Below are 60,948 nucleotides of genomic sequence, written 5' to 3' on the forward strand. Positions count from 1 at the left end.
TGTATAACTTGTTGCTGAAATGGAATACACAGGACGAAACAGTCAAATCGGCTATGATTAAGTGGGCACAGGATGTTGGTCACAACATTATGTCAGCTGACTGGGAATGGTTATGGAACACCGGTATCAAATTTACGGCATGTAATGCCTTAAAGGAAAACATTATGAAAATGGTTTACAGGTGGTACATGACCCCAGTCAAGCTGGCAAAAATTTATCATTTGCCCGATAACAAATGTTGGAAATGTAATGAGACTGAAGGCACTTTCTACCACCTTTGGTGGACATGCCCGAAGATTAAGGCTTTCTGGGAAATGATCTATAATGAAATGAAAAAGGTACTTAAATGTACTTTCCCTAAAAAACCAGAGGCCTTTCTCCTGGGCATTGTCGGCCAATTGGTGTCAAAGAGGGATAGAACTTTTTTTATGTATGCTACAACAGCAGCAAGAATACTTATCGCGAAGTATTGGAAGACACAAGATCTACCCACTCTGGAAGAATGGCAGATGAAAGTGATGGACTATATGACATTGGCCGAGATGACAGGCAGAATCCACGACCAACGAATAGAGACGGTGGAAGAAGAATGGAGAAAATTTAAAAGTTATCTTAAGGACTATTATAAACTTAATGAATGTTAAAGTGTTGTGGTTCTCAGAAACAAAGGGATACAGTGATTCAAGGTCAGAATACGGAGAGGACTAAGATGACAGAGGTTGGAAAGTAACAATTGGGAGTTGCTATAAAATTATGGACATTGGGATGCAGAAAGGGGGGGGTATGGGGAAGTCCGAGAAAAGAGGTTTATGAAAATAGGTGATGAAATTATACATGTATGTTTGTCCTTTTAAGTGTTTGTTTGTTTTCTAAAATTTTGTAAAACCAATAAAAATTTTATATAAAAAAAAAAAAGACTGAAGAGGTAACATGGCTAAGTGAGTGGAGGGAGTTAGTGGCAGCAGTCCAGAAATAGAGGCTGGAGAGGAGGGACACCAAGAGGCAGAGAGAGGCAGGCTCCTGAAGAAGCCAGGGGGTCTCCTCCTGCTGCTGTGACCAGCTCCCCTCCCCACTGGTCTCTTAGAACCTGTAGAGGTATGAAGAGAGCAAAGCAGAGACAGACAAGGTGACAGAGTCTCAGATTGCTTGGAAGGGCCCAGGAGAGGAGGAGATTTAGAGAGCTGTGGGAAAGTGGGCACCTTCAGACCTTGCAACTAATTGGGGCAAAATCTACTGGGAAGAGTTGCTCTGCTCACTAGGCTTGAGCTATTTTGTTTCTTTGGATAAAGAGTTAATTTCACTGACACCATGTGAGTTATTGCTGACCTGCTCCTGACATCTGTCCTGACTTTCTTTCTTTTTAAAAATCTCCAAGTCTTTTAATCTAAGCTGCTTCATCTGCATTAGCCTCACACAGCTATTTCTAGATTTCAGATCCTGCGGCATTTAGACTGTAGTGTTTGTGTGCTCTTAAAATACTTATTATTCCTTTGATTTTCTATTCTAAGTTGCTTTGGGAATTTATAGGAAGGGCAGGGCATATATGCTGATCAATTGATCAATCAATCAATAGCTCCAGCTTTCAAAAGGCAGCTATTGTTTTGATGGAGGATGGTGTGGTTTTAGGGAAGCAGCGGTTGTGGTGGATCCGTCTCCTTTCTCCTCTCCCCAAACAGAAATGAGGCAACAGTCCTAATTCCGTGCATGCATTAACTATTTGCATAGAGTAGTGGGATTTGGGTTGCCCTGGATGGTCCCACTCCATTTCAGCACCATATATAGTGTCTGCATAGCAGCTGCGTGTGTGGCCTCCAATGGTAATCATTATCATAGCAATGACAATCTCAGTTCTCTAAGGCCACAGCCATACCATACATTTAAAGCGCTATTATGCCACTGTTAGTCATGACTCCCCATAAATAGTCATGGGGACTGTTGTTTGTTAAGGGTGCTGAGAATTGTTAGGCAACCCCCATTCCCTTCACAAAGCTATAATTTCCAGAGTGGTTTAGCAATCAATCACTCTTCCCAGGGACCTCTGAGAATTGTAGCTCTCTGACATGAATAGGGGTCTCACTACCCTTAACAAACAACAGTTCCCAATATATATATTTTTGGTGGGGGGGTCATGTCTAATAAAAAAGAAAAAAATGGTCCTTTAAAGTAAGTAAGAGAGCTTTATTCAGACTAACAATAGTACAGACAAAGCAGCAGACATAGAAGACATGATTCAGGAGTTCAGGAACAAGGCAAGATGTTCAGAACAAAGATATCTCAACTCAACAAGTTCCCATACCCTGCCCACCAAGCTTTTACAGATGAGATATACCACATTCACTCACAAGAATGCTGGGATTGCAAATGTCTGATCTTATGGGGTGGGTGGCTCTGTTCTGATCTGCAAAAGCAGTGCCTGGTTCTAGATGACAACACTACACTCCCCTGTTCAGGTTCCTGTTCAGTCACTGCTGCCTCCTGCCTTAGTTGCCCTGAGCCCCTCCCCCAGCTTCCATTGGGATTCTCTGCTCTGCAGGAAGTTGGGGGTAGAACTGGCATCTGCTCTCCCCTTCCAAAGTGGCTGAAGCTGGGGCAGAAGGGGGAGACCCCCGTTCAACCCAGATTCACACCATTCAGGTCCCCTTCTTCTAGTGTGATGGGGCTTGCCAATCAAAACCCAATCACTACAGCACTTTGGTGCACATGACACATTCCATTTTGAGCCCCAATTGTGTTATCTCCTGCCCTAAGATCCAATGTTCAAGGACAGACATAACATTCAACATTTGATATTCTCCTTTATGGAACATATGAGTCAGGGACTTAGAAGGTTTTTTTTTACTGGAAGTTCATTGCATCAAAGTGTACCAGAACAGTTTCAGATAATTGCTGGGAAGGCCAGGAGAGCTTCCTGAGATTGTTTATATCAGACGATTCTGGAAACGTATTTAGCTAAAGGGAGGGACAAGTCCTGCCAAATATGGTTTTACTTTAATTTATGTTTATTCTCCGCTCCGAATCCTGGACGGTATGTAACCATGGTGTCTTTCAGCACCCTGGAGAGTTACAGAGCAGCATTGAGCGGCGCAGATCAGCACCTTGGACAGAGCGTGCAGCTCCGCGCTGTTCTTTAATATAACCTTTCTCTTCCTTCAGAGTTTCTCAGAATGTGACACTGTTTACTGATACACACACAGAAGGAGACATACACTCCGCCTGATATAGGGAAAAGGAGTATAGAGTCAGGGATGTGTCATACAAAGTGGCTGGACATTCTGGAGACAAGTGCAATTTAAATCACTTTCCAATATTAACTGACTTACCTGATTACACTCCAGTTATGTTAAATATGGCTCAGGGAGAAAACTTATCTGTCTTTACTTTTTAAAAAAATTAATAAATTCCCCCACACTTTGTCAGACTGTCCACTCTCTGGGAAATGTCGAGAGATGTGTGACAAGTAATCCCGCGAAGATAACGTGGCTGCAGCCCTGATCAACGGGCCTCTTTCAGTTTTCTCTCGCAGTGCAGCCCCATTCATGTCTACTCAGAAGTAAGCTCCCTTGAGTTCCATGGCACTCATGGGCATAGCCAGGATTTTGTTGGGGGGGGACAGGCTTTTGTGGGGGGGGGCAGAACCTCAGATCTGTATTGATTTGTATTGATGATGGGACTTACTCCAAAGTAAGTGGGTCCAGGCGCTTGACGGGGTGCAGGAAGACAGGCTATTCCTGCTGGATACTGAACTGACAAAAGACTCCTCTTTGCAAGGACGGATAGGTTTCGTCTGTAGAAAACAGTGGGATGGTGCTAATTTCAGTGAATACGTTATGCTGAAAACGAACCTTCCTAATTAGGGGACCTAATATCCTTCTCTTTAATCTGCCTCTGGCCGCCCCTATCCCGTGCGGGTCCTCCTGGGCTTAATCCCAAGGAAACGAGCAGAGAATTGCACCGTCGGTCTGCTTTTTTCCCCCAGGGCTGAAAAGCAGCCAGCTCGTGCACGTTTCACCAAGATGTCCACTAACACAGACAACTACTGTATCGGGAAAGCCCGAGAGTCCTACGTTTATATTTGATGGAGAAGCGATGAGAATGTTGTTGCGGTTCAGCTGTACATCCCCTAAACGCCCTCGGACAGGAGGAAATCTTTAAAGTTTTGCTTCCGCATATTCACTCCTTCCCCCCATATTAATTGCACGAGGGAGATTTGGTTCAGTTTTTTTAAAGCACCCTTTGAAAGCTCCTCAAATCACCTCTTTTAACTATGCCAATACAAAACAGTTTGATTTCCAGGTATAGCCATTAGGGATTTTTTTTTAAAGTTTATTTTTTTAAAGCCCCCGTCCCGCCACACAGAATTCTGAAAGAGTATTTGTGGGGGAAATTTTTTTTTTTTTTTTTTACAGATTACAAGACGACTATCCGTATATTCAGAATTCCCCTGCTCCGAAGGGGAAATAGATGGGTCTTGCGCGATTGTCAGTTCCTAAACTTAACCCTTGATTTCATTTGCAGGCATATAAAGAGAGTAGGATTAGGCCAGAGACAATCAGGCATGTCCAAAGTCCGTTTCGGCGGCCTAATCCGGCCTCTGTGGAAGTCAACAACTTCAGTCCTAAAAAAAGCTCAACTACTTTGGTCGGCCCTCACGGCCCTTCACTTTATCAAATCTGGCCCTCTTTGAAAAAAGTTTGGACACCACTGAGCAGAACTGATAGCTGTCTCCTGTTACGCGTTGTTGTTGTTTTCCCCCGAGAGATGCTCATAAAGAAAGAGTCAAGATCTGTTTGATGTTGCCAGCCCTACATTTTTCAGAGGCCTCCATCTCTTTATTATAGCGTTTGTACGCTTTCATGGTGTGTCTCTCCAATTGGGGATTGGATGACGGACACTGACCTCCACACTGGCCACTCCTTGTGGCATCCGTCCTTGTAGCATCCGTGACAACCCCTTAATCCTTCCCCCACCCTCGGCGCCATTTCAGCCTCGCAGCACCCAGTCCTAACTCCCTTTGCCACGCACGCGTTTGCACCGACGGCTACGGGGGCGCCCTTAAACAAACACCCGATAGGCCTGTGCTCTGAAACGTAATGTGTGAAGGGATCCATCCACATTGGCAAACACGGATCTTACTTCTTCGTCCTGGAGGGGCCCTTGTGGCCTCGGGATTAAATCTATTCCGGAGCCCAGAGATGCGGCAAAGAGAAGGCTTACGCGTGTGGAGAGGCAAAAGGGCTTGTGGAAGGAGCTGGTGGTCGTGTGCACGCTTGTGCACGCGTGTGCTCCTTCTGGAGCTGCCACAGCCGCTGCCCCTTTAACAGGGCTCCGCTTTGCTCCAGGGGAATAGCTGGCTGGTATTGTCCAGTTTGAACTGAGCACCGGAAATGGAGGGGCTATTTGCCTCCCGAGATCGCACTGGTCATTCGGCCATTGTCCTCGGCCAGCCGTGAAATCTCTCCCCCAAAAAGGGAGGGGGAGGGGTGGCGTTGGAGAAACGGAGCTCTCGTCCTTCCCGCTCCTGCTGCCCCCCCCCCAATGATCAGATGCAGCATCCTGGGGTCAGGCGTGACCTCCCCGCCCCATCGCCAAGCCCGCTTGCCCCGCGGAGCCCTCAAGATGGGGATGGGGAATCCTCAGCCGCCGGCACCCCCGGCCCTCCAGAGGAGCCAAATAGGCCATTTCCGCTGAAAATATGGAATTGACAAATATCAGCGAGCCGCAGGGTGGGGGAAAAGGCCGCGGGGGTGGGGGGAGCAGACCCACTCCAAATCGCAGAGAGCCGAGGCGGGCCAAGGCGAGGGTCCCCTTCCTCAATTAGGGATGGGAGGGAGAGAGGCAGTGCAGGGGAGGGGCTCACCAGCTCAATATAGATAAGAGGAGAGGTGGGTTTCCGCCCCCATCCGGTTTTTTCCCTGTGAAGCCCCCCCCCATTTCCAGCCCCCCCATCACTATCCATCAGCACTTTGTGCGCATCGATCGCCTCTCATTTTCTCTGATTGTCTTTTAAGCAGCCTTCGGGCCCCGCCCCCGCCCCAATCAGTCAGCCCTTCTGTTCCCGGGGGGTAATATAGACATCATCGGGATACATTCAGAAACGGGTGTTTGTAGAGGTGTGTGTGTGTGTGTGTGTGAAGGATGAGAAAATCTCCAGGTCGTCATAACTCTCCCCACCAGCACAACTATTGTATTAAAATCGGTTTGTGCCTTTTAAACAAAACGTATTATTTTGAGGTGAACCTATTTTGTTAGCTGCATAGTATCTCATTTTTATTATTTTTGTTTTTTGGTGCGTGTAAAAGCGACCCTGAATATCTTATTTCATTTCATTTCGTTGCTGCTTTTATGAAAGTATTCTAATTAACTGTAATGTGGAGGTAGGGGTTTCCCCGCTCCGTATTATTCTCTGCCTCATTTTCTTTTAAAAAGCCATCACCTTGGGATGTTGGTGATATTGCTACTTGATATCTATATATATATTATTTTGTTTCCCTTATGGGGGGAAATTTCAGGAAAAAGACGAAGTTGTCTTCCACATCCAAATATCTTGCTGGATTTATTTGAGCCCCTCTCCCTCAAAATAGCCGACCTTCCCATTCCCGATGATAGAGGCTTTATTAACGCCATGTAAACAAGAATTTCTAGCTTTTTAATATATATATATATAATTGCACCTTTTGTGGTGGAATTCGATTTTGCAAACGGGGGGGGGGATCAACTTAGGACAATTATTTTTCTTTCATTAAAGATAAGCTGGGAATCGAACTTCTCATGATAATGCTCATTTTTAAAGCAAACAACGGCTCCCCACACTAAAAAAACAAAGACGCTTGGCTTGGGATTCACCCTTTCCGGCATGTTTCTTTAAAGAAACAGAAAATTGAAAAAAAATGCATTAAGTTCAATTAATTGAAAATGTATTTGTACCCCAAATAATCTGCCTTTTCTTCTGCCGCTGCCCGCTCCAAAGGCAAACTTTTATGTTTTTAGAATTGCACCGGGATAAATTGGTAACCTTCTGAGCTCACCAAACTGGGGAAGAGAAAGATAAAGGACTCATAAATTCCAATTTGAGATCCGATCTCTTTCTCTCTCTCTCTCTCCCTCCCACCCTCGAGTCATTGACTAGAGATGGTGGGGAAGGTAAGGAACCAACCAAACCGACCTCTTCACCCCCCTCCTCGCATTCCCAAAGCTAGCCAAGGGAGATCCCAGGAGTAGCTGCGGATGGGAGCGGAAAGGGATAGTTTAGGGAAGAGGCTTAACATGCCAAAATGGAATGAGCGGGGAGAGGGAGGGAGGGGGCAGCTCTCCTTTTAAACAGGTCACTTCGAGTCAAGCGGGTCTTGTCGCAGGCCAACTTGCTAGGCAGGCGAACATGGGGTGGGGAGGGTCAATAATATAAGCTAATAGTGTGTGTGTGTGTGTGTGTGTGTGTGTGTGTGTGTGTGTGTGTGTGCGCGCGCGCGCTGGCAAAGAGAAGCCAAGATAGGAGATCTTGTTTCTTTCCTCTTGACAGGTAATCTACCCATCAATGAAGTTTCACATTCGCACAATCTGCTGCCTCCACTTTGAAAAAAAAAAATCTCGCTTGGAATGTATAATTACTAGTGTGGTGTGTGTGATTGTGCATCACGTGGGAAAGCTGTGTGTGTGTGTGTGTGTGTGTGTGTGTGTGTGTGAGAGAGAGAGAGAGAGAGAGAGAGAGAGAGAGAATATGAATGAATGGATGGGTAAATGAATGAGCCATGTGTGAAAACTGCATATGGCGAAAGGTATCCCAGGGACGAGATCCCTCCGGGTTCTTGAGATCTCTCCAACCAACGAGATTTTAAAAAGCGTGGAAGGGGAAGGAGAAAACTGAGTTTCATAAAAGAAAGAAAAAGCATGGACACGAAGCAAGATCCACTCCCTAGCTTGCAGGATGGCAGGAGGGTACATTTTTTTGTCTCCTAGGAAGGGAGAAGAGCGCTTATATTGCGGCGAGGTGGGCGGGGGGAGGAGGCAGGGGGGAGGGAGGGAAGGCCCGCGGGGGGAGGGGGAAAGCGCGCAAGGTTTGGCGTTAGGGGAATTCTATTGTCTCTTAGAAATTTGGGAAGCTTTAGCAGGCCCTGGGCCCTCCCACTGCTATTGTTGCAGTGAAGATGTAGCAAACCTTTCTCTCGCCTTCCCTCCGCTTGTTTTGAATCTTCCACCACCCCCTCCTCCCTTTCTCCCCCCCCCTCTTTTTTTTGGGAGCTGCTGAGCTGCTCTGACACCCTCTCCAAAGACGGGCTGGCAGAGAGGAGGGGAGGCTGCTCCAGCCAGAGTCCACCATTTCCACCGGGGGTGCAGAATGGGGTCTGTTTCTAACCAGCAGTTTGCAGGTTAAGTGAAAATTTCATACCCAATTCTTCCCTTCCCTTCTCTCTCTCCCCACCCCTCAAGGAAGACTCTTTCCTCCTTTTCCCTCTTTTTCTCTATCTCTGCCCTCCATCCCTGTTTTGAAAATCAGCGGTGTGCTCTGAAGAGCTTTCCCTCACCTCTTCTCATTTTAGGAATAGTTTTACAGCTGTTTTCAATCAATCCTCTTCATTTTTAAAAGGAAAGATTTGCGTTGATTCTTTCATATATTCTTTCAAAAATGTTACTTTTTGAGCGAGCGGTCGGTTTAGTCACTTTCTTGCTTCATCATGTGCTTTTTCTTTATAAGAATTGGGGAGGGCGGAATTTTGGAAACTTTTTGGGTGTATCTAGGCAGCTACAAACTTAGGCAACGTTTTCTTGGGAGCAGGTCCCATTAAACGCGGCGAGGTTTCCTCAGGGTAGACATGCGTTGAATTGCACGAATTGTGATTTTGTGTTTTGCTTTTAAAGAGGAACTACAGTATATAGCTATACGCTTAAAGAAGCGTATATATTTCCAAATGGTTTCGACAGACCAACACTTCGCTTCCCAGAGTATTCTTCCCAGTGTATAAATAGTTTGTATTTCCATATAATCAATGTCCATACATACACCTCGAATGCTTTAGAATAGTTTGAAAATGGACTAGTGGTGTCACACTGTCCCATCCACTAGTTTACTTTTACTCCCTCCCCCCATCCTGTGAAAATAGTGTGGGATCCACCCCGCAACCCGGGATGGCATAGATTTGGAATACACCGATTTCTTCGATGTTTTGGAGCTGCGTTTTCTTTTTTGGGCACCCTACGGAATTTGGAAGAGGGAGCGAGTTCTTGGTATCCCTCCCCCACTAATATGTTTTGAATCCTGCCCTTCATGATCTTCCATGGATGAAGACTTGCGATTTAGTCCTCTTTCTCCCCCCCCCCCGGCCAAATAACCCCAGAGCCGAGGCTGCTCTCTGCATGGCTTCCTGCCTAGCCTTCTGCGCGCTCAGCAGGGCTGGAGCTCTCCGAGGACGACGATGGCGTTTCCCGCGGGGGGCTGGGGGGCCGGCCGGGAGGTGAGCCCCCTCTCGGGCGTCCCAACCCTGGGTGGCCCCCGGAGGTCCCGCGCTCCCTCTGTTGCGCACCCGCTGGCCCTTGGGAGGAGCGGGGAGGGGGACCCCCCTCCTTTGGCTGGACTCCGGCTGATGATCCTCGGCGCGTATGTTTCCAGGTGGCTGCGCCAAGGCGGGCGAGGAAGAGCCCACGGGGGACTCGCCCCGGCCGGACGAGGAGAGCCAGCCGCTCCTGCATGGCGCCGGGATCTGTAAGTGGTTCAACGTGCGGATGGGCTTCGGCTTCCTCTCCATGACCACCAAGGAAGGCATCGCCCTCGAAAGCCCCGTGGATGTTTTCGTGCATCAGGTAAGGGGTTTGGTGGGGGGGGGGGCGGCGGCAGGGAAGCGGGGCTGCCTTGGTCCTGAGCGGCTGGGGGGGCGGGCCCGAGGAGGGCCGAGCCCGGGCGACCCCGGCCTGGGGCCTAGGGCGCCGCCTTGGCGTGGGCCTTCCAGGCTGGACGCAGCCGGGGTGGAGTTTGCACGCGCGCGAAGTTTGGGAACTGCTGCAGGCCTCGTGGGCTGAGCTGATCCGGAGCAAACCGGGCTATGTGGACGGGGAGATCTGCCCCCCTATCTAAAAAAGAGGGGGCAGCTAGTTTCTCAGGTTCTCTCTACTCTTTACTGAGGAGGAAATCCCCCCATTGGCTCTTTACTCGGTTCGGTGCCTGGCTGTATACCGGATTTGAGTGCAGGCCGCCAGCTTGGTCCCCACCCCACCCCCCGATCTTCCTTCCTTGCTGCTTCTACCCACCCACGGCACTAGGCCTCTCTCTCTCTTTCTCGAGGCCAGGAGGGTCAGTTCCTGGGTTCCTTTTCTTCCCGTGATCTCAGGGTTCAAGAGTTAGGTTGCTGTAAAGTGATATCAGATTGATTTCATTCCCCCCCACCTCCTTTTCAAAATGGGTCGCTTGGGGATTTGCCTTGAGAAGGGGGGAAAGGGGCGAGGGAGCGCGCGCCGGGATTATTGCTGTGTTAACCAGGCGTGAGGTGGTGTTAATGTAGCTTTAAAAGAAAAAGAAAAAAAGAGAACGCCGGTAAAACACGGATCAAAATGACGACAGGAAATTGGCAGTTGTAGAAGATGCTGAGATACAGTGTTCCACATGTTTAAAACTTTCCCTCTCCCAGTTGGAAGTGGGGGAGGCCTTTTGCTTTGATTTCCATGACTGTAATGTTGGGAAGGTCATGCAGGGACACGGGGGTACAGTGTTGCAGCACAAAATCCAGATGGGACCAGACTTGAAAGTACGATAGCCAGGCATCTTAATACGAGCTTTAAACAGTTACAAAAATGATAACATGATGCCTGAATGCATATTGTTATAATTCAAAGGATGCCCTCTTTTACATCGGGATATCAAAGCTCTAGAAGGTTTTGTAAAGTTGATTGTAAAATGCTTTGCTAAAAAAATTACAGGTAAGCCTTCCCCTTTGGTGCCACACTCTTCCTGACACCTGTGCTGCGCTGCCAATATTTCCCTTTAGCAAACCATCTTGTTGCTCACCTGAGTCACTTTGGGGGGGAATAGTTAGCTGCAGTTTCAGAAGGTCCTTTAAGGATTTGTTTTGTCCATTCCACCACCAGTATGAGGTGTGGTACTTTTGTGGGTGTAGATGGCAAGGGTATTCAAGGGGCTTACTTTGGGGGTTAACCTTTGATGCAATATGGTTCCATCCAGTGGTTTAGAGCAGCTGATGTGAGCTGAAGTTCATCAACTTCGGAAAGGGCCACAAGTTCCCCCACCTTGGTTTAAGAGATTAAAAAATGGTTGTGTGTAATAATGATAGAGGTTTATAATATTATGAATGGGAGGGAAAGAAATTGATGGGTTTCTCCACATATTGAAATTATATAATTCACTATTCCAATATGTGATGATGGCACTGGAGTAGGTAGCTTTTAAGGAACAGAGAAGCTCATGGTGGAAAAGACTGATTAATGGCTATTAGGTATTGTAGCTAAATGGATCTTCCATGTTCTCTGAGAGCCTGGCTCTGAATTACTTGGTGGGACAAGCAACAGTCATCTTCATTCCCTGCTTGCAGGTTTAACATATTTTCAGATTAGGTGGACCCTCCTATAAGCCAAACCTTATGATAATGCTTTTTAATTTTTTGGGTTGCCTAGATGAGATGGAACCACACATTGGATCAGCAGCTTCTTTTACAGCTGTATTTTGCCCTGGTTTCCAGGATCACTTTTTACATATATACTGAGGATTACTTTTTGTTACTGAAGATGTCACCTGAAATGAATGTCAAGCTTTGCTAATATGAAAACTGCTGTGTTTCTCGTTTTTTTATGTTCTCGTTCTTGCAAGAGACCTGTGCATTTCATTTAGGGCTGGATATAAGTAACTAGTGGATGCTGATCCTTTTAAATATGGGGATCAGCTATCATTTGTTCCTTTGTCCCACCAGATCTCAATGCAACTTGAGATCTGCATAAGCATCTACTAGAACCTGTTTTAATATAGGTTGGGATCCTTTATGCACTTACCTGGGAGAAAGCCCCATTGAACACAGTGAAATTTACTTTTGAGTAAACATGCAAAGGATTACACCAAGCCTCCTGTTTCACCCTACACTTCATTGTAAAACTGTGCTTTTATATATGTCTACTCAGAAGTAATCCCCATTGAGTTCACTGGGACTTACTCCAAGGTAAGTGCATCCTCAATGCAGACTTCTGTCCTGCTTTCTCTCCTCTAACCCCACTTTTGTTTAATAAGCAGCCTGATAGACTTCTGGAGAACTTGAAAACTTGCTTATTATTTTGTAGTGCTTTGGTTAGGCCTAATCAAGGTAGCATCAGATTGTTGGTTTTTGAATTTTTTTCAAATAGGTCAGCATAGTTTCCTGTTCTTTTTGAAGCTACCTATTAGTATCCATAATGGAGTCAACAGTTGCAGAGACATTGCACAAGGTTATTCAGTTAGCTAACAAAGTTAGTTCCCCCTCCCACCACAAATAAAATTTTTTGAGCCACTTCTAGATCAGCCTACTTTTCTTTTGGACTCCATGGCAAATATTTTCATTTGTGTCTTTGTGGAGCCTCTTTGCAAACCTTGTAATGGGGGGGGGGGCAAGATAAATTGTGAGATTTGTTTTTCCTTTTTGTGTGTAAATCGTTTTTCTTATCTCTCTGTCCCTTTTTGTACTGGCCAAGGAATTGATGGCAGAAACCATTTTGATGTAGTAGAGGCTTGAGATTGGTGAGCTGATACTCCAAAATAAAGGAAATCAAGTACACAAATACACTTCCATTTCAGATGGAAGGCTAGATGCTAAGCATCTGAGCATGAGTAATCCTGCTAAAATGAGGAACTCCTGTTCAGAAGAAAACCTACTCACTTTGTCAATACTGATAGTCTGGAAGAAGCTTCAAGCACATGTTTTTTTGTGTGTGAGTTCCACTCAGTTCGGTGGCACAGATTCCCTGTACAGCCCAGTCCTCTGCATATTTACTCAGAAATAACTTCCACTGAGATTAGTGGTGTTTACTCTCAGGTACATTTGCAAAGAATTTCAGCCTTACAATGCATGTTTACTCAGAAGTAAGCTATTGTGTTAACCTGGGGTTTACCCACAAATAAGTGCATTTTGGATTCCACCCTTAATGAAAGTTTGTTGCAACAGAAGTGGACACATAAAGTTCAGAAGGTGTTTTAAATAAACTCAACAAGGAATTTAGCTTGGCAGGGAGGACGGCAGGGGCAAATGAACTTGTGTTGCATGTGTGTAAAAGTTTAAAGTGAATCACTGTTGATTCTGGGGTGGGAATTTGGATTTTTATAAGGTCTGTTCATGAGGTGCCAGGTGCTGAAATCCTAAAATCATTTGCTTTGTTGCTGTTACGGTGGCATTACTCTAGAGCAAGTGGGTTGCTTTATATATGGAAACAGTAAATGGCTTCTTTTGAGAACTTCTCTTGATTCCAACTACTCAGTTCTTTCCTAGGGTTTTGCTTTCCTTCCCACCAGGCAGATGGCAAATCTGTAAAAAAGAAAAGAGAGAATGGATGTGACCCCTGATTTCTGCATTTTACTCCCCCTCTGCCCTCAGAGAATGGTTTCCCCAGGTCAGGGCCTGGATATATTGATGGAAAAGCCCAGAGGGAATAAACATGGAATGCTGATTTCCTTGTTCCAGAGGGATGCAGATTGCAGCATGAGGATATAAGTGAAGAGGACCAACGCTTTGTTTTAGCTACACTGCCAGTCACTTTGGTATGTGGCTGAATTTTTTAGTGTTGGCTGAAATTGGGAGAATGAAGCCCAATGCAAGTCCATTTTTTTGGAACTGGTTCTGCATCTATGTAGAAATGCCTGATTCCTGTTCTAAGGAAAGTGGCCTTCCCTTTTGTGCTTGACTGAGGGTTTGTGAAATGCAGAGGCAACTTCAGGTACTGGAGGCGGGGTGGGAGTCCTCTGCTCTCCCCAGCATTTATTGCCCCAGACAGTCTAGTTTTCTGATTGCAGGCACTAATAGTCTTGCACCCTCACAGAAAATTAAATAGTTGGAGTGTCTCTGGTGTCCTAACAGCTTTGCTTTGCCTCGCACCCTCCGATTCAAGAAAAATAACCCAAAATTCCAGCTTCCTCAATTCATTCTTCATTGCAGTGCATGTGGTGTGGGAGTCCTGAGGATGCACTTAGTACTACTACTGTTATAAATCAGGCTGCCCATATTTTTAAGGGAAAAATGTAAAGGTTACAGATGAAATCAGGAGTGGGGAACCTAAGACTCACAGCATGTTACTGGATTGCAATTCCCATCATCCCTGACCAATGGCCGTGGTGTCTAGGGCAGAAGTGAGTTAGGGGTCTTAACAGCACCTGGTTCCCCACCCTTGGACTAGAGAGAAGTCCATGCCTTTCTTTGTTTAAAGAGAATCTCCATAGCCAAAGGCAATATAACAATGAAAAACAAGTCAAGGGTGGCTCCAAGTATGAGCCCCCCCCCAACAAAATGCCATTGGTGGTCTCCTTTTGTCATCAGTTTCTCATGCACCCACAAATCTAGTAGCTGACTAATCAGTGTCTCCAGACCTCTGATAGCATCACGCTGAATTTCCTCTGCAGTTTTTTAGCAGATAAAGAGCAGCAGGAGCCGTGTCTAAACAGCAGGCAGGACTCCTGCTGCTTTTTAACCTTCTCTGCACCCATGGAAATGAGTGAAGACCCTGCCTCTCTCCCAAACCATCTGGGCATGCCAGAGGGCATGGGGGACTGGATTGGTGGTGACCAGAAAATGATGACTGACTCATAAGCTGAGTCTCTCTCTCTCTCTCTCTCTCTCTCTCTCTCTCTCTCTCTCTCTCTGTGTGTGTGTGTGTGTGTGTGCGCGCGCACGCCAGCCACTACAATGACCCCTCTGGTGGGCTTCCAGGAGGTGGGTATCAGCTCTGCAATCTGTGTTGGGTTGCTGGGAGCCATCCACCATTTTAATTACAATGCGCCCCCACAGCACTGCTCTGGGACATGATGAGCAGCTTAAAATGGTGGCTTCACAGCCATCCATTACTCTTACCTAGTTGATTTGGCCCTGGAGTTGTAGCAGGTGGTAGGACCTAAAGGAAGTACAATTGTACCTTGGTTTTCAGACAGCTTAGTTCTCGAACGCTTTGGCTCCCGAACGCCACAAACCCGGAAGTGACTGTTTTGGTTTGTGAACTGATTTTGGAAGCTGAACGTCCAACGGGGCTTCTGTGGCTTCTGATTGGATGCAGGAGCTTCCTGAAGCCAATCAGAAGCCACACTTTGGTTTCTGAAAGTTTTGGAAGTCGAACGAACTTCCGGAACGGATTCCGTTTGACTTCCAAGGTACGACTGTACTGTATCTGCCCTGATGGACCCAGTTGAGGTGCTGGGCGCCAGCAGCTGCCAGAGGATGCCAGATGTTGGTGCCAGGTCTATCTAGGGCAGGGGTCAGCAAGGTTTATCTCACCTGGGCTGGTTCACTGCAGCAGAGATCCCTTTATGGGCCAGATTGTGCACGCATATGAGTGCGCTTGCTCATGATTTCTGGCATCTATGGAAGCCCCTCCCTCCAAACTTCCTGCAATTGGAACACTAATGCAGCAAAGAAAGGGGAGATGGGATAGAAAGCTTCTTCCTGGGTGCGCTGCCTCCCCCCCCCCTTGTAGGATGTCTTTTATTTTTCTGAATAAAATAAGGCACTCCCTTCCTCTGCAATCTGAAAATCTGCAGACTATACCACCATTTTGTGCAACATGCAGAGCAGGACTAAATAGTGTTGCTTGTGGTTGTTCTTACTACGTGGCACTTTCTAGTTGTGCAGAGTGCTTTACAGCCCTTCTTTAGAGTGGGTTGACAATCTGTATTCTGGGGGAACCTGGGGGTCATTGTGAGCTGATCAGTGTTTCCCCAGGAGTATCACTGGTTGCCTCTATATCTAGCCCTATGTATCTTCCCCAGCAGTGTACAAATGCAGAACAGTGCTGGCTGTGTTTTAAGGTGTGCTCTTGCTTTACATGGGGCAAATGAGAGGCCATTCTGAGCTGAGTATGCAAACTACCCTCTGCGGTTTGGGGGCTCATCAGCTGACAAGCGAATGTCCACAGCTTGAAAACCACAGGGGCAGGAGATTGTTATCAGTAAAAGGAGTTGAACAGAGAGCCACAACCCACCTTGCAATTGATAGTGAAATCAGTACAGTTCAATTTCCTGAATACTGTACTGCATTGAACTTGTGTCTTGTGAATATAGTGACTTGTGTATCCACATCAAGACTCCCTCTTCCTCCCCCTTCCCCTCTCCCTCCATTCTGGTGCTAGAAAGGTGGCCTTATATGGGTTCTCTGGAGCTCTTCATCTTAGTCTTTTACACCTGCCTTGCAAACCCTTTAGCTGCACCTTTCCCCTCCTCTGCTGGACTGTCATGTTACAATGAATGCCCAAAACATTGGCAAATGTCTGCATTCCAGAGCAAAATTCTGTGTCTACAACTGGACTGAACACTGACAGTCATAGGGATTGTCAGCATTCAGTTCTTAATGCTGGAAAAGCAGGAGGGAAAATGGATCTCTGGGCCACCTATACAGTGGTACAGTACTTAATTCATTCTGGAGGTCTGTTCTTAACCTGAAACTGTTCTTAACCTGAAGCACCACTTTAGCTAATGGGGCCTCCCGCTGCCGCGCGATTTCTGTTCTCATCCTGAAGCAAAGTTCTTAACCCAAGGTACTCCTTCCGGGTTAGCAGAGTCTGTAACCCGAAGCGTCTGTAACCTGAAGCATATGTAACCCGAGGTACCACTGTATCTGGGATTATTAGCAATTGCATTCACATGTCCTTAAGGCAGGATCTGAAGGCATATAATGTAATAGCCCTAGCAGAGGCTGGTCAGTGCCTGGATGGGGCCCTCCTTCTGTGCCCTAATGAGCCCCCTTGAATTTCATGAGGAAAGAAAAAAGTATAATACTGTACATAAAATGTTGAGATTTTCACTGGAATGTACACACGCCATCTTCTCTGTTAATTTAATTCTGGGTTGGGGAGCTGCATGACTGCGAGCCATACCCGGCCTCCCAGGCTTCCCCTGAAACCACACCCACACCTGAGGCCAGCAGAAAACAGGATGTGTGGGGAGTTCAGTCTCGTTGGACAGTAATTCCCTTCCCCCAAGAGGTGGTTGGATCTTGCCCATCTGTCAAAGTTGGCCTGTCAAGGTGGGAAAAAAACAACGGGCCCACTGGACCAAGAAGGTTCTCTGCCCTGGAATGTATCACAAGAGAAGTCTTTCAAAGTTGCGGGGGGGACGGACATCACTCAGTGGTAAAACACATGGTTTGCTAGCAAATGGTCCCTGCCATTTACAGCTAAAAATATTGGGTACCACCAGCCCTTTAGTCAGAGGCTCTGGAGACCCACTGCCAGTCAGAGTAGACAATACTTGATTAATAGGCTGCTATAAAGTAGCTTTCTGTGATAAATTTATCAAAATTTTCAAATGTAGACCCCCCCCAGGCTTAAGGAGCTCAGGACAATGCACAGTGCTCCCCCCCCCTATTCACACTGTAACTTTGTGAGGTAGGTTAGGCTTAAGAGATAGTGACTAAACCAACCTTATCCTGTAGGTTTCATTTCCTCAGTCTTGGTCCAACACACTTCCAGGGGAAGGCAACTTGCAGTCTCAGGCCTGTTTTTATGCAGGTGCCAAAGAAGTGGGAAAGGTAACATCACCACCACCCTATATTTTTCTCTGTCTCTTTAAGACCACCAGCACCCCATATTCTCTCTTTCTCTCTCTGCCCCTCAGCACCACCCCACATTTCTCTCTCCCTCAGATCATCACCTCCCTATATTATCTCTCTCAAGTAGATTGCTGCCCCATATTCTCTCACCCATGTCAGGCTGGCACTTCTTCCCTCCCATCTAACAGATTCCTTTTTTGGGGGGTGCAGCCCTTGACAGGGAGAATATGCCCCTTCCGGTTCTAATCACAGTATTTAATATTTGGTGACTCTCAGCTAAGTCAGTTTGCATTTAAGGGGGCCCACAAAATTCTTTGTCTTCTTTCCTGCTTGCTAGAAGACCTTTGGAAGCTGTGAAGGGTCCCTGTTTGGACACCCTGATCATGCACAAAGCCACAGTGACATGAGAGAGTGGCTGGTAGTTGGTTTAGCTGGTCCTAATGCCCAGGGCTGCCCTTTCTAGACATTTCCAAGCGCTCTCATCTTGGCACCTTTAATGCTAAATCGGGGATGCAGGAAGAAGTGCCCGAAATTGCCAGTAAGGATGAGATTATTTTAATCTAAACTAACAAATCAAGGCCCCATTTAGAATCGAAGAGAGGCATCCTTTAGCTTGCCTGATCGCAATTCATTCATTCACCCATCACCATAGCTTGCCTGATCACCATTCATTCAGGTTGAAGATTAATTAGCACACATACACAGGCAAGGCACCCTGAGAAAAAGTGACTTCCCTCATGTCTCCTGTCTTGGGCCATGGAATCTGAATAGTTTCCTAAGCTCAGATCTGCCCCTGAGGTTTATAGGTTCCTGCTTTGATTATGTGTTAAGGGGTTCACTTGGTGTGAGAGTGCTGAAGAGTGAATGGGGAGCCCTGCTTAGCTTCTCATGCCATAGTTGCTCTAAGGTTGAACAGCTTGAAAGGTTACAGCAGCGAAGCTATTGATACTAAGTAGAGAGCTGCCTTCCATGGGGTCCAGGCCATTGGTCCATCTACCTCAGTTTTGGCTACACTGAGCGGCTGCAGCTCTCCAGAGCCAGGCTGGAGGCATTCCTAGAGATGCTGGGAATTGACTCTAGGACCTTCTGTGTGTAATGCGGATGCTCCGCAGGTAGGGAACGGTCTTCCTTCAAGTAGGAAGTTAGAACATCAGGGGGAAAGTCTGAAATTCAGTGTTTGCCCTGCTGTGTTTGGTTTTTTTTTCTACTTGGTTTTTAAATGTGATTTCCCACCTCCTGCAGTCTGAACTGGTACAGCCCATTCTACCTTTTCATTCTCTCTTCCCTGAACTACCTGTCCATATCTGTAGATTGGGAAAAAAGTGTTGTACACTCTCTGGTGTACAGGGACATTATCCCTGCCTCTTTTTGTAGAATTACATGAGAACATCCTTTCACACAAGGGTTGTCTCCAGCTGTAGTCCCTGAGCTTCATCCAGGTGTTCAAAACTGTCCCTGTGCATTTGTGGTTGAAGATGGGAGAGACCACCCTCATCACATTAAATATATTGATTTTTAAAATTGTATTCTGATTGCCTCTCTTATTTCTTACATGCTGCATTTTATTGTATTTCATATAATTCAAACTGTAATATAATAAAATACAGGAAATAAAAATAAGCAATCAAAATACAGTTAAAAACCATGCAGCATTACAACTGCTAAAACAGGCATCATCATCATCATCATCATCATGTGATTTTCAAGTGGTCCATGGGCAGAAGAAAAAGAGGCCAAGAGCGTGAGCTGAGAAATCTCAGTTTCAAATTTGCTCAATAGTCATGAACCCACAAGGCTCAGCTTAGGCTCAGCTGCCCTCCCTTGCAAAAAGGAGCAAACAGGTTATTATCTTACAGGACTATTGCAAGAACTTCTAGATATAATGTACGTGGTGACTTTTGATCACTCTAAATTGCTGTGTAAATGCTAAACTTTTAGTGTGCTAGGACCTCCACTTATATCCTGCAGGCATCTTCACTGCATATATCAGGCATAGGCAAACTCCGACCGTCCAGATGTTTTTGGAACTACAGTTCCCATCATCCCTAGCCAACAGGACCAGTGGTCAGGGATGATGGGAACTGTAGTCTCAAAACATCTGAAGGGCTGGAGTTTGCTTATGCCTGGCAAACATGCTGTCAGTGTCTGCTTAAAGCTTCCTTAGGCAAGCATTTCCAGACAAGTTGGTGTGTATTTTAATATCATGTTAGCTTATTGTTGATTTTGAAATGTTTTTCCTTGCTTTGGATTAATAATCTTAAATGTTTTATTTTACTCCCCCTCCTCCAAACCACTTAGAGGGTTGCTTTTTTCAATCAAGTGATATATAAATTTTGTTAAATAAAATGATAAATACAACAACTACTGCAGCTTTTGATATCATCATCGTCATCATTACGATTTGATAATATTCCAAGTGGGTTGACCATTTCTCATCAAGTCATTGGTCAACCAGAAATGAGTAGACAAAACTGGGAGAGTATCACAGAAAAAGTGTGTGTTCTTTGTCCATGGACAATGTCCTCGAACCAGACAAGGTCTGCTTTAAGTGCAGCAGAGCCCATTGATAACCCTCTCCTGGTCATTTACACATGTGAATGATAACCCACAGGAAGTAACTGTGGGAGAAAGAAGGGAACTGGCCTCTTCAGATCTATTAAATCACTTTATTACAGGAACCAGCCCTCAATAGCCCTTCCTGGCAGGGGGTTAGTCTCCCTCTCCCTCTCTCTCCTCTCCAACCATCTTACCCCTCCCTCCTCCTCCTCAACTGATAACAAAGCAATCAAAATTTTGTCAACCTGGGAGGCCAACTGAGTTACCTTCCCTCTGGCAAGTTGTGATCTGGGTAGATAATATTCGGAGCCCCTGCTCTTAGGTGTTCAGAAATGGAGCACACCTTTGTGGGCCGTGAAAATTGTGGAAAGAATGGCGCTTGTAGGGATAGGGTTTTTTGGCTTGAAATAGGATGCAAATAATTTTACATTGGGAAAAGCCAGGCTCTGGTTTGGTGCCTCCATTAAACTAATGGGCCAAATCCATTGATCCTTCAAGCATCAACAGAGCTCCAGTGATTGCCACCCCATTTAATTACAGATATCCCACACCTGCTTATCCATGTCCCACTGAATGCGAGCCCCAAAGAGGAAAGCCTTAGGCTCTTCTGGAACTTATTTAAGTTTGATGGACCTCTAATGGAAGGGAGTTCCTGCCAAGGAATAGCCTCTGCCAACAACCTCCCCACCCACTAAAAAGGTGTCCTGTTCAAACCCTATGCTGTGCATAGTTAAGAAGGCATTATCTATTGGTTTTAACCATTGTGATTCTGATACTATTAAGGTGATCGTTGTTTGGGGAATATGCCAATGGTGCCTTAGCCAAATTGGTGCCCTCCTGGTGTTGTTGGGCCAGTACAATAAGAAGCCCCAGTCAGCATAGCCAATAGCCATGGATGATGGAAGTTGTAGTCCCTAGCATCTGAATGGCACCCCATTGGCACCAGCAAAGACAAACAATATTTATTACTATAGCATAATATGTTGTGGACCAGAGCTCACTTCATCAGATGCATGTATTTATGTCAACCTTCACCAGTTTGGTTCTCTTTTGATGCCTATGGTTCCCAGGTGCCTATGGGAAATCCGCAAGCAGGATTCTAGCAGAAGAGCCCTCTCCCCTCTTGGGGGCTCCAGCAACTGGCTTCAGTCCACAAATGATTCTGCAACAGTAAATCTGTTAAGTCTATAAGGTGCCACAAGACTCTTTGTTGCAGTAGAATCGACCAGTACGGCTACTCTTCTGGAATTTATCACTATGGCCACCAATTAATTATTCTCTTGCTTTGCTTTGTCTTTCAATCACTGAGACTGATGTGGCAGCAATAGTGAGTCAAACATCTCCCTGGAAATGAGGGGTTATGCACTTTGGAACCAAATGTAAAGAAATAGCCCTTATAGATAGGCGAGTAGCTTGTTCCACAGAGAAATCAGGAGCATCATCAACAGCTAGAAAAAACAAGCACTACCTTATGACGTATAATTATATTTTGCGTTATCTGGGGAAAGGATTAATCCTAATCAGCAAACTTAAATTGATGAGTGTGGCCAATTTCTATGATTTCAAGACCACTTCTGTTTTCAGACAGTATCCTGGGGGTGAGGTTTAAAAAGTGTATTGCCTGATCCCCCCCCCCTGTAGAAAGCCAGTTCTCTATCCATTGTTCTAACCAATTTGCTATCATAAAGCTATAAGGATTTTGCCCCTATAGAACTTTTGTACTGAGTCCTACTTTGTTGGGTTGGAATAACGACAGACGAGTAGCAGGTGTCATGTGAGAGGCATCTCTGGAGCAAACCCCGAGAAGACTCTTTTATTGAATATTGCAACATTGCCACAGGTGCGCTCGTTGCTGATTGGTTGATACAAACACAAAGCAACTTGTTGTTGATTGGTTAACACAAGTACAAGGCAAGGGTTACATATAGGCATTAATCACCAATAAATTCACTACTTAAGAGCTTTTCATGCAACACAGGCAGAGCCAACTCGCACTGGCCCAAGTCAGCATGGCCAATGGTCAGGGATGATGGGAGTTGTAGTCCAATAACATGGGTGGGTGGTGAGTCGGTGAGCCTTCAGATGTTGGACTACAGAACCTGCTTAGTTTGAGCAAGGCTACTCCCTTAAACCAGGGGGCAACCACTATCATCTTAATCCCATGTTGTTCCCATCATGCCTGACTATTTGCTATGCTGGCCAAGACTGATGGGAATTATAGTCCAAAACATATAGAGGGTACCTGATTGGGGAAGGCTGGTCTTTGGAGTGTGACTGCATTATAGTCTTGCTGTCCTACCTTCGTCACCTTAGCTGAGTCCCTGCTATGAGCACAAGTGATTCCATGCATCCATTTTCTCACATCTAAATGATTTGAGAACACTTTGCAGTAATAGCCACAATAGCACTTTATGTGAAAGTTGTGTCCCTTAGCATATCGTTTTCAAAGTTTCTGCTCTTCTGCCACGTAATTCCAGCAGCTTGCTTTCTGAGAGTTGGGGCAAGCATGCACATTCATGGTTTTTTAGTTGAATTGCCTGCCTCAGCAGTTTTGATTGACAGTGGTTTTGCAAGGGCATTGGGATTGAACCAGCATGCAGTCATTGTTTGATTTACTGATAAAATATTACCTAAGTCACATTTGGTCGGAAATACTACCTACATAGGTAAAGGGACCCCTGACCATTAGGTCCAGTTGTGACCGTCTCTGGGGTTGCGGCGCTCAACTCGCTTTATTGGCCGAGGGAGCCGGCGTACAGCTTCCGGGTCATGTGGCCAGCATGACTAAGCCGCTTCTGGGTGGCGGTACCTATTTATCTACTTGCACTTTGACGTGCTTTCAAACTGCTAGGTTGGCAGGAGCTGGGACCGAGCAACAGGAGATCATCCCGTCGCGGGGATTCAAACCGCCAACCTTCTGATCAGCAAGTCCTAGGCTCTGTGGTTTAACCCACAGCGCCACCCATGTCCCTCAGTATAGAATAGTTAGGTCAAATGAGACCTAAATGAGATTCCCCAGCAGAAGAAAGCTCACACCTCTAATTCAGTTTGTATACATACTTAAGGTGCATTTAAGAGGCTCGTTTATAATTATATTTTGGGAATGATTCATGGTCTTATCTTGCTGCATTGTTTTATACTTTCTGAATGTCCCATGATCATATTATAAAATAGTTGTGTTCTATGTTATAAAGGAGGCCGAGAATCACGTGTGCTGCTCTTGGCTCCTTGCACGATGGGTGGATAAAAATGTAAATCCTTCTCTAAGTGACATTTTGCTCTCCCCATATTTATTTATCTACTTAACTTATATAGCTGCCCCATAACAGTACTACATAGCCAGTGTAGTGTAGTTGTTAAGAGCGGTGTACTCATAATCTGGTGAATTGGGTTCGATTCCCTGCTCCTCCACATGCAGCTGCTGGGTGACCTTGGGCTAGTTAGACTTCTTTGAAGTCTCTCAGCCCCACTCACCTCACAGAGTGTTTGTTATGGGGGAGGAAGGGAAAGGAGAATGTTAGCCGCTTTGAGATTCCTTTGGGTAGTGATAAAGCGGGATATCAAATCCATACTCTTCTCTTCTTCTACTGTAGGAAGTCAGTGTGGCATAATGGTTAGAGTGTTGGAGATCAGGGTTCCAATTCCAACTCAGTCATGGAGCTCACTGGATGACCTTGGGCCAGTCACAGCCTCTTAACCTATCTCAGGGTTGTTGTAGGGATCAGCTGAGGAAGCGGGGTGGGGTGAACAATGTACTCCTTGGAGAAAAGCAAGAAACAAGTTCTTCTGCTTACCTGCTTTAGAAAGTTGGAGGGACCGGCCAGATAGGGATGCCAGTTGTCAGCTTGGCACCCAGAGGTCTCCACATGGTCACAATTTGACCCGCACCAGTAGTAAAACGTACCTTGGACCTGGCGGATTTCAGTCACCGCCTTTCCTCCAAATATTAGGTTCATTGGCATACCAATTCCAGGTTGCTTGTGTTATCACCAGCGCTACTTTGTACCACCCCTGCCATTGTTTTGTTTGTTTGCTTTTTAATTTCACAAACTTATAAACTGCTTCACAGCCTGAAGCTATCAAAATGATGTACCAGAAAACAAGAACAAGATACAAATTCAAGGAACAACTAAACCTAGGCTCTAAAAGCAATAAAACAGTTCCTAAAAATTCTAAAAACAATTTCAACAGATTTGCAATTAATGTTAACCATAAATTGTAATACTTTCTTTCTACCATAAATAACTGTTGAAGAAGGGAAAGACTTCTTAAAAACATCTTCAGAAATTTATTATAATATAATATATTATAATATATATTATATCATATGTCATCCATCTGACTGCATTACTCCAGACACTCTGGGTGGCTTCCAATAAATTAAAACACAGTAAGACATCAAACATTAAAAACTTCCCTAGTATAGGTGCCTAAACAGTACCTGATTCTTACCCAGCCTGATATATATTTCATTTCCCTCTATCCTCACTGTTTACAATCTAACCACACAAACCTCAGTTATACTCCCATTTATTTATACTTTCCAACTTAATACTTCATGCATCTAATAAAGTCAGTGCAAGTTTATGCCACAATAAACTTGTTATTTATTGAAGGTGCTGCAAGCCTCATTGTATTTTTCCTAAGGGAAGCTTTTACCAATGGTAGAAAGAAAGTATTACAATATATTTCAATAGCTGTTGCTGAAAGAAAAACGGGGCACTGGCAACAAATTTAATTTGATTTATATTAAAAGACAAAGGCAGGAAATTATATTATATGGAAAAAATAAGGAAGAAGGAAGGTTCTCATTGCCACATGTAATGTAACAATTCTCAAGCTGTTTGAGTCAGTTCATTTTATGGTATCTTGATCAGAAAATAAGTACTTTTGTGCAGTGTTAGAAACTCATACAGTGGTACCTCGGGTTAAGTACTTAATTCGTTCTGGAGGTCTGTTCTTAACCTGAAACTGTTCTTAACCTGAAGCACCACTTTAGCTAATGGGGCCTCCTGCTGCTGCCGTGCCGCCAGAGCCCAATTTCTGTTCTTATCCTGAAGCAAAGTTCTTAACCTGAAGCACTATTTCTGGGTTAACAGAGTCTGTAACCTGAAGCGTATGTAACCTGAAGCGTATGTAACTTGAAGCGTATGCAACCCGAGGTACCACTATATATAAGCTAGGCACTAAATGGCTTCTTTAACCAAGGTTACAGTTGCCGCAGCAGAATACCACATATTTCCGTGTATAAGACTAGGGTGGGTTTTTTTAATTAAAAAAGCATGTTGAAAATTTGCGCTCGTCATATACACAGGTAGAATCATAGAATCATAGAGTTGGAAGAGACCACAAGGGCCATTGAGTCCAACCCCCTGCCAAGCAGGAAACACCATCAGAGCACTCCTGACATATGTTTGTCAAGCCTCTGCTTAAAGACCTCCAAAGTAGGAGACTCCACCACACTCCTTGGCAGCAAATTCCACTGTCGAACAGCTCTTACTGTCAGGAAGTTCTTCCTAATGTTTAGGTGGAATCTTCTTTCTTGTAGTTTGGATCCATTGCTCCGTGTCCGCTTCTCTGGAGCAGCAGAAAACAACCTTTCTCCCTCCTCTATGTGACATCCTTTTATATATTTGAACATGGCTATCATATCACCCCTTAACCTCCTCTTCTCCAGGCTAAACATGCCCAGCTCCCTTAGCCGTTCCTCATAAGGCATCGTTTCCAGGCCTTTGACCATTTTGGTTGCCCTCCTCTGGACACGTTCCAGTTTGTCAGTGTCCTTCTTGAACTGTGGTGCCCAGAACTGGACACAGTACTCCAGGTGAGGTCTGACTAGAGCAGAATACAGTGGCACTATTACTTCCCTTGATCTAGATGCTATACTCCTATTGATGCAGCCCAGAATTGCATTGGCTTTTTTAGCTGCCGCGTCACACTGTTGGCTCATGTCAAGTTTGTGGTCAACCAAGACTCCTAGACTCCTAGGTAGTGCTGAGGGTGAACATGCGATTGGTTGAGTCCCCCGAAATAGGGGGGTCCTTTACACGGGGCATGTTATACATTGAAAAATATGGTATCTAGTTGCCATTTTCAGGCAAGATGGCTCTAAAGTCTTAATTTTCAAATGATGGACTGACTGATTCTCTAGCTAGTTCAGATGACAGCCCTTAAGCTAGGTTAAGAGCTTTGAGATCTTAAAAGAAGAAAAATCATTTTATCCAGGGTCAGCCCACATATGTATTGGCCTCTTCCTACCTCATTTTCTTAGTGGTGACACGGACCATTCATAGCGCAAGAATATTATTCACAACTGTGAGCAGGGCAATGGGATGAGTGAACACAAGCTACAACAATTAACTGTATCACTGTTCACTGCTCCCGCTGCACAGAAAGTGCATTTTGTTTCCTGAAATTCATTCTGATTGTGCACATAAAATATAATCGATAGATTTCTACAGGATGCGTACTAGTGTGCAAAAGCAGTCAAGATCCAATAATCCCCAGGTGTGCACCTTCAAATGGTAGAGATGTCGGGCCATCCTGGTTGGTGCCCAGGCATCAGGTGCAAAACGCTTGGCTAATTTCAAACACTGCTTTTGCGTAATGCTGAAAAGCAGTTTACAAAGGGGAAGCTTTTAACCACCTTGCTGCTATCTGCATGGACTGGCATTGGTTTTCCAGGGTTTTCAGAGACCGGGGTGTGTTGGGCTTTCCCAGCCGTGCCTGGAGATTCAACCTGGGACATTAGCACACTAAGCTAAGACCCTTCCCTTTCTGTTGCTGATATTCCACCCCCCACAAAAAAATACACTTGCTGATACACTGGTTTTAGATGTGTACTCATTTGTGGGTCTTTATTTTGTGGGTCTTCTTGAGTGTTCTCTATGAAGAGAAAGCCACTTCCGGCCTGCCCAGGAGGTGGGGTTACGGGCTTCACGCCCACCCCCCACGTGAGCGGGGGCTGGTTTCAGCCCCCGCGAGAGCAGGGGAATCTCGGCCGTGTCTGCCCTATTTAGGGCCGGCGCAGAGGGGGCTCACCCTCTTTTCGCCAGCTAGCCCCCACGTTTTCCCGCCCTCCCTTTAGGTAGGCTCTAGGTAGGTCTCTGACTTTGCTATGGACTTCGGTCTGTTGCCGCATGGGGCACGGTAGGAATTTTTCCCAATTGGCAATTTACAGCCATTTGGTTTTTCGCCTACCTCGTAGCAACTCGTCACAACTCTTCGGCATTGGCGGTAGGCATTGGTAAGATGGGGTTAAGAGGATGTGGGGGGGAGGAGGAACGCCATCACCTCCCCCCCAGTGAGCGAAGGGTGGTCCGTTAAAGGACTCCGGGGGCGTGGCCCTGTCCGAAGCCTATGGAGGTGTGGGCCAAAGGCACGCCCCCGAGCGGTGACCCGGGGGAGCTCCTAGTCGACGTGCCTCGGCGGGAGACTCCCCCGATATAGTGTTAACCCTTCCCTGTGTCTCCAGCAAATGGGCTGGAGCCGGATAGTCGTTAGGACCAATGCCTAAGCCAATGCCTCTCATTCCTGAATTCAATACAGTGGTGCCCCACAAGACGGAAAACCCGCTAGACGAAAGGGTTTTCCGTTTTGGAGGCGCTTCGCAAAATGAATTTCCCTATGGGCTTCCTTTGCAAGACGAAAGCCCATAGGGAAATCTCCGGGACAGCGGGGAAGCACAGCGCTTCTTCCCCACTGTCCTCGGTCCTCCTCCGAAGGCTGGCGGTGGGGCGGAAAGGCCTTCTCCCCGCGCCAGCCTTGGGAAGGCTCCTCCGAAGGCTGGCGGTGGGGCGGAAAGCCCTTCTCCCCGCGCCAGCCTTCGGAAGGCTGCTCCAAAGGCTGGCGGTGGGGCGGAAAGCCCTTCTCCCCATGCCAGCCTTCGGATGGCTGTCCTGAAGACTTGCGGTGGGAGGAGGGTTTTCCTTCCCACCGCCAACATTCAGAATGCTGTTCTGAATGTTGGCGGTGGGGAGGAAAAACCCTCCTCCCACCGCAAGCCCCAGGAACAGAGGAGAAGCGCTGCGTCCCTTCCCCTCTGTTCCCGTACCTGTCCTGAAGGCTTGCGGTGGGGAGAAAAGCCCTTCTCCGCACCGCCAGCCTGGCAAGCGGTTTCCATAGGAACGCATTAATTGATTTTCAATGCATTCCTATGGGAAACCGTGCTTCGCAAGACGAAAAACTCGCAAGAAGAAAAAACTTGCGGAACGAACTAATTTCGTCTTGCGAGGCACCACTGTAAAGTTGTGGCCTAATTCGCCCATTTAACCTTAAACCATGGTGTCTCGTGTCTTTATTTATCCTGGTGGGGGGCGGGAACTCGCCACGCAATACCAAATACATAAACTCATTATATCCTGTAAACACTAAACATTCTGTTTCTGCATGCTGGTGCAGCTCATGGTTTGTTGGAAGTGAGATAAGCAGCACAACTGACTCATGCAATGCTAAGCCAAACCATGGTTTAGCTTTGGGTAGTGTGGCAGCAGCAGGACTAGAGGAGGAACGAAGTGGTAATGATATTTCTTTCTGGTTACCCACACACTTGTTCTCACTAAGACATATTTTGGCTTCACATTATGTGCAAACTGGGCCCATGTGTGCGTGGGGAAAGTGCTAAATAAAGTGATATAATTTATAGACAAGCAGGGGCATCTATGCAATGTCTCCTCTGTTTGCCAGACCATGCTCTGTATGCTGCCACATTTAGCACTAAATCTGACTCGTACTGGTGCGCTGTAATATGTTATGTTGCTTTTTTTATTGGTTTGGCTACAGCAAGGTTGAGCAGAAGATGGACTGGGAGATCTCCGATTTACAGTAGCTCAGAAAAGATTGCTTGCTTCCAGTTGTTTAAAAATAGCAACAACAACACTGACCTTTTATTAAGCTGAACCAAAGAAGCCGAAGCAGGAGTGGTCTCTGCGGGTGAAAAGACTGCAAGCTCTGTTCAGTTTTGGTACTGAAAGCAAATCCCTAGGCTCAGAATGCGCTCAGGGGCATCTTTAATTCTAACGCTATGGCTCAGTTCACACATCACAGTAAGCCATAGTTCATGGTTTACTACAAAGGTGGCTTTTAGTCTGATTTGTTTTTCCTGGCTGCTGCTAGGAGGAAACAAGCATCTTTCTTGGTGGTATTCCTGATTGTGATGTGTTTCATGTCTAACAACCCATTGTTTCATAGAATCATAGTGTTAGAAGTAAACCCAAAGCTTCAATGCGGAAATCGCAGCTAAAAAAATCCCCGAATCCAACCTCTGTTTTAAAATCTCCACTGAAGGAGAGTCTATTTGTAGCCAAGGTTGTGTTCTTGGCTTACTGATCACTGTCTGATGGAGCAAAACAAACCACATTCTCTGGTTTGGATGTAATGTAAAGCCCAGGAATCATGGTTTGTCTTCTCTGCATGCAAGCAAGAGAAGGGGCAAAAAGAACCCTCTTGGGCAGGGGTCAGCAAACTTTTTCAGCAGGGGCCGGTCCACTGTCCCTCAGACCTTGTGGGGGGCCGGACTATATTTTGAAGAAGAAAAAAGAACCAATTCCTATGCCCCACAAATAAACCAGAGATGCGTTTTAAACAAAAGCACACATTCTACTCATGTAAAAACACCAGGCAGGCCCCACAAATAACCCAGAGGTGCATTTTAAATAAAAGGACTATGTAAAAACATGATGATTCCTTTTAAATAAAAGGACTATGTAAAAACATGATGATTCCTGGACCGTCTGCGGGCCAGATTTAGAAGGCGATTGGGCCAGATCCGGCCCCCTGGCCCTTCGTTTGCCTACCCATGCTCTTGGGTGTAATCAGTGTAAACCATTAACCGCTACCATGACAGTGAGAATGAGCTCTATCTTTTGTAACAAGCTCTGGTTGGTATCTTGGAGTCCTAGTGAAAAAAAAGAGGGGTGAAAGCCCAATACAAAATTAGTTCTAAAAAGCTTCCAAAAAGTTTGAGGATCTCTGAGTTTCAAGTGCAGGCTGGGGTGTCGGGATCATATTTTTCATTTGATTGCTTACTCTGCCTATCACAGGGAGACTGAAGAATTCTGGTCTTCTCTATGCTTTGCTGCAGAGATGCATGTCCCCCTGGGCAATGGGAAAACAAATCCTTTCCAGGAATGTTGCATTCCCATCTCTAAAGGTTCATATGCTAATTCCAGCAATTAACAGGAGTAGCTTCCTCATCCTCCCCCCTTCACTTGCTCAGTGATTGAAAAAAGCCTGCTGCCTCTTTGTGGTGTATGCATACAGGATTTTTGTTGTTTTTTTAAAAAGAAGACTGATCTCTTCCTAGACTTGTAAATTTAATCAAGCGATTCCTTTTGTGCTCTTTATCTTTTGGAGAGATGTAATCATCAGAATCTTAAGTTTTTTTTATCTTGTCTTTTTGAAAGCAAAATCACATCTTGGCTGTGAAACCTAAAGGCTCAGAATCCTTGAAGGCAAACTTTCTGTATGTGGTTGGGGAGCTGTGACTCAGTTTCCAGATTTGTGATTTTTTTTTGTTTAAAAAAAGGAAGTGCTTCCTGTCTGAAATCGCAAAGCACCCATTGCCTCATAACTTCCTTTGACTTAATCAGGAATTGTGCATGGAGATATGGGAGAGATTGAAGTCCTGAGATGAAAGCTAAATTGTCTGGATAAGTTTAATGTTTCTTTAGTTTAAGGAACTGCCTCATGTTTAAGAACGTTGTAGCCCCATAGAACATTGGTCCTCAGCTGGTGAGTAGCAGCCAACCATTAGGTTCTGACCTTACTTAAAATAGGTTGCATTCATGCTGCTATGATAATCTTTTGGAAAGATGGGGTAGAAGAAGAGAGTGAATCATTCAGAACATTACACCAATCCATAAAGGTAAAGGTACCCCTGCCCGTACGGGCCAGTCTTGACAGACTCTAGGGTTGTGCGCCCATCTCACTCAAGAGGCCGGGGGCCAGCGCTGTCCGGAGACACTTCCGGGTCACGTGGCCAGCGTGACAAAGCTGCATCTGGCAAGCCAGCGCAGCACACGGAAACACCGTTTACCTTCCCGCTGGTAAGCGGTCCCTATTTATCTACTTGCACCCGGGTGTGCTTTCGAACTGCTAGGTTGGCAGGCGCTGGGACTGAGCAACGGGGGCGCACTCCGCCGCGGGGATTCGAACCGCCGACCTTTCGATCGGCAAGCCGTAGGCGCTGAGGCTTTTACCCACAGCGCCACCCGCGTCCCTCCACACCAATTCATAGTTTGTGCTAATTATTGTTTTAAACCCAAACCCTGGTTTCACTTTCCCAATATGCAGACAAACTGTAGTTTAAACCAGAGAACCTTTGGCCCTCTCTGGATGTTGTTCAACTCCAACTACCATCAGCCCCAGCCTGCATGACCAATGGTCATGGATGTTGGAGATTGTAGTTAAGCAATATCTCAAGAAAGATGTAATTTATCTGCTCTATGCCACCTTTCAGTAACATTATTCTTGTGCTGTTGGGTTTTGAATTCTGAACTATATTACAACCCAGTGTCTCTAGTGTGTCTTAATATGTCTTGTTGTGTACACTGCCTTGTGAAGGCAAGGCCATAAAAAGCAGTCTATAAATACTTTAAATAAACAAACAAATAGCTATGGCATGTGTGCTCAAACTCTCCTGTGGCAGGGCACATGGCGTATTTATCCCCAACTCAAGTTAAATTCATGGTATTTTAGATTGTAAACTCCTCGTGTACTCTGCAAAATATTATGGGTATTGATGATGTAACATCAACCCAGCATGCACCTACCTATATAGGGGCGAGAAAACTGGTCCGGGGGCCAATCTTGGTCCACCTGAAGGTCCAGTTGGGCCCCAAGGCTCCTTTCCCCCAAAATACAACCACCTTCAACCATCTCATGTCACTAGATGGTGGCAGATTATGAGTGGAGTGGTAGCGGTCAATCTTGCTGGGAGCTGCTTTTGCTAGTGCTTTTCCTGTGGGGAATGAACTGGTGAAGCACACCCCTCTCCCACAGGTTAATTTTGGCAGGGGGGTGGGACCGCCCTATGAGTCACCTGATGCAGTCATGATATCAGATGATGGACAGGTGGGTGGACATGCCCAGATGACAAAGGTGGCTCACAGGGGTGAAAGGAGATAAAGATCTGACCCACCAGGTCCAAAAGCTTTCCTCACTTCTGGGTGGAATCTACGCACATATAAAAACAGTTCTGAAAATGCTTTTTTAAACAGCATTTTAAAAACTACTTTGAGGTTTCCATTAGGCTCACCATCGCCATCCAATGTCACACTGTATATTGCACTTAAAACACACTTAAAACATTTTATTTGCAGCTGTATCGCTTAGTCCCTGGTTTAATAAACTCCCCACACAAGATAGGAGTTGTCATTAGCTTTCCCAGAGATTTTATATATATATATATAATGCTCTGTTGATTTGGTAAATGTTTATTTGTTAAATATTACTGCCATTTTAGCTTTGATTGTTTCATTATAGCTGCATCTCTCCCATGAAGCTAAAAAGGCCAAGGTGGCCTTCTTTCAACTGCTGTTGAGCTAATTCAGTTCAGCTGAGAGGTTAAGTAAAAGATAAACTCTTGTGATATTGCTCCTGGAGTTTGCTCACCATGTTCCACATTTGGAATGGTTCAAAAGGGAGAAAGTATGCGTTTGAATGCTGAGAACTAAGAAAGCAGGGGGATGATCTACTCAGTGGCGTAGCGTGGGTTGTCAGCACCCGGGGCAAGGCAAGTAATTTGCGCCCCCTAACCCGTGGATTTGCACCCCCTAAACCTAACCCCCAGATGTTGCGCCCGGTGCGGCCGGCCCCCCCTGCACCCCCCACGCTACGCCACTGGATCTACTGCTTCCTAAAGGCTTCTGGCTGACCAAAGCCATAAACAGACAGTTAGAAAAGTTGGACCTTTGGTTTGCTTCAGCAAGGCTTGTTCCCAGTGAAAACCAGGCAGATTCTTTCTGACGTTCATGCATTGCGTTTGCTCAGTAATGCATGGCGCACTTATTTTGTTAATGTTTTGTAGCGGGAGTGAATGCTTCATAATCATTCCTCTTAACAGCAAACTCAGTTGGTGAGCGCCACCAGGATTATAGCCCAACTAGCTATAGTGAGAAACAGTGGCGGAGCTTCTGGCGCGCGTTCAGGGAGTGTGGCGTGCTGCCGCAGGGGCGTGGTGCGTGTCCTCGGGGTGTGGTGCGCCGCCTGTGGGGGCGTTGTGCCCAGTGTGGGTGGGGGGCAGCTGCGATGGCACCCCAGCAGGATCGTGCTGCCAGGGCGGTGCGCTCCCCCCCCCCGCACTTCTCTTCCTCTGCCAGTGGTGAGAAACAGCAGGGAGGTATCAGCCAGGTTTTGCAGGAGTTAGATTTTTTTGAAAAAACATTTAAGGGAGAATAGAAATGCTAATGAGGGTTGGGCAAACTCAATATTCACAGAATATAGAATGACAGAAGGAAATGTCAAATTGAAAGAGGAAAGGATGTCCTGCTTGGAAGGCATGGCTTGCAGGAACCCTGAGCCAGAAGTATTTATCAAAGAGAGGATACACTGCAACATCTTGTTGTAGGCCTCCACTCACGATACACTGTATTTACGTGGCACTTTCTCACAGTGAAAGGCTTTGTATGCATTAGTGCTTCAGTCTTTATAATAGCTCTGCAAAGCATACTGATTCTGCTATCTCCATATTGCAGGCAGGTGGGGGCAGGGAGTTGAGAGATTGTGAATCACCTAACAGAACATTCCTGAAACAAATGGCTCTAGATGTGGTGATTGGGGGGGGGGGGAATGCTACCAAAAGATTTTTAAATTTTGCCCCCAAAGAAAACTAGTTTTGAAGCATGATGGGTATAGTATATGCTGTTTTTAAAAGCACCTTTTGTCTGAGAGACCACCCAACAAATTCCCGCTTGGGGCTGTGATTTGTTCACAGCCTGTTCTCCAAACCACCACACTAGGCAGTATGGCTGTGTTTGTGGCTACTGAGCAGCTAACAGCTCATGTGGAAAGCACTCTGCTTGAAAAATATATATGCATTGATCATTATTAATTGTATTTGTATCCTGCCTTCCTCTGTGGAGCTCATGGATTACAGTGGTACCTCAGGTTACATACACTTCGAGTTACATATGCTACTCTGCTAACCCAGAAATAGTGCTTCAGGTTAAGAACTTTGCTTCAGGATAAGAACAGAAATCGTGCGGGGCAGCGGCAGCAGGAGGCCCCATTAGCTAAAGTGGTGCTCCAGGTTAAGAACGGACCTCCGGAATGAATTAAGTACTTAACCCGAGGTACCACTGTACTATTTTTCCTCCCTGTAATCATCAGAACAACACTTTGGGGTGGGTTATGCTGACAGGTTGTGGATCAGGAAATGTCATGGCAGAGTGGGCGATCTGAACACAGATATCTCTGTCCTACTCTGCTTCCCACCAACCTCGTGGCCTCCAGATGTTGTTGGACTTCCAAGTCCCATCAGTTCCAGCCTGGTCACGAATAATGGGAGGAACATTGTAGTCTACCAACAACTGGAAGGCACCAGCTTGGGAAGGTCTGTTTAACCCAGGGGTCAGCAACCTTTTCCAGCCATGGGCTGGTCCACCATCCCTCAGACCTTGTGCGGGACTGGATTATATTTTGAAAAAAATAATGAACGAATTCCTATGCCCCATAAATAACCCAGAGATGCATTTTAAATAAAAGGACACATTCTACTCATGTAAAAACACGCTGATTCCTGGACTGTCCGTGGGCCAGATTGAGAAGGCGATTGGGCCGCATCCGGCCCCCGGGCCTTAGGTTGCCTACCCCTGGTTTAACCACTATGCCACACTGCCCCCTCCGTTAAAGCATACGAGGACTTGCAGGAGAGTAAACCAAGGCACAAGCAGGTAAAAAATCTGGACAACACCAGAGGTGCTGGGATGCAAGATGTTGGAGTTGGGAGGGGGGGTTGGTCTCAGGCATTCCACTCCAGAGACAGCACTCTTGTCTCCTAAGGGCAAACGGAGCCATCTATGCATGAGGCGGCACCTTTTCTTGAAAGGGCAGCTCTGGGAGAAAATGCTTAGATAATCGAGCCATTGTTTGTTGGGCTGCCTCTCCCTGAGACGGCTAGTTGTTGTCTAAATTCCTGGGAAAGGCTGCCAGGAGAGAAGGCCACCCTCTTACTGGGGAAGAGTTCATCTGAGGATGGATTTGCTCAGAGCCTCTAGAACCCCCCCCCAGGGGGTGGGCAGGCATCAGGCTTGCACGATCTACTTTGTCCACCAATGAACCTGGTGTGGGAGACATACGCCTGAGGGACGGGGGACACACGCTCTGAACCCAGGAACTAGTTTTTGAGTTACAAGCCTAAACATAGCTCACCCCACCAAAACTGAATCCTGCCTTCCACATGGTTCCTTAATTTCAGCAGTATAATTCAGGATGGCGGTGGTCTTGTAGTTGCTATTATAAAAAAAAAATGGTGGATGGCAAATCTGCGGCAAATCACCCAGAGATGTTAGCGGTAGGTTTAAATCTACCTTTGCTCAAGACCAAGGGTAGGGAACCTTTGGCCCCCCAAATTATTATTATTAATGTATTTTTATTAAAGATTTTATTGTTTACAGAAGTATGTTTAATGTCTCTCTCTCATTTTTTCCATGTAACAGTTTTACAAGTCAGTTCCATTTGTTGAGATATTAGAAAGAAAAGGGGGAGAGGGGTGGAGGGGGGAAAGATGGGTGGGGTCGGGTGGTGATGTTTCTATTTTACTTAATATATGCCCTCCAGATTATTTGAGAATACAGTGGTGCCTCGCAAGACGAAATTAATCTGTTCCTCGAGTCTCTTCGTCTTGCAGTTTTTTCGTCTTGCGAAGCACGGCTATTAGCGGCTTAGCGGCTATTAATGGCTTAGCGGCTTAGCAGCTTTAAGAAAAAGGAAACAAACTCGCAAGACGTTTCGTCTTGTGAAGCAAGCCCATAGGGAAATTCGTATTGCGGAACGACTCAAAAAACGGAAAACTCTTTCGTCTTGTGCGTTTTTCGTCTTGCGATGTACCACTGTATTTATTTCACATATTATATCCCATCTTTCTTCCAAGGGACTCGAGATGGCATACATAGTTCTCCTCCACAACAACCCTGTGATGTAGGTTAGGCTGAGAGCTGGTAACTGACCTGAGTTCACCCAGTGGTCTTCATATGGTTGAGTGAAAATTGGAACCCTGGTCTCCCAAGTCTTGAGTCCAACCTGCGTAACCATTGCACCACACTCTCCACTCTACACATGGTGGCCAGCAAAGGTGGATGCTATAGCTCACCAGTATCTTGAGGGCTGGGAGGTTCCCACCATTACTCTAGACTGCTGTTGTAGATCTGGAATTGGCCAGCAAAGTGAATATTTGTCCATACCTATACAGATGGATGAAAATAGAACCAGACTGATCCACTTTCATGTTAAGAAGCATCAAGTGCAGACTGGTCCACTGGGCAGGTGGGGCACAGTCCCACCAACCTGCTTGCTAGTTGGAGTAGGCTAGATGGACTGATAACAGGGCCCACTGATGAGTTTGGCTCAGTATGTGTTCCAAAAAGCAGAATTGTAGCATTGGAAGGGAGTCCAGGGGTCATCTAGTCCAACCCTCTGCAATGCAGGAATCTTTTTGCCCAATGTGGGAACCCATGACCTTGAGAATGAGAGTCTGCTGCTCTACAACTACTGACTGAGCCATCTTAAAAGATAATGCATCTTCATGCTAGTCAAGCTGTCTTTTCTCCTTGTCCAGCATACCTTCCTAACCAAGGAAGATTGTTCATTATGCTTGCAGAATCAAAGAATCATAGAATTGTCAAGTTGGAAGGAACCCAATGGTCATCTAGTCCAGCCCCCTTGCGATGAGCTTAATATTGGGATTACAAAACACAGCTGGTTTAGGCTGGTTTAAGCTTTCCTCAACTACCTGCCTTATAGGTATTTTTAGACTACAACTCCCATCATCCCTGATCTATGGCCATGCTGGCTGCAGCTGTTGGTTTTCTCTTAATGGGGATTCATGACCTGATGTAACCCCTTTCCAACAAACCATGGTTTGTCACTTTGCACTGTAAACAAATATTTGATTCCGGCCTGCAATCCTTGTTTTCCTAAGCAAACACAAAACAATAGATTATCACTTTGGCAACATATGGTTTGCTAGAAATTGGGAAGGGAAGGAAGGAATGACAATATAGCGGAGGGAAAGGAGAAACCCAAGGCTTCTTATGGGCTCAAACTTTGCAGCGCCAAACTAGGGTTTAGTGTTGCATCCATTTGACTTGCAGCATAGACAAAAGAAGGGAGTGCAGTCCTCAAAAGTGGACAAAAAAAGAGGAACTTGCAACCTCAAGTGGTGGCAAGAAGTAAATTTCTGAAAATAAATGCACTCTCCTGTATTGAAAGATGTTTGCAAAGATACAGCGATACAGTGTGTGTGGAGCCTATGTTCTTTACACAGGCTAATCTCTGGAACAGCTCAGTCATTAGAGCATGAAATTCTTAATTTCAGGGTTGTGGCTTTGAGTCCCACCTTGCGTGAAAAATTCCTGCATTGCAGGGGGTTGGACTAGATGACCCACAGGGTCCCATTTGGCTGTACAATTCTATGATTCTATGAAATGCAAAGCAGATAATGCCTCTGGAATGTACAAAGTGCTTTTCTCTGACCACTGAGTGAGAATTTCCACCTCGCCCTTCTTTCATCTGGGTTTGGGGCTCAGGGCTTCAAGCTGATTGTCAGGGAACCTTGCTCCCCAGAAGCTCTCCTTTAAAAAATGAACTCCTTGTTTTTATATTCTGTATATGGTACAAAGGGACGCGGGTGGCACTGTGGTCTAAATCATAGAGCCTAGGGCTTGCCGATCGGAAGGTCGACAGTTCGAATCCCTGCGATGGGGTGAGCTCCCGTTCCTCGGTCCCAGCTCCTGCCAACCTAGCAATTCGAAAGCACGTCAAAGTGCAAGTAGATAAATAGGTACTGCTCTGGCGGGAAGCTAAATGGCGTTTCTGTGCGCTGCTCTGGTTCGCCAGAAGTGGCTTAGTCATGCTGGCCACATGACCCGGAAGCTGTACACCGGCTCCCTCGGCCAGTAAAGTGAGATGAGCACCGCAACCCCAGAGTCGTCCATTACTGGACCTAATGGTCAGGGGTCCCTTTACCTTTTTATATGGTACAAAACACCACTGGTGTTTGAAAGCAAAAGTGATAGATTTGGTTCCGCCATGTTGCATGCTTTGTTGGCTGCAGAAAGCTTTTGGGCATGCATTCCCAACACATACCCCTTCCTTTGGGAATAAGTGATAGTAAAGTGGTTTTGGAGACAACTGCCAAAGGATATATAACATGCCCCATTCGGGTGAGTAGCCCATCAGGCTTGTAAAACAAGCAAGGAGCCTGAGCTTAATCAGGAAAGTCTTCTGTGATGGTAAAACCCATGTCATTTCCTTCCCTAAATGGTCTGATCAAAGGTATGCAGCCATTAGTCACACCTGGTGTGGGGGGGCAGTGATTATAGATTGTTCCCGGACAAAGTCTATCTTGCTCATTTGATATTAGCTGACCATACAAAGGTAGCAGCTCCTTTTCAGATCCCAGAGGCACCCATAATTCCAAGCTGCTATATGGGGTCCATTTTTAACCCATTTCTTACCATCTCTCTTGAGAGTCAGTAGATGGACATCAGAAAATGCCTTCTTACGCAGGAGATGTGATTTTTGCAGATACAGCTTGCCAGGCAAGGGTTAAAAAGTTGCACCGTAAAAAAGGGGGAGGGCAGTGGTGCCACCAGGGCAGGACTTTGGGGCAGAGTTCAGGCCCCACAACTGCAGTCGGGCTGGCTTACCCTGTTTTTAAATAAGTGATGTAACACACACAGACTGCCATCTAAAGCAACTCCTGCTCTAACACAGTGAAGTCCACAGTATGACTTCACACCATACATTTAAAAGATTTCCCAAGGAATCTTAAAACTTTAGTTTGTTGGGGTGCTGGGAATTGCATCTCTGAGATGGGTAAGGTAGAGTTTCCAGAATTCTTTGGGCGGGAGAGGGATGTGCTTTAAGCACATGGTGTGGATGTGACCTAAAATTACCCACCAGTATTTTTTTTTAGTCCAATAGAGATAGTGGAGCAATCAAGTGAAACCATAATGACAATGTGTGATTGACAGGTGGTTGCCCCGCCCACTAACAATATGTTGCCGAGTCTGCTAGTGTTCCGTGAGAACCCTTTATATTCTGTTCTAGTAAACAGAGGCGATATATTGTAATTTTGGTGGAGCATCTGCTTTGAATGCAGAAAGCAACGGGTTCAATCCCTGGCCTCTCCAGGCAGCGCTGGGAAAAGACCGTAGGTCTGAAATCCTGGAGGGCCAATGCCAGCTTGTGTAGGCTTTACTGAGCTAGATGGGCCCAGTGGTATGACTCATGAGCAGGCAGCTTCTTATGCTGCAACACAGAAGCATCCTCAAACCTTTGCTCCTTTTCACTCTGACTGCTGCCTCTAGGCTATTGGGAACTCGGCATCCCACATGATCTTCATCTTGTCCACGCATGCTAGGTGCTGCAAGAGATAAGGCAGGAAAACTGTTATTTGCACTAGGAATGTTTGGGAGTTTCCTGAGGAGAACATTGGAGCCCTGAGGCAGCATCCAGCACCACGGCAGTCTCTCCTGTAGCTGGAAGCTGCGCTGTGGTCCTGAGTGCCACAAGGAGGTCTGTCCTCTTGACAGATCTTCTCTCATCAAGCTTGGACAACAGCAGGGCTGTGGCTGGTTCCCATGCTTGAGAAGTCTTTGAGATGGTAGGCTGTGTGCAGTCATGAAGGACTTCAGCTCTGTGGTAGATACTGTGTAGTTGATACAGAACTTGATGCACCAATGAAGCCCATTCAGTTTAAGGCTGCTTCCTATGTTTTCAAGGTGAGGGTGTAAACCCCAGTCATCTTCTGCTGTCATGCCATGGGCCTCCTTGAGGAGACTTCTGTCTGGAGAACAATGACAGCTCTTCTTCTGCATTGGTTTTGTCATTGGTTTGGATTGCCCCACACATCTAAGAAAAGAGGTCATATTATTTCTCGCCCAATCTATGGAAGGGGGCAGGAGGAGGAGGACTGACCTTTGCCTTTAGGAAGGAGGGTAGATGTATTTGTGTTTTAGGTTTAAAGGAGTTGGGATTTGGTTGTCTCCAATTTTGGGGACCCAAGATTGAAAAAACACCTGTTTTGTGTGCTGGAACTGTTTTAAAACCACATTAATAAATGAAGCCCTGGTGCAGAAGAGATGAGAACAAGGAATCCTGCTTTTTGAGCTCCTTTGAGGAACAATGGGATCTCAATGTAATAATCATTCTGTTGATTGGTGGAATTTAAAACCTTTCACTTAGAAACTGATCGTTTTAAGAAAGCCGCTCCTGTTTTGTGTGTGTGCTTCTCTTGCTATCTCTTGTTGATTTTAAGGCAGTAGAGCAATCAAAATATTATCTCCCACCTGCTTTCTGAAGCAGTGTGGCTCATTGTAGCACCTCATCCTTTCTTGCTCAATGTCCAGGTTAAGTAGGGGTGTTTAGTTACAGAGATTGTCAATCAAGAATTTGAAAAGCAGATCATATGTTCTGATGGAGCACTGCCAATGTGGAGGAAGTTTTACCATTCAAAGTTTTGGTCCATGCCGATCAGGTGTCCGCGCTGTGTCTGACATCACAAGGAAGTCCGTAAGAGTTGCTAACCTGCAAAAAAATTTTATTAGCCTGCTAGAGACTAGCAGGAGCAGGAAGGAGAGAGAAAGAGAGCCCTGTCTCTCCTGGAGCAGCATGCTACTGCATTTCTATGCTGGGTGCAGAGGAGGGATGGAATCCTTTGCTTAGTCCTGCCTCCACTATCCTGCTCATTCATAGAATCATACAGTTGGAAGGGACCCCAAGGGTCATCAAGTCCAGCCCCCAGCAATGCAGGGGTCCCAACTCATCTTTCAATATGGTCACCCCCACATTCATCTTCAGTGTCTGATTTCTTGCCTATAGCTACCACACTAGTGCTCAAATAGAAAGCTGATCTAAAGTACCGTAGGTTTGGATATTATTATGAAGGAGTAAGACTCTCCTTCATCATTCACCCAGGGACTTTTCGGGGTGGGGGGCTCTATTTCAGGCTGCCACACGTGGCTAACACTAAGTATATATGCACAGGTGGGTTAATCCATTTTAAAGTGTGTGTTTTTCTTCATAGACTAGTAGCTTCTGTAGACATATTTGCAAGACTGCTCTTGCCTACTGTAGAATTGGTCTTGTATCCTTAGTCCAAGGGTCAGCAACCTTTTTCAGCTGTGGGCCGGTCCACTGTCCCTCAAATAAACCAGAGATGCATTTTAAATAAAAAGACACATTCTACTCATGTAGATTCCTGGACCATCTGTGGGCCGGATTGAGAAGGGGATTGGGCTGCATCCGGCCCCCAGGCCTTAGGTTGCCTACCCCTGCCTTAGTCCTTTGTATAGACACCTGCAGAGACACCTGGATTCAAGTTTCACCTGCACTTTGGGTAGCCTTGGACAATCCAATTTATCTGAGGAAAGCAGAATTCTGTCACCTGTGTGGATGATGCAAATTAAGTACCACATCCAATGTGGTGTTTTGGTTAGAACATTGGACTAGGACTATGGATGGAAACCCCCAATCAGACATGAAGCCTTAAACTGAAAGATAGTGATTGGCCCAACCTATCTCACAGGGTTAATGGGAGGAGGATAAAGTGGTTGTGAAAGATGCTCATGTGTCTACACAGAACGAAATCCCACCATGTTCAGTGGGGCTAACTCGGAAATAAGTGTGCAATAGGAATATAGTATCGAGCATAATTTATTCTGGTTCTTCAGTGCTCTGCAAATCTCTCCATCCTCTCACTAGTAATCCTGCTCAGCTCCCTGCTCCAGTGTTTGGTTTCACCATTTTGAGCCTGCCATTGCAGCCTTAAAGACTAGAAGCTTGGGTGTTATCTTTTTTATATATAAAAAGAAGAAGAAATGAAATATGAGCTTTCAGGGTTCACTGCACTGTGCCCAGATTCAAATCATGCATTTATTGATTTAGCTGTATTTATGGATCTCTTCCTAAAAAACCTTTCAATTTAACAATAAACACATCTGAAAACATTGATGCAACAATTTTCACATATGGAAATGTTTGCAAATCTAATATAGATACAAAGTGGGATAAAAAAAATCTCAATTTGAAAGACTTGTTGAAAAAGGAAAGTCCCCCAAGAGGCTCTGCCCTCTGATATGTAAGAGGGAGGAATTCCACAGAGTAGGTGCTGTTACATTAAAGGCCTGGATTCCTACACTGTATGGAATGGGCCTCCTGATGAGATGGCAACTGCAGGAGGTGCTTGTTGAAAGCACACAGCTTGGGGCTATAAAGCAGTGCCAGTTCTTGGTTTCCTTTCAGCACTATACATATTTTGATCTGGAAACAAATAGGTTCTTAAACACCGGTCAGCGTTACTCAACCTGGTGCCCTCCGAATGTTTTGGACTGCAACTCCCTTCCGCTGGGGCTGAAGGGAACTGGTGTCCTAAACATTTCAAAAAGTCATATTAATGAAGGCCGCCATAGGATATTTCTGTTGATACTGGTGATAGGTTTAGCGCAGGGGTCTGCAACCTTTAAGACAAAAAGAGCCACTTGGACCCGTTTCCGAAGAAAAAAACCTCATCATTATAAAAATAACATTTTTGTCACTTTTTATTATTATTTCTTCGTTTGACCCCTCAGAATTACTCCTCCTCATAGAAATAAACGTTAAATTAACAAGTTACCTTTTTGTGTGTGTGTGTTCTTCACTCCCCTTCAATGCAGTGACCAGCGTACATGCCCCCTTTCAATGCAGTGACCAGCATACATGCCCCCTTTCAATGCAGTGACCAGCGTACATGCCCCTTACAATGTAGCGGGCGGGTGGGCGGAAAGGTGATGTCGGGACGGTGCGTGACTAACGCACGCACTGTCCCCATGCGACGTCACAGCCAGTACAGCGCCCGCCACAGTGAGGAGTGTCGGGGCGCACAATGCGCCTCCTCCCCTCGCTAGTATCCGCCCCGGAGCCGCGGCAAAGGTGTAAAAGAGCCACATGTGGCTCCGGAGCCGCGGGTTGCAGACCCCTGGTTTAGCGGAAGGGCTGTTATTTTTCTATTGGCCTGTCAAAGGGGCAGAGTCTGAAACTGACCAGAACAAAGAAAGAGACTGACATCTCACTCCTAAACACATTAGGTAGAAACAACATCCAGGGTTTAATGCTGCTGGAAACACAAAATAATAATAATGCATAGCTCCTATGTACAAATGCAGGGATAGCCATCAAATATGGCACTCTGCCTTTCTTTCTTTCTTTCTTTCTTTCTTTCTTTCTTTCTTTCTTTCTTTCTTTCTTTCTTTCTTTCCACCCTTGATCTCCCCAAAAGAGGCTGTGCTGGGAACTGAGGAAAAAATGTACCCTTAAACGAGATTAAGAAAATACCTCTCATTTCAACAGAGTCCAGTTAAGGACAGGAGTTGTAGTCCAATAACATCTGGGGGCTCAAGGTTGAAGAACTTGTGCTTTTTGAATATGGCTGGATGGGAGACCATCTGGATTCAAATCCTCTCCCGGCCATGACTATCGGCCTGTCACTTGTTCACTCAGCCCTGCCTACACTACAAGATTGTTGGGAGCACCAAGATGCGAGTCACATTCTCAGCTTAGAGCTGTAAATTGAAGCAAGGGTGAAAGTGCATATAATGCAGAAAGATTGGAAATCTGAGTGTAAAATTAGCATTTGTATAATCTTTTGTTACTTTTTATTAGATGCTATTATTATTTTTATCAGATGTTATTTTCCGTGATTGTATTTTTTGTCGTCATAAGTTTTTAAACGGTTTTTAATGTTGTGTTTCAAATTGTTGTGACCCACCCTGAGACCCTAGGGTAAAGGGGTGGACAAGAAATAAAAACAATAAAGCCGAGGAGACAGTAAGTTGCCTGTGGCTTTTTGGAGGAAGGGAGAGAGAAAAGGCAATAAATGGAATGCAGGGGAGGGGCAGGCAGTGTTGTGTAGTGGTTAGAGTGTTAGACTGAGACTTGGGAAATCCAGGTTCTAGACCCTGCTTGGCCATGAAGCCCTGTGGGTAACTTTGTGCCAGTCCCTAATTCTTAGCCTAGCCTACCTTCCAGGGTTGTTGTGAGGATAAAATGGAGAGGAGGAGGAGGAGGATCATGTAAGCCATCTTGTGTTTCTTGGAGGGGAAAAAAGGTGGGATAGAAATTTAATACTGAAAACCTGTTTTACAGGTGGTATATAATTCTCAGCAAACTATTCAAAATGTATAAAATGAAATCTAATACGTGCTGGAGGTGTAAACAGGCAGAAAGGACACTGTTGCATATGTGGTGGGGTTGCAAAAAAATTAACAATTTTTGGGATATGAGGAATTGGGAAAAAACGTTTAAGCAAACTTTCATAAAGAAACCAGAAGCCTTCCTCTCAGGCAATTTAGATTCAGATATTCCAAATGAAAAAAAAAGAGAGAACAGTCTTATATGCTACAACAGCAGCAAGAATATTAATTGCCAGAAATTGGAAAGGAGAATCAGTACCAACAAAAGAGGAATGGCAGGATAAATTATTTTAATATCTGAACTGGCAGAAATGATGGAGACAATTAGGAGACAGCCAAACCAAAAAGGAGTGGGAAATTTATGAAGAATATTTTTTAAAACATAGTGCCCTTAAGTTAAAACCTGGGCATGCTTTGATTAATTTTCACAAATCACAATATGGATTATAAGTATAGTATTCAGATAACAGAAGAAATAGTGAAATGATTAAAGAAGCAGTTTATTAAACAGATAAGACAGGCCCACTTTGAGGAAGACGGAAGTCTATTGAGGAAGATAAGGAATTGGGAATTAAGAATATGGTGGCTTAAGTTCTTTTGTAAGAATGTATGGATGTATGTATGTTTGTTTTGTTATTATTTTATCATTTTTGTTAATTTTGTTGTGTGTGTTAAGTAAGAAAACTAATAAAAAGCATATATAAAAAAAGAAATATAATACTGAAAAGTTAAGTTAGAGAAAAAGATCCAGTTTTCAAGCAAGAAGGGTAATGTTGCATTGACAGCCAAATGGTTTCATTTGGAGTGGCTGCTCCAGTCTTGTGTAAAAATCCCGGACAGATCAGTGACTGACATGCACAGGCTGTTTGAAGTACAGAATGTCCAATCAAGGTACAGAGAACTGGATGGTCAGCAAGACAACTTGCCCAGCACAATGTCAGAAGAAAAGGAATTGAGTGGTGTTTGTTGAGGGGTAAACTTTGGGAGGAATAAAGGGTTTCCAGCAGAAAAGGGAAGAAAGGGAAGACCTGCAGTTTCTTTCCCCGCTCTGGGACAGAGGGCGGAGGAGCATCAGAATAGCCTCCTATTGGTGTTTATGGATTGCTGGTATTTTGTGAGAATTATTAGGGATTGCTTATCCATACCAAGCAGTAAGTGGTATTTATTTTGGTTTAGGAGGGGAAAGCGCATCAATGGGAAACATGATAGAAATGTATAAGATATGCCTTGCGTGGAGAAAGAAATAACTTTTCTCCCCCTCTTGTCATGCTGGAACCTGTTGAACGTTGGAAGATTATTCACACAGCACACAGAATCACAAGTGGAAAGAGGTGCTGCCGCCACGCAGGGCCTGCTTCTGAGCAGTGTTAGAAACACAGCTATATAAGTTAGGTGCCAAATAGCACCTTAAACAAATGGTTGCCACAACGGAATAAGGTCCATTTGTCAGGGGTTTGGACTAGATGGCCCTTGGAGGGTCCTTTCCAACACTACAATTCTGTGATCTCAACTACGTTGCTTGACGGTAGCTTGCTCTTAGAACAATTCACTTGTCCCAGTATGCAAGAAGGAGAAACGCGCACAGTGGGAAAATGGACTAAGGCAGAGGTTTTTAAGCTGGGGTCGCCAGCCTGGCGCCTAGAGAGCTCCACGTAGATGCAATTGGACCCATGCCAGCAGCAAAACGTGCCTGGCACCTGGCTAGTTTTGAACACTGCTTCTTAGCATCCCACAGGCACCTGGTTGGCTACTGTGAGAAAGTGATTCTGGACTCGATGGGCCTTTGGCCTGATCTAGCAGGGCACTTCTTATATTCTTAGAAGCTGTTGTGGGTAGAATGCATCAGTGGCGTAGTGTGGGGGGTGCAGGGGGGGCCAGCCGCACTGGGCGCAACATCTGGGGGGGGGCGCTCGCACTCTCAGCTCTCTGCCCCTACCTGGCTCACTCACTCTCTCTCTCTCACTACAGTGCTGGCTGTGCGAATCCGATCCGAGCCGCCGGGGCGCCGCCCACTGTGGAGGGGGTGGGTGCCAGGCGTGCGGTGCGGAGAGAGAGTGGGGGACTATCTGGGGGAGGGATAGTGCAGCGGCTGCCCAGCGCAGCGCTGAGCGCGGGAGAGAACCACACCAGACCAGACCAGGCAGCAGCAAGAAGAAGCTGGCAGCGGTGGCAGGTTAGGGGTTAGGGGGCGCAAATTACTTGCCTTGCCCCGGGTGCTGACAACCCACGCTACGCCACTGGAATGCATCCTTATCTATGTTTGTGTGTATATGTTGATATCAGAATGGTGTGCCCATATTCATTCATTCTTGCCTCTAAAAAAAGTGTGTTTCGGGAAAAGTGGCATATAGAGGTCTCAAAATGCAAAAGGGCAGGTTGCATTGCAGAAATATAAAGCAGAGCGTTAACTGCTTCCTTTTCCTTAAAAGCAGAGCATTAACTGCTTCCTTTTCCTTAAAAGCAGAGCGTTAACTGCTTCCTTTTCCTTAGCAAACAGAAAATGCCACTGTTAGGTTAGGAAGAGTAGTGATCATTAAGTACCGGGGATATTTTTCTAACTCTGGCCTTGATCCAGTATTTTACTTGTGTGTAATTTCCAGGGGCCCTGGATGGAGAATCCACCCCTGTCTGTGTCATGATGATACATTCGGCCTGTTGGGTGCAGCCTAGAAATATATAGGAACCTAGGAAGCTGCCTTATACTGAATCAGTTCATTGGTCCACCTGGCTCAGTGTTATCTACCTGACTGACAGTGGCTCTCCAGGATTTCAGAAAGGAGTCTTTTTTTGCATCCCTTCCTGAAGGTGTTGGGGATTGAACCCGGGACTGTTTGCATGCAAACAGATGCTGCAAAACTGAGCATCAGCATGTGCGCATAGCAAATCCAGATTTGACCATCATCCAGCTGTTGGTGGAAGCCTGCTTCCATTTCCAGACCTCCATTCCAGACCTCGCTGCATTTAAGCAAAACCAGGCTTTAAAAATGACAGTCGGCAGCCACAATTATACCATGGTAGCTGCAGAACCCCAATTATTTGCACATTTTGCGGCACCATGGCAAAAATAGGCAGTCGTTCATCCACCGGCTTTAAAGATGGTAATTCCATGGATGGAGACAGACTCTGGTTTTCACACAGGCAAGTTTCCCCTCCTCCAAAGACACTGGAACTTCTGGAATTTGGCCATCCCTGTGGACCAGGGCAGCTCTTTGTTCCTTTTGCCCAGTTCTGGTGGTTAAAAGCCGAATCCCTTCTATTTGCCGCCTTTGCGACCAGAATCTTTCCTTCTCCCACTTGTGCTCTTGTTTCTGTCTCTCTCCCTCTAACAGCTCCTGTTTCTTTTTTCCTTAAGTCCTTTTTTGGGGGAAGAAGGGGGGGGAGGGGTGGTGGAAGAGTTTTTTGGAGAAGGCCTGGGAATGTTCCTGCTTTGTGTGTGGTGTGTGGAGATGGGGCATTGGGCCTCTTTCTTTCAGATGCAAGGGGGCTATTTGACTAATTCAATGGGCTTCAGTTTGATTACCTATCTGATAACAGAGGAATTTGAACAATGTGTGTGTTTTGTGAAGGAGGGGGGAGGGCTTGGGGTGCTCTGAAGACCACCAGCTTCTTTTGCAGGTCACTTCAAAAGACCCAGGGCCAAAGGGAGGGGGGGGCGGACAGCCTTCCTTGCAATTTTCTCCCTCCTGTTCCCCAGGGGAAGAGAAGATTGCTTTTTTTTTGTTGGTGTTGGTTGGCCAATCTCTCAAGCACTCCTCAAAATAAACAGTAGTATTTCACATTTCACTCAGCGCTCCCTGAGAGGCAGCTGCTTCCAGTACAGAGGGTCGGCTGCCCATATTTGCAAGGAGACACTGATCTATCATGTCCCCTGGTGCAAATTGGTGCATCTCTCAGACCACTGGGGAGATGGACTTTTAAAAATGTGGCTCATGCATGCACCTACACCCACACGAGCCCTTAAGGTTTCAGTATCCTCAGGATCTCTGTAAACATCAGATCACTGAGTTTGAGGTGTGTATATGTGGGTGTATCTTTGTTTTATTGCTATAGTTTTCTGACCTGTGTTCCCGGGAGCCCTTGGAAAGGCATCCTGGTTTCCTTGAGAAGGTCAGCAATGGCAGAAAAACTAAGCTTGCCCTCCTCTAGTCCTATCCCCTTACTATGTGCAGCTCTAAGAGTGTTGCTCAGCCCAGCCCAGGGCAACAGGTGAGGCTCCACAGCCTTGGCTAGTGTAGCGCATTACAGGAACTGAGGGTGCCACCCTGGAAGGTGGGCAAGATTATTATTTAGGAACATAAGAAACTGCCTTACTTTGAACCTCTCTGCATTAACTTACCCAATGTGGCTCTTTGCCTTTCTGAGAAAAGAATGGTGCCACACCACAGGGAATGCAGGAAGCTTCCCTGTACTGCTTTGTATATGATTGGCAGTGGCTGTTCAGGGCTTCAGATGGGCCTCTTTCCAGCCATAACTGGAAACGCCAGGAATTTCAGCAAGGGCCTTCTGCGCGAAAAGCAAATGCTTTACCACTGAGCTATGGTGTTCGCTTGCTGTTGGCAGCCCTGGAAGTCCTTGTATTGAGGGGCATGATATAACTATTTAAGAAGAAGATGAAGGTGGCTTCTAGCAAGTCTGACTCCAGAATGTGGCAAAGTTGGGCATTTGTCAGGACCCCAATGCAGCAAAAGGCCCACTGCCCAACACAGAGTGCCCAACAAGACAAAAAACAGCCTCATTCTTAGTTTGCATGTCCAGCCTCTCCCAGGTCAGAGCCCTGCACCAAAGTTGCCCCCCAAATCCCAGGGTCAGCACCCGTTTCTACTACTCCTGGGACCAGGAGATCTTAAGGGTCTCCTTCTCTCAAATGAGCCTGCCCACTTGCATAGGTCACAGTCTATTTCCCTATTCCCTTGCCTTCTGATGAAGCAGGCGGGTACTCTGGACAGGGTCTTCTTGGCCATAGCCCCCAGGTTTTGAAGCTCTCCTGACTGGGGGTTCCTTTGCCCTCTTCACTCCTGGCCTTCTGGTGCCATATGAAAATGTTTGTTTGTTCCTGAAGGATGATGATTTAGCATAGGGTGTCTTAAGGAAAATTTGTGCAGTTGGAAAATCAGCTTTTAAAAACCTTGCACAAGAGCAGCCCTGTTTTCTTTGTAATGTTGTAATTCATGGGCAGCATTTCAATAAGGGGAGGGGGGGAGGCAGCATTAAATGCTGGTGTGAACTCTTTTATCACTCCCACTGTTTCTGATGTTCCACCTGTGAGCACCAGTTGCACATGCTGCCAAAACAATTGACACCTACTCACCCATGGCAGAGGTATCAGTGGGCTTGGGGAAAATCCCAAAAGGGCAGGACGTTCTCAGAACAGTCCATTGAGGACTGGGCCACATAATTCTGACTAATGTTGGTAACAATATGAGGGTGGGGGGATGGAGTGGCTGGAATCCAGAAGGGAACATAGGATTAGCCCTTCTATATCAGGCCACTGGTCCATCTTGCCCAGCATCCTGTTCTCATAGTGGCCAGCTAGATGCCTATAGGAAACCCACAAGCAATGTCTGTGTGCAAGATCCTCTCTCCTGCAATCTGTATTCAGCTTCCAACCCTGGAGGCAGAACCTAGCCACCAGGGTTAGTAGCCACTGATGAAGAAGAGGAGTTTGGACTTGATATCACGCCTTTCACTCCCTTTAAGGAGTCTCAAAGCAGCTAACAATCTCCTTTCCCTTCCTCCCCCACAACAGACACTCTGTGAGGTGAGTGGGGCTGAGAGACTTCAGAGAAGTGTGACTGGCCCAAGGTCACCCAGCAGCTGCATGTGGAGGGAGCGGGGAAGCGAACCCAGTTCACCAGATTACGAGTACACCGCTCTTAACCACTACACCACACTGGCTCCCACACCATGCTGGCTCCCACTGATGGCCTTCTCCTCCATGAATTTGTCTAATCCTAAAGCCATCCAAGTTTGTGGCCATCACTGTCTTTAGAAGCACTAAAGTGGCCGCCAGGGGTACAGTCCATGCTGTAATGTTTTGTTGCAGGTCCCAGTCATTATAGGCATTCCCAGGGTAACAGATAAGGCTAAATAGGCTTGTCGGTGGGGAGCTGTATTTATTCGCAGTACCTGTTTGAAAGTTTACAATTCAGTAGATCCATCTGTTCTCAAAATGGGCACATCTGGCATCTGGGATTAATCTGTCCTTCAGGATTCACATTTCCAGGTGGGAGACGCTTCTCTTGTCGTTCGGCCCCATATGGCTCCGTGCTTATGTGTGAATGGTGCAACTCTACTGAGATGGGGGAGAGTCTTCAGCATCCTCCCTCCCAGCTGCATGAGAAGACACCACTGTGAAGCATCTGTGGCCAGGGGTGAAATTGGATTTGGAAATCATTTGATCGAACCTCATACATTGACATCAAAGGAAGGCCTGTAGAAGCCCCAGCACTCTCAATCCATGCCAACAATAGATTGATATGCCAATCTGCAGCAAGGATTATATGCTTGCGTTGCCTCAAAATGTCAAAGATATGCCCCATTTGTGATTAGAATTGAACGCCGATAAGGGGTAAAGGCTTTGTTCTATCAATCTAAATAGACTGATTACTGGGAGTGCTAAGGCAAGCTATCTGATGAGAGACCAACAACAACAAAAATGTGTGACTGAGTTGGCCCTGTTTTTGCAAGGACAGAGCAGGTAATAATGCAAAGGGTGTAAGGGGCCAGGCTAGAGGGCTCAGAGGCAGATATGGGACTCTGGCTACTGTCAAACAGCTGCAAAGGAGAGAGGTGAAAGGATGGGTTGGGGAAGGGAGTGCTGCCACAACACAACCCTCTCCCAGGTGTGTGCTTGCTGTGTCAAGGGGGAAATGGCTGGGGAAGGAGTTGTAGAGGAAAAGTGCTGAATGGGGGAAAGCTGCATGCTTCTTCCTTCCCAGGTCTGGTTGAAAAGTACCAGGAGACTGACCTGTTTGCTTAGTCAACAGAGAAGCACATCCTGCTTTTTGGTGACTTTTGGAGAGCATAAGTTGAAAACGTGGTTGGGACGCGGGTAGCGCTGTGGGTTACACCACAGAGCCTAGGACCTGCTGATCAGAAGGTCGGCAGTTCGAATCCCCGCGACGGGGTGAGCTCCCATTGCTTGGTCCCTGCTCCTGCCAACCTAGCAGTTCGAAAGCACGTCAAAGTGCAAGTAGATAAATAGGTACCACTCTGGCGGGAAGGTAAACGGCGTTTCCGTGCACTGCTCTGGTTCGACAGAAGTGGCTTAGTCATGCTGGCCACATGACCCAGAAGCTGTACGCTGGCTCCCTCGGCCAATAAAGCAATATGAGCACCGCAACCCCAGAGTCGGCCATGACTAGACCTAATAGTCAGGGGTCCCTTTACCTTTACCTTTTAAGTTGAAACGGTGTTTAAGGCAGTTTATGCACCATACATTTAAAGCACCCTAAAAGAATCCTGGGAGCTGTCCTTCTCTCCCCCCATGCTACAGTTCCCGGCACTCTTCAAAAACTACAGTTCCCAGAATTCTTGCAGGGTGGTGTGTGCTTTAAATGTATGATGTGTACACAGCCCGTGTCTCTGGTGCGGTGGCCTGAGCTCCACTCGGGATGGGGCAAGTGGCATAACCAAACCTAAGGGTGTCCACAGGAATTTTCTGGGGGGGGGGGAAGGCAAGGTAGAACACTGAAAGTGGAGGAGCAGGCTAGTTCCTCAGGAAAAAAAATATACAGTGGTACCTGGGGTTACAGATGCTTCAGGTTACAGACTCTGCTAACCCAGAAATAGTACCTTGGGTTAAGAACTTTGCTTCAGGATGAGAACAGAAATCGTGTGGCAGCGGCGGAGCGGAAGCGGGAGGCCCCATTAGCTAAAGTGGTACCTCAGATTAAGAACAGTGTCAGGTTAAGAACAGACTTCCAGAACGAATTAAGTTCTTAACCTGACGTACCACTGTTTATGAAAAGAATAGTGCCTGTATATTTTGCCTCCTATCTCAGGTTCTACGAATACTAGGACTTTACTCTGTAAAAAACAACAACAGCTAAAGCAGGCAATTGTGGGTTATGGTTTGCCTGGGGTGATGGGTGCTTGGCCCCTTGCCCCTACCTCTGGACACCCATGCTTAGGTCTATGTGGTGAGGCCATGCCAAAGGTGAGACTTGAATGCACCTCTTTGAACTATCACAAGGTGCCCGCAGTTTTCATTCCATTTGGATGGTTTGCCCGGTTGCTTCTGTGGGTGCAATGATTGCAAATCAGAAAAGGGGAATCTTTTTCAGCCTGGGGCCTGCATTCCCTTCTGGGGGCCACATTCCAGGGGTGCGTGGGGCCAGAGACAAAAGAGGGAAGAGCTATGGATTTTAACTTTACCTATGTATGGAAGGTGTGTTTCTGCACTCCCTCTCTCCCCTCCATCCAACAAAGCAGGAGGCATTATTAGAGTCCAAGCACACCTTCCAGTCAGAGAAAAGCAACGAGGGTTAAGGCTGATGGAAGTTATAGTGCAAAACATCTGGAAGACACCAGGTTAGCAAAAACGTGTTAAAACATCCTATGTATGTTTAGTTCAAAGTAAGCCCCACTGTGTCCAGTGTTTAGGATTGCAAATTAAATGTGAATTCTTTATCACAGCTTCATTCTTGGAATAACTTCATCAGCCTGCGTCTTACTTTGTTTTACTTTTAATACACTTGCATTTTATTGAATTAGCAAACAAACAAAAGTTTCTGTGCATTTAGAATGGCCGAGGGGTCAATGCTTGTTGGTAGCAGAGAGGATACGGAAGAAGATAATTAAATACTCTCTGCTTTGGGGAGAGAGCTGACACTGACTGTGAGATGGCCAATCAACACAATGGCTCTGCACCATTTTTAAATATAGGCTTTCCCTGCAACTCGGCCAGAGGGAAGCTAAGTGCAGTCACATGATCTAGGTTACTGAGCAACTCATGAATGGTGGGCATGCTCCATTCATTATTATTTTTTTAAAAAACCACCCTTCTGTTCTAAGGAACTGTTGTGTACAGCAGATGGCCTGTCTGACTAAGGAATGATAGTGGAAACTACTTCAGCAAGTCTTGGAAATGGTTAGCACAGGATAGGTGGAAATATATTATTTTCACTTTTCCCAAAACAGATTGAAAATGACCATAGGGCTCCTTTTAATCCTGAGATGGCACTTTACACCATAATTTACCACACACTGTATTTTAGCTGTGTTGCTGTTGTTGATCATGATAGCAATAGGGAGTGTGAACTAATAAGTCCTCAGTGCTAATCTAATTTTAACCATAACCTCACTTGCTATCTCTCACCCTCATTCTTTCCATCTTTTGTATGGGGAGCATGTTAGGAGACCCCTATTCCCCTCACAGAGCTACAGTTCTCAGTGTGGTTAACAGTCCCTCTTCCCAGAGAACTCTGGGATTTGTGGGAGACAGTTCCCAGGATGCTTTGGGGGGCACACTAATGGTTCCATATGAATTTGCTAAAAAACCTCAACAACTTTGGCAAAGAAAAAAAAAGCACCCAAGAACTTTTCTGCCTGATTTTCACGGTTTGAAGTATGGCAACCCTAGACTATGAGTGTTAAAAGTGGCATGATGCTGCTTTAAAAAATATAGTGCAGATGGGACCCAGATTACACTACCTCACTTTGAGGTGTGTTTTTTTACTAGCAGAGTCTGATTTCGGCAACAGTGGAAAAGTCTTCTCCTTGTGAAAAACTTAGGAAGTTTCACGGTTATGTCACCTTAGATAAAACGGTTGTGGAACTCAGGATTTAAACAACAAATGTTTCTCTATCAAAGGTAAAAAGGAGGAGGTATAATGCCACAATGGCGAACTGAGCACTCCAGGGACACACACATACACAACCATCGATCCATTTTTATTGCTGAGAAATGAATCGGAGCAAGCGTTAGAGGATGACCCTTAGAGACCTGATCGGGGCACTCTGCAGATGTTACAAGCACAGTGGTTCAATGGAGACTTTCAATGTAGCTGATTGAGTTTTAATTAGTTGAAATCTCTGTGCGTGCGTGTGTTCTCTGGCACATGCTTTCTATTTCTTATTGTCCTGGGTTCTTCTGCAAATGTGCTATAAAGCAGAAGTTTGAGTTAGGCCTGAATGAGTTCTAGAAGAGTAACCATGTTAATATGTTGCAAGCAAAACCAGAATGTCTTGCAGCAATTCTATAACCGATTTCCTGACACAAAGCCAATAATAATAATAGTATATGCAGGAAAACGGTGATCAGCTACTGTTAAAGAATGGTATCATAAAATATGGGGTTATGCATTGATGGAAACATTAAACTTAATTTATGAGATCCAGGGAACAAAATCAAAGACAGGATAATTTTCTGTTTTTCCCCCCTGGCCTCCAGAGCAAGCTCCACATGGAAGGCTTTCGCAGCCTGAAAGAAGGAGAGGCAGTCGAATTCACCTTCAAGAAGTCCTGCAAGGGTTTGGAGTCCATCCGAGTCACCGGCCCAGGGGGAGTGTTCTGCATCGGCAGCGAGAGGAGACCAAAGGGGAAAAACCTCCAGAAGCGCAGGCCGAAAGGAGATAGGTAAGGCTTGGCGCAAGCAAGAAACAAGCAGCTGCTGTGCTTATGAGACCTTGGGTGTTCTGCATGCCAGAGTTCTGGTTGCCTGCATCAGTCATAGATTGGTCTCCTGGATTTTTTGGCAGGGAAGAGGTGATTCCCAGAGTTAAACTGATTCCCTGAGTTGGATTAACAGCCAGTCCCTCTTCCCAGGGAACTCTGTGGGGAAGTATTCTCCTAATAACTCTCAGCACCTTTAACCAACTTGTTCCCAGGATGCTTTGGGAGAAGACACAGTGGTATAACAGTGCTTTAAATGTAAGGTACCGATGTGACCACAGTAAAAAACAAATCCAGTGCAGTATTACTGATGATTCCAAAAGTCCCAATATTCAATTCATCTTTCAAAATCAGCAACCAATTGTTTCTTGCATCAGAGGAACTTTCCATCCATGTTGTCTCCAGAAAAACAATTCCCTTCCATTCTTCAAGCAGTGGAGCGAAGGGAAGTGGGCGTGAGAAGAGAAAGCGAAATCCCAAGCCAGGCTGTTTAGGGTTTCTCCCCAGCAAGGCCTAATCTTCCCAGTCCTACAGAGGCCTGGTTTCCATATCAGCCACTACTGTGAGGCAACAAAGGCATCTATTTTGCTTCCTCCCCCAAACTCATTTTGGGGAGGGTGGGTCTCGGGATTGTCCTTGGTCAAACCTGAGGCCCCTTCCCAAAGCAGGGTGAGACCCCAGGACAGACTTTGTGAGCCTCTCGGCATGCTGGGTTTTTCACTCCCCTCCCCCCAATTCAGTGTCCTGGGCCTATGGAATCTATTTAATAGATCTATAGGCTGTGGCATTGCATTTGGGGCAAATTTAGTTGGTGGTTGTCCACTGCAGGTGGGAGCCAAGCTTTGCTCCCATTCAAAAGTGGCAGTGCTGACTGTTCGCTGCTAAAAATCAGTGCCCAGAGGCCCAATAGGGAGAGTGGCAAAGAGGCAATGTGGCTTCCAGGACCTTCAGCTGCTGTCCAACCTGGCTGGCTGGCTGGCTGCCGTCACTACAATTAAAGGGCCATTCCCCACAGTACAGTAGCAGGCATCAAGAATGCTACCTTGCTAGAGTTTGTTACTTTAAGGCCAGAGCCCAAGCAACTCAAAAGAGCTTGAGTGGCTTTTGCCTCCTCTGGACAGGGATTGGGCAGCAGCCTTTACATTGTGCTAGGGGCTTCCCTCAGCCTTTTAAATGAATGGCAGATGCAAATTTCCCAGGAAAGGGCAAAAACCTCAAAAGTGAAAGGTCAGAGGTCAGAAGCACCCAGGGGCTGAATAGCACGGGCTGGTGCTCCTGTTCTGCGAACGTGTGTTTGCAGGATGGAGCTGTGATCGGTCTCTTTTCCCCTAAGACCCCCTCCCCTTTGCTCAGAAAAAGAAAAGAGACACCATAATATGGGTCTGTGTTTCGGACTACAACTCCCATCATCCCTGACCGTGGGCTATGCTGACCGGGGCTGATTGGAGTTGTTATCCGGAAACACCTGAAGGTTGGGGAAGGCTGAGTTCAGCCATTTGTCTGCTTTGTGCAGAATTGACTGCTTTTGAATGTCAGCAGCTTAAGATCTTGCAACCGGGATTCTTTTAAATGCATATGGCAGGGAAATATGCTTGGGTAGATGCATACATACATGAAAAGCATGTTCTTTGTCAGTGAATTGTACGCCTCCTCGTGAGGAATGCCCTCCTGTGTTTAGAGATGAAGGTGAACATTGTTGGCATCTGTGTTTCTCAAGAGACAATGGAGTGTGCCTCTGGGGGTGAAGTCAAAGCACTGCATTAGCAGCACCCAAGTGACCTCCCTGGGCACAAGCCTGAGCAGTGTGTATGGAGGCCCTGGGATGCCCACACAGCAAGCCCCCCCCCCCCGGCTTGGCCTTGCTGAAAAGGTCCAAAGGAAAACAGAGCAATACAGTTGGCACCAGCTTGGCTGCAGGAGTTGCCAGAAGGAACCAGACAAGGCACCATCCAACCCGTCTTAGGGACTCTACTCTGGATTCATCACTGTATCAATCTTGCCTTCCGCAGGAGACCTTAAGTAGCTGTCAACAGTGTGATAGCAGAGCAGGGTTGCCCCCTAGTGGTGTTCATGTGTACTTTCCACTCATGATACACATGATGTGTGCCCTTAATTATTGTATGCTTAAACTGGAGGGACCTGTACTGGATAGCTCAGTTGGTTAGAGCATGGTGATGATAATGCCAAGGTTGCAGGTTCTGTCCCCATATGGGGCAGCTTTGGGCTAGAATCCAGGGGTCAGCAAACTTTTTCAGCAAGGGGCCGGTCCACTGTCCCTCAGACCTTGTGGGGGGCCGGACTATATTTTGGAGGGAAAAAAAGAACGGGTTCCTATGCCCCACAAATGACCCAGAGATGCATTTTAAATAAAGGGGCACATTCTACTCATGTAAAAACACACTGATTCCCGGACCGTCTGCGGGCCGGATTTAGAAGGCAATTGGGCCACATCCAGTCCCTGGGCCTTAGTTTGCCTACCCATGGGCCGCATGGTCCTTAGGGTACCTTCTAACTCTGCAATTACAGTGGTACCTTGGTTCTCGAGCTTAATCTGTTCTGGGAGTCCATTCAACTCCTGAAACTGTTTGAAAGCCAAGGTGTGGCTTCCAATTGGCTGCAGGAGCTTCCTGCACTCGAGCAGAAGCCGCGTTGGATGTTTAGCTTCCAAAAAACATTCACAAACCAGAACACTTACTTCCGGGTTTGCGGCATCCGGGAGCCAATTTGTTCAACAACTAAGCCGTTTAGGAACCAAGGTACAACTGTATATGATTCTTGCGTAGCTGCACCTGATGGCACATTCTGCTTCCAGGTTTGGTTTATTAAAGGATTTGAAATTATTGATTCTTTTACATTGCTGTTGTTTTACTCTTCAGTATCCTGGACCCAGAGCACTTAGAACTTGTACGTAAATTAATGTCGGTTTTGTGGCTTAAAGGTGCGGTCTTTCTTTTTGAAAAGAGAAGGCCGAAGGCTTCTTGTGATCTTTAACAAATTGAACCTCTCCTGCGCCTCATCTCACCATCTCTTTTCTCTTTCCCAGATGCTACAACTGTGGCGGCCTGGATCACCACGCCAAAGAATGCAAGCTCCCGCCACAACCAAAGAAATGCCACTTTTGCCAAAGCATTGCTCACATGGTGGCCAACTGCCCCGTCAAAACGCAGCAGTCGCCCAGTTCTCAGGGAAAGCCCGCCTACCTCCGGGAGGAGGAGGAGGACATGTACAGCTCACCCCTTGTTCCTGAAACCAGGGAATGATGTTGGGAAATCAGTAGGGAATATACCGGATCAACAGGCTTCAGGGCATCGAGTTGGCAAAAAAAGAGTGGGTGGGTGGGGGGAATCGTGAATAGCCTCTGCCTCCAGGCTTAGGGAAGGCAGGCACCTAGCAAGAGAACAGCAGCTCTGAAAACATGTAAGACTTCAGCAAAGTGAAAGCTCAGAGAGCCTGAATGTTGACGCAGCCTCCTCCCCTTGTTTCAGCATGGGAAGGAGTTCTGCAAATCCTGTCCCCAATTGTTCAATTCTGGGAAATGGGGAAGCAGCTGCTCCTTTCTCATTTTTGCTTTCTCCAGCAATCCAAATAATATTTTGAGGGTTAAAAAAAAAAAAGCAGCTGAGAAATCTGGTTCAGGGGTGGGTTGATTTTTGATTTTTGCACAGGTTAAAGTTGTCAGGAATAAATAGCTGCCTCCAGTTCTCATGTGGCTGCATGCTGTGGGGAGTGGGCCAGGCAGAGAAAGCAGTTGTTACAGTCTACTTAAGTCAGACCTTTAGGGCACAGGTAGGGATCCTGTGACCCTTGGGATGTAAATGGACCACAGCTCCCATCATCCCTGACCGCTGGCCATGCTTCTGGGGTTGATGGGAGCTGGGTTCTAGTAATATCTGAAGGGTTGCAGGTTCCCCACTATTGAATTAAGGGTTTATTCAGAACCCTGTTCTAAATAATGCATCTAAATTTCCTACCTTTGGGGACCACAGACAGATACAATATTGTGGCCTCTGTTTTCTGCCCAGGTGTGGGTCACCCCCAAAGTTTCTTACTGCCCATCTGTATGTGGGGACTCATCTTGGCCAAGTGGAAAGATTTAGGCCTCAGGTTTTTGAGGAAATGTAGGCCCGCTTGCAGATATGTAAAAGGAGCATTTTAAACAATGCATGTACTGGGATGGGCAGAAATTATTTCCACAAGCCAAAGGCCTACCCTAACTGTCAAACCAGGCCTGAGACCTACACTTGGAAATATGGCTTGCTTTTCTTTGTTGTCTATGTGTTGCTTTGCATCATGTGTGGGAAGCTGCTACTGAACTACAACTCCCATCAGCCCCAGCAGACATGGCCAATAGCCAAGAATGATGGGGGTTGTAGTTCAGCAACATTTGACAGGCCACATACCTGCTTCATATTACTTGGCTAGAATGTAGCAGATACAAACACGGGGCACTAAATTCGTATTGTTTGTAGTATTTTTAAATTTACACTTTCTGATTCCAAAAAGCCTGACCTATCTACTGTGCTAATTTCAAGCACAAAGGTTTTGAGTTCGAGTCTTTCCCATTTTGTTTTCGAACTTTCACTCATCAGGTAAAGCTGCTGTTCCCTTGCCCCCTGCCTGCTTTCCCTACTGATGCCTTTAATTTATTTCATTCCCAGGACAGCTTAACTTGCCGTGTGAGACACATGGGGGAGGGTGGGTGGGTGTCTCTTTGCTCTGAAGCCGTGATGTGAAACCTGCACTACGACGTGCGTGTATGACGTATCTTTGGGTTTGATTTCTTTTTGCTTTCTTTGTTTTCTTGGTTTTTTGGGGGACGGGGTTCAGTGTTCATTGCTTTTGTTTTTTTTTAAGAAAAGTATAAATATTCTGTTTTGTATTTTTGTATATTTTAATCTTTAAGAGAAAAAAAAGGAAGAAAAAGAAGAGGAAAAAAAGAGGACATGATTACTGCAATGTATTTCTCAGGTATTCTTGTACATCTCAGGGATGGAAGAACCTCAGCAGCCTTCTGGGGCTGAACAGATTGGAACCTTGTGGCTTAAAAACTTTGGGGGGGCATTGTTAGATTTAACAGCACAAAGAACAAAAGAGTCTGTTTTTCAATTGTCGCTTGCTGCATGTGGGTGGACTGATGTTTTTAGACACTGTATTTGAATAGATTGTCTGCGTCCGCCCCCAGCTATATTCACAAATGGATTTCATGTACAATCTGGTGTGGCGTTTCTCCTGTGCATTGACACTCCTGCTCAGCTCCTGTTCATTCCCAAGGAGTTTAGGTAGGAGAACTTTCCTCTGGGTTGTACCTTTGGGCCATTTAGGGGCTACAGGGACAGCACAGCCAGATGCATAAAGCTTGGGCAACAAAAGCAGTTTACGTATCAAGCCCATTTCACCTTTCTGGGGGTGGATGCCCTCTCTGTTCCCAGATATCCAACCATTCCTTAAGATTCTTAACACTGTCTGTCCTCACCTGGTTACCATATCTGCATCTTGCTGCTACTGCACTCACACATAATTTTGAATGATTTGGCCCATGGTGGCTTTCTACAAGGCCCTGTTGTGAGGCAAGGGAATGTTGGGTGCTGCTGAATCAGGGTGGCAGAGTGGAAGACAGAGAGATCTTGACTCACAGGTTCTCCTGCCTGAGCCTGGTTGGCTCCTTGTAATAAAAGGATGCTGGATTT

General features: G+C 46.0%; 1 protein-coding gene across 1 annotated transcript; it reads left to right on the plus strand.

The window, feature by feature from the left end:
• The first annotated feature begins 8,080 nt into the window (after positions 1-8,080).
• LIN28A (lin-28 homolog A) lies at positions 8,081-59,942 on the plus strand. Its single transcript, XM_081202794.1, has 4 exons — positions 8,081-8,363; positions 9,602-9,792; positions 55,041-55,225; positions 58,305-59,942. The coding sequence occupies exons 1-4, from the start codon at positions 8,333-8,335 to the stop codon at positions 58,519-58,521; spliced, it is 624 nt and encodes a 207-aa protein (XP_081058920.1). The 5' UTR covers positions 8,081-8,332; the 3' UTR covers positions 58,522-59,942.
• Positions 59,943-60,948: the final 1,006 nt, after the last annotated feature.

The sequence above is a fragment of the Podarcis bocagei genome, assembly GCF_964188305.1.
Source record: "Podarcis bocagei genome assembly, chromosome: 7".
Lineage (NCBI taxonomy): Eukaryota > Metazoa > Chordata > Lepidosauria > Squamata > Lacertidae > Podarcis > Podarcis bocagei.

What these genes read in the sequence shown, in the direction of transcription:
- LIN28A (XM_081202794.1), top strand. Translation starts at nt 8,333, where the DNA reads ATGGGGTCTGTTTCTAACCAGCAGTTTGCAG. An exon ending in TGGATGTTTTCGTGCATCAG is followed by an intron (nt 9,793 to 55,040) that starts GTAAGGGGTTTG and finishes CCTGGCCTCCAG; the next exon opens with AGCAAGCTCCACATGGAAGG. An exon ending in CGCAGGCCGAAAGGAGATAG is followed by an intron (nt 55,226 to 58,304) that starts GTAAGGCTTGGC and finishes TCTCTTTCCCAG; the next exon opens with ATGCTACAACTGTGGCGGCC.